This window comes from Ipomoea nil, unplaced genomic scaffold, assembly GCF_001879475.1.
Source record: "Ipomoea nil cultivar Tokyo-kokei standard unplaced genomic scaffold, Asagao_1.1 scaffold2036, whole genome shotgun sequence".
NCBI classification, from domain to species: Eukaryota; Viridiplantae; Streptophyta; class Magnoliopsida; order Solanales; family Convolvulaceae; genus Ipomoea; species Ipomoea nil.
Genome location: NW_017618464.1, coordinates 3,530,795 through 3,602,883, shown reverse-complemented (window position 1 = coordinate 3,602,883; position 72,089 = coordinate 3,530,795). Strand labels below are relative to the sequence as shown.

At 34.5% G+C, this 72,089-nt stretch overlaps 5 protein-coding genes across 6 annotated transcripts; 2 read left to right on the top strand and 3 right to left on the bottom strand.

The window, feature by feature from the left end:
- Positions 1-1,295: 1,295 nt before the first annotated feature.
- Positions 1,296-6,244, bottom strand: LOC109148217. The gene is made up of 11 exons (XM_019296084.1): positions 6,131-6,244; positions 5,367-5,500; positions 4,956-5,034; positions 4,484-4,554; positions 4,264-4,365; positions 4,097-4,186; positions 3,587-3,661; positions 3,448-3,480; positions 3,252-3,332; positions 1,775-1,834; positions 1,296-1,698 (listed from the first exon to the last, which is right to left on the bottom strand). Exons 1-11 carry the CDS (start codon positions 6,183-6,185, stop codon positions 1,528-1,530), a joined length of 951 nt encoding a protein of 316 aa, XP_019151629.1. The 5' UTR covers positions 6,186-6,244; the 3' UTR covers positions 1,296-1,527.
- A 12,787-nt stretch (positions 6,245-19,031) lies between these two features.
- Positions 19,032-20,746, bottom strand: LOC109147816 (zinc finger BED domain-containing protein RICESLEEPER 2-like). The gene is made up of 3 exons (XM_019295473.1): positions 19,897-20,746; positions 19,148-19,206; positions 19,032-19,070 (listed from the first exon to the last, which is right to left on the bottom strand). The coding sequence occupies exons 1-3, from the start codon at positions 20,744-20,746 to the stop codon at positions 19,032-19,034; spliced, it is 948 nt and encodes a 315-aa protein (XP_019151018.1).
- Positions 20,747-26,799: 6,053 nt separating this feature from the next.
- On the top strand, positions 26,800-31,996 carry LOC109148246. Of its 2 annotated transcripts, XM_019296121.1 has the most exons (14): positions 26,800-26,910; positions 26,953-27,092; positions 27,667-27,898; positions 27,979-28,053; positions 28,305-28,379; positions 28,526-28,623; positions 28,823-29,054; positions 29,396-29,493; positions 29,727-29,862; positions 30,154-30,264; positions 30,657-30,770; positions 30,858-31,160; positions 31,288-31,346; positions 31,434-31,996. In XM_019296121.1, the coding sequence occupies exons 2-14, from the start codon at positions 26,988-26,990 to the stop codon at positions 31,698-31,700; spliced, it is 1,905 nt and encodes a 634-aa protein (XP_019151666.1). In that variant the 5' UTR covers positions 26,800-26,910; positions 26,953-26,987; the 3' UTR covers positions 31,701-31,996. The 2 variants fall into 2 exon arrangements, with proteins under 2 accessions (XP_019151666.1, XP_019151665.1); XM_019296120.1 differs by having other exon boundaries at positions 26,800-27,092.
- On the bottom strand, positions 31,854-34,469 carry LOC109148247 (protein ABIL2-like). Its single transcript, XM_019296122.1, has 9 exons — positions 34,123-34,469; positions 33,955-34,037; positions 33,724-33,874; positions 33,408-33,507; positions 33,186-33,290; positions 33,026-33,086; positions 32,661-32,749; positions 32,482-32,576; positions 31,854-32,379 (listed from the first exon to the last, which is right to left on the bottom strand). Exons 1-9 carry the CDS (start codon positions 34,228-34,230, stop codon positions 32,212-32,214), a joined length of 960 nt encoding a protein of 319 aa, XP_019151667.1. The 5' UTR covers positions 34,231-34,469; the 3' UTR covers positions 31,854-32,211.
- A 34,642-nt stretch (positions 34,470-69,111) lies between these two features.
- Positions 69,112-70,230, top strand: LOC109147815. Its single transcript, XM_019295471.1, has 2 exons — positions 69,112-69,191; positions 69,653-70,230. The coding sequence occupies exons 1-2, from the start codon at positions 69,146-69,148 to the stop codon at positions 70,228-70,230; spliced, it is 624 nt and encodes a 207-aa protein (XP_019151016.1). The 5' UTR covers positions 69,112-69,145.
- The last annotated feature ends 1,859 nt before the right edge of the window (positions 70,231-72,089 follow it).

Sequence of the window (72,089 nt, the reverse complement as noted above, 5' to 3'; positions counted from 1 at the left end):
ATAAAAATATTTACTTGCTTTAATTGGTCTCGGGTTTATTTAATTATTGCTACGTAGAATTAGCAGTATCAATTTGGATGTGTTATTTGATTGAATGTTGAAAACAGCCTTATTAAAATTGTCAAACTTCAAGTCTTCCACTATTTTTTTTTGCGTCCGCCTAGCGCCGCCTAGATTCCGGCTAGGCACCTCCTAGTCCGCCTAGGCGCAAGGCGCTGCCCGGGCGCCCGACTAGCGCCTACTGCAACCATGATAAAAATACAAAGCTGAATGCACATTCCGAAACATATATATAAAAACCTTACCTTCATTACTTGTAGCCATAGCAACAGCTCCTTCGAAGAGTGCTTCTTCTCTGCTTTGTGGACTGGGTGCTCTTCGCTCTCTATGGAGATGGTGTCGTCAAGCTGGTTGAGTTCGCAGTTGGCATTCGTCTTCGTCTCTCCGTCGTGAATTCGTCTTCGCAGATTAGGGCTAACCAATTTAGGAGAAATTGAATGTGGGGGAAACAAGTCTCCGCGTAATGGGAGATCGATTTGGTTTCGTCAATCTCTAATGGGAAATGACATGTTTGCCCTCAGCCCTTAATGTCCAATTGACAAAAATCTTAACGGAGGACCACGTGTGGTTATTTTAGAAAAGACGAAGGACTACTTGTGGTCATTTTAAAGTCAGATGACCAGGGCGGGTATATCGTTAATATTTAGAGGACCAATGAATGTATTAACTCTTTTTAAATTGTTCAAGCACTTCTTATCTATGAATTCCTTTTTGCGTCAAAAAATTTGCTTCAGCCTTAAATATATAGGGCCCTATTTGATAACATAGTTAACTTATCAACCAAGTTTAGTTTATTTGACTTAGTTAAATGATCAATATGAGTGTTTAATTAATTAACTTTTTGCAACAACTTATTTCTCTAAAATGTTAAAATTCAAAGCGCCTCCACTGAAACTCAAACTCACAACCACCCATGTGAGAGTTCAACTTGGTACCATTAGACCATAAGGTTCTTGGTGTAATCAACTATCAACTATTAATTAAAAATCAATTTACCAAACACTTTTCTATAATCAACTAATGCTATCAACTAGTCAAGCTCTCTAACCCAATCAGCTAACAACTATTTACCAAACACTCCATTCAATGCTACAATTTCTGATATTTGTGGCTAACAGTAAAACCATCCGAAAGAAGATTAATGGTATTATTTCATCATTTATTGTTTTAAACAGTTCCGCACGGTTTGCTTTGGACGCAATTAAAAAAAAAAAACAAAAAAAAACAAAAAAAAAAAAACAAAAAACAATAATACTCTAATGTAACAATAAACGGTATTTTTCTATGTGAGAGGAAATATTACAATTCAGCCTGCACGAATTACGTATTACACATCAACAGGCCATTCAAACCTCAAAAAATTGAGGATATCATTACAAAAAAATTGAGCCAACGCTGATCATGCACATCCAGGGCAAAATAATAGTGTGTAATCTTGACAATTATCGGCACCCAACATACTTGTAGTCAAAGACAACCCAACCCAACCCGATAGGACCTGTGAATCTTGGTTTTGTTAGCTGTAACAATTTTGGGAGGATTAGCACCGACTTGGGGAGAATCAGCTATTTTACTTGCATTTACGTCTGCATCTTGGTTTGCACTTGATTCATCAGATTCAACAATGAACTGAAGCCCCTGTATAGAAGCTGATTATCAGACCAAGTCCATAAAATGGATAACAATTTGGTTAAGTACAAGTCAGGCAGCATACCTTTACTGAATTTTCTATAGGTAACAATTTTGAATGCTGTATTAACTTAGCACCAACATCCTATCCACAACAACCAAAATAATTTTAATTAGCAGATAGGAATGAGAATGTGAAGGGGATGAATAGGACATTTGCCACTCGAACAGACCAATAAGAGTGTGTGTGTGTTTATTTTATTTTATTTTTTAAAAAATAAAATGTGATTTAAAGTATCAAAGACTGTTAATGAACCCAAAGTTGAGAGCTGCTCCAGTTTTAAGAGTAAGTAGCTTAACTCAATACCACAAAATCAATCTTTAACAGTATGATGAAAGCATAAACAGCAGAATCATGTAATCATAAATAACTTAGTCTTCATAATCATGCAAAAAAAAAAAAAAAAGGATGGATATGGTATTAGCAGCCAGGGAGCCTAAGCGTTCATCTGTCAACTTTACCCTTTTAGGTCAAGGTTTCATGTCCTGAGAGCAATATATATATATATATATATATATATATATATATATATATATATATATATATATATATATATATATATATATATATATATATATATAAATAAAATTTAAAAAAAAAAAAAAAAAATGAATGTCAACTTGGTCCTCTAAGTCAACTGGATAGTGCAATTGGGTTTCCTAAGTAAAAAAAAAAAAGCTCATTCAAGTCTCCTAAACCGGTAAAATTGTTCAATCAATTAAGTCTAAATTGACTTGATTATCAGGTTAAATCAATACGGTGTTGACACCTGTCCTTTTTATTTTCTTTTTTTAAACAATTTTTTTATTGATTAAAAATAACAAATATTATTTATAAAATTTATTTTAAAAAAAAAACAGCCACCGGCTGTCCGCGCTAGCTGTCCAAAGAGGGCAGCCACGGCCGTCTAAGGAAGACATCCATGGCCACCTAAGGAAGACGGCCATGGCCGTTTTCCAGATGGCCATGGCGGACAGCCGGTGGCTTTTTTTTTTATATATTATTTATAAATAATATTTGTAACTTTTAATAAATACAAAGTAAAAAATAATTTTTTTTAAATAAAATAAAAAAGACACGTGTCAACACCGTATAGATTTAACCTGATAAACAAGTCAATTTGGACTTAATTGAACAATTTTACCGATTTAGGGGACTTGAATGGAGGTTTTTTTTTACTTAGGGGACCCAATTGCACTATCCAGTTGACTTAGGGGGCCAATTTGACACTTTTTCCTAAAAAAAATACAAGGTTTAAAGTTTAAACATAAATCTTCTTTCCCCAAAGAGAGTGTGATAAATAAGAGCCTTATGCACTAGGGTTGGCCTTTTCTCAATTTATACACGTTAAGTAATAACTTAAGGCCAAGTTAACAAAAATGAGGCTTACGTAGTTTTCCAAAGTTTCTAAAGTTTTTCTACTTATGTTAGGAAAGAAGAGGGCAACATGAATAAAGGTAAATGTTATTACCAATTACAACTTTACAAGAGGAATAGTTACCTCAATAAGCTTAGCATTCTGACCACTTTCAATCTCCCCAGCCACTTGGCACAAATACCACACACCAGAATTAGTGATATCCTGTAATCAGAAAACCATTGTGAAGATATCTTCTTTTTTAACTGGAATCTGGAAAATGTTCAATGATCAGGTGGAAGGGAAAGAGAACATTCTTGGTGCATATTTCAACATTTACCTGGTTATTCTCAAGAAGTTCAATTTTGCCTTCCTGCATATTTGATTAGTTGTTAATAGTATTTATACAAATAAACAATTTCCAAACAACCTTTATCGACTCAGAGAACCTTAAAATCTTTTAACACATGGTAACTCACCAATCCAGACACCATCTGATGAATTAAGTCAATGTCGTATCCAATTTGATTTAGATTTGACTTTACTTCCTTTACCTGCATGGGCATATATGCAATAGAAACAATTACTACCAGTAAATTTTGCTACTTCTACACTATTCTAATTTAGGTAAATAACATTCATCCAAAAATCCTAACAAAAGTAAATAAAAGCTACATGCTTCAAATATATGGAGGAGGTTCATAAAAGCTTCTAAACTACACTGTAGAGCATAATACTATAATACTGAAATATAAAAAATGAGGTAAGCAGAAATAAGAAAGGACCATATAGCAAAGTTCAGTGCCTAGCACAGAAAATAAATAAATAAATAAAAATAAAAATAAAAATAAAAAAATCCAATTGTAACCTTCACTCTCCTACTTCCAAAAGGCAGTTAAAGAAACCAAAAATTAAGAGTAGAAGTATGACATGCCACATCGTATAAAATGCAGTTATACACAGGTGTGTGTAGAGCAACAAATTCCTACATCATTTGCAATAAGCGTTGACATCTCCTTCTGCTCATCCAGCTTCCAATCCAAGTTTTCAAGCCTTTTTGACAGATGCCTCTTTGTAGACTGCATAAAGCAATAACAATATGAAGTAAAGTACCACAAAGCACAATATCATTACAAATTCTGTAGTCCACACTTACAGCCAATGCATCAGATACATTCTCTAACTGCTTTGAGACAGAAGCAACAGCATTTGCCATATTACTCTTTGTAACAAACATAACATCTGAGAATGACCAACCCTGTCAAAGAAATGCAAAAGCTAATTTATTTCCCACAACAATGGTGAATGTCAAATAAAATAGAGCATCTATAATTACAAGATTGAAATGGCTTAAACTGACTGTACTAAAGTCTTGCCTTCCACTTCATGTAACAATATCCCACTGCTCCAATTGCAGCAGCCGGAAGAAGGTAAGAAGCATAACTCCCTGCACAAAACCCCAAGAAAGTTTGGAAAACGTTTGTTTTGAATTTATGTAACTCTTTGTCCACGTGAGTGAATATGTAAACTCCTGCTCTTGTCTCAACTAGCTATGACAAAAAAGGGATTTGAGGATCCTTCTGATGCCCAGTTCATATGAACAAGAATATGTTGGTATTGCAGAATTCAACAACTGGATGGATAATGCAAAAAAGTCTATGCTTTGAAATTTCTATAAGAGTACTGTGAATATCTCAAATTTAACCAATAGGATTTCCTCATATGTTATAAGTCTAGGTTTCCTAATAAATTCAAAATCAATATATATTTCAGAGATGCAAGAGTAAATGAAGTCTGGCCTAAAACACAAACTTAGCAAAACCAGAGTAGACTCATCCTGTAACTTACTATCGGAAGAACCACTGTTGAAGATGGTTGCTGGACTTGTGATACTTATCTGCCTAATCTCTTGTGCCAACTGTCGAATCTGAAATCAAGGAGAGCAGGAGAGAGGAAGTGAATATACTATTCGTAATTCATGCAATTAAAGAAGTAGAATTGGTTACATAAGCTACTTCATTTACAACATTTTTTTATTAAGTGAAAATAGACCACTAGATTTTGAGAGAATTGAGATCAAATGCATGTATCCTTTACTCACAAAAGGAGTAAAATGATTACTAAACACCTTTCCACAACCAAAGTTCCCTTGTCCTTCTATCTAACTGATTTTCATGTGACATAATCTTTCACTTTGATGCCATCTTGCCTGCTGAATCTATAACAATCCCATGAGATGATAAAATATGAACATAGTACCTGAGCAGCTAGAAGAGCAGCATCATATTTCCCAGGTGATGTTTCGGCCTCATTTACACCTTTAATCAACTCCTGAAGCTGTGAAATTAAATCAGACAATCGTCCACTCCTTAATACTATTGACCCAGTCAAGCCTACAGAACAAATGAATGCATAAGAAAATAAATATTACAGAAAGATACCCCCTGAGGGCGAGGAAGGTACCTAAGAAAAATTTCACAAACAGAGAGGTAAGACAACTAAGTTCTACAATATATAATGATCGTATTCATAAACACACAATTTTGACACTGCTACACTCAGCTTGTAGTTTATAGAAGGTGTTCATAATTGTCATATTGGTTGAATATTCAGCTTAGGTTCAACAAGGTATATGCTGAAAAATTGAAATTTAGCAAAACACCCGCTGTATTATACACATAAACATCCCCAAGGCCCAAATTTATAACTTAAGATGATTGATTATTTTCCATCCAGCTGAATCTTAAGCAAAACCCTAAGTTTGACATCCTCTTCAATCTACTGCAACATTTTCTTCCTTTGATATTTTCTCTGCAACTAATTCAATAGAAAACCCAGAATACTCCTGACTAAAAATTACGGATATTAACCAAAAACAAATAATTAAAATCTAAATCACAAAAGAAAGCAATGCAGGAGCTCGTGCAAAGACAGAAGTTATTTTTTTTTATTATTTAGATTCTAGTAATTGGTTTTTTTTTTAATTATTATTTTGTTTCCGGCTAAATAACGGGAGGAATCACCTGCGCCGACCAATACGAGAACTTTGGAGGCAGCGACACCGGTCTGCATCGCCATGTCTGCGACTGCGTGTTTCTGAGACGCAATTCAGGAATAATAAAGGAGTTGAGTTCTGATTTTTTAATCCTCCGCTTACCTTCTTTTTATATGTGATGGTCTTTTTATAATAATAATAATAATAATAATTATTATTATTATTATTATTATTATTATTAAGAGCATCCTTATTTGTTTTAGTTTTTTCATGATTTTTGCAGTAAGACTATATCTCAATGTATTTGAGTTAGATTATGATTCTCAATTCAAGTTTTTCTAAGACTTTCTTGTTATATATACATGTAATCTGTACTATTGTAATTACTTCACTCAATACAATTGTATCAGTTCTCATATGGTATCAAAGGATTTCTTTCCGATGACTGATGGATCTGTTGCATCTTCGGAACGTACTGTCTCTAATTTTTCTATCTCTTCGGTCATATCGACCGTAAATTCCTTGTCCACCGCTCACCACTTTATCGGCATCAAACTGAGATACAAGAACTACATGTTTTGGAGAGCTCAAGTTGTTCCCTTTCTTGATAGTCATGATTTAATTGGGTTCATTGACAGTACGAACCCATGTCCGCCAGCTTTACTTTCCGACGGCGAAGACGACGCAGTGGCGCAACCCAACCCTGCCCACCGAGCTTGGGTTCGCCAGGATCAAACCCTATTATCCATGTTGATGTCGTCATTCTCCTATGAGGTCATGCCACTCGCCATCGGTCACCATACCAATCAGGCAGTTTGGACTGCTGCCGTCGGCGCCCTTGCGTCGTCCTCTCGGTCTCGTGTAGGGATGGCAGTGGGACGGGAAGGGGAATATATCCCTTGCCCCCGCACCCGCATTCCCAACTCATTCCCCGCACCCGAGCGGGTAATAAAATTCTTATCCCATACCCCGCCCCAGCGGAGATTTTGCGGATGCCAGTAATACCCAACCCGCAACTTTAATTATTAATATTACACTTAAATCTAATAAAAATGTTAGAGTTAATTACCAAAATGGTTCCTTGACTATAGCAAAATTACCAATTTGGTCCTTGACTATTTTTTTTAACCAATTAAGCCCCTCAACTTTAAAAATTTTAACCAATTTAATCCTCCGTTTGTTTGACCGTTAGTCAATCGTTAACTTGTGACCAAATTGGTAATTTCGCTATAGTCAAGGGACCATTTTGGTAATTAACTTTAGGGGTGGGCAATTCGGTTTAGTTTTATTGAATCGAACCGTATCGAACAACCGAACGGTATTGGATTCTTGTATACCGAACGGTTTGATAAAAAACCAATCCAAACCGATCCGAATTGTTCGGTAAAAAATTGAACTGAACCGAATACCGTTTGATTTTTAAAAAAAAATATATTTATAATAATAATAATAAATAAATAAATAAAAACTAAATCCAAGTGCGGGTGCGGGGTGGGGATACCTCCCCCGCACCCGCACTCGCACCCATACCCGCGCGGGTATACAAAATTCGCCACATACTCGCACCCATTACTCAAATTGTGCGGATATTTTAAAACCCATAGGGGCGGGGATGCGGGGAACCCATTGGGTGCTGGTAGAAATGCTATCCCTAGTCTCGTGACTTAAAGCTTCTTGGCCAGCTACATTCGCTTCACCAAGGAGATTCATCTGTTGTTGACTACACCAGAAAAGCGAGGGTATTAGTTGAGGAACCTACCATCGTCGACCGACCGTTGACGCTTGAGGAACAAAATCTCTATGTTCTTCGGGGGTGGACGCCACAACGATGGTAGGAACGGTAATTGGCAGCCTAAATGTCAATTATGTTCGGTGATTGGTCATACTGCGGTCACATGTCATCTCCGGTATGCCAAAGATCCCCAGGCTAACATCATTTATCAAGAATCTCCTTCGGATTCTCATGGGTCTCATACTTGGTTTCCAAACACGGGTGCAACCAATCATGCTACTCCGGACATAGCTGCTCTTTTGGTCTTGGAGGAGTACAACGATAATGACACGTTACGTGTCGGTGATGGTATGGGCTTACTTATTAGTCGTATTGGTCATGCTACTACTTTTAATACCCCTTCTAGATCTTTTCGATTATCCAATATCTTTCATGTTCCTAGTTTGTCTACATCTTTATTATTTGTCCATAAATTTGCGTCGGATAATAAGGTGTTTTTTGAGTTTCACCCATCTTTTTTTTTTTTTTTTTTGGTGAAGGATATCAACACCTAGGAAACTCTTCTACAGGGCAATAGCTTCGGGGGGCTTTACAAGCTTCCTGTTCCAAGTTCGTCTTCTACTGCGTTTCTCTCAACTCGTGCATCCGCATCAGTTTGGCATGATCATCTAAGTCATCCACACCAACGTGTTCTTAGTCAAATTCTTTCGTCTTGTTCAGTTAGTGGGTCAAAAAATATATATATTCGTTGTGTTTCAGGTCAATGTAATGCATGTCAGCTAGGGAAGTCTGCACGTTTTTCCTTACCGCTGTTGAGTCCTCTAGTTCATGTATTCTTGATTTAGTTTACACAAACATTTGGGGACCAGCTCCCATTCTTTCTTTAATGGATATCGTTACTTCGTTATATTTGTTGATGACTACTCTCGTTACACTTGGTATTTCCCTATGTCTCAGAATCTAATCTATATGCAATTTTTGACAAGTTTCGTCTTATGGTTGAGCGTTTGTTCAATCGTAAAATTAAATCCATACAGTCTGACCTAGGAGCTAAATATAAAAAGTTACATTCCACCTTGTTTCACCTAGGCATTATTCACAGACAATTTTGTGCATACACTCATGAACAAAATGGTCGTGTCGAAAGAAAGTATATACATCTTGTTGAAACAGGTTTAGCTCTCATGAGTAGTGCTTCTGTTCCCTCTAAGTATTGGGAGTATGCTTTTGAGACTGCGGTTTATTTAATTAACAGGATGCCATCTACTGTGTTAAATAACTCCAGTCCTCATCTTCTATTGCATAAATCTTCTCCGTCTTATTCTTTTCTTCGTGTCTTTGGTTGTCTATGCTATCCTTACTTGAGTCCCTATAATCGTCATAAAATGTCTTACAGGTCTTCCTCTTGTGTCTTTCTTGGTTATCCTGAGTCATTTAGGGGGTATAGGTGCATGGACCTTCAGACTAATAAGATATATGTATGCAGGCATGTTCGGTTTGATGAATGAGTGTTTCCTTTTAGTAAAAATGTTTTGCAGGCACCGATAGTTCAGACGATTCAGCCATGGGATGAATCTGTGATTGTTCCAATCCAGCCCACAGCTACGGTTCAGATTACTCAGCCTGAACTGGCCCCGGCTCTTGCTACCCAGCCGGAACCTGTCTGGGACGAGTCTGCTGCTCCCACCGAAGCAGCTGCTGTCGCCCGCCCGAAGGGGCGGTCTACGGTCCGAACGCACACCATGGCGACTCGGAGTCGTTCTAAGGCTCCCCTTTTGGCTCTCTCTGCTCAGGTTTTTCCTACTAAACCTACTTGTTATACACAGAAAGTCAAACATGATTAGTGGGGCAAAGCAATGGATGATGAGTTTAATGCTCTTCTTCATAATGAGACTTGGTGTCTCGTTCCATCACAGTCAGATATGAATGTTGTTGGGTGCAAATGGGTTTTTCGCAAAAAACGGAAAGTTGATGGATCAATTGAGCGATACAAAGCAAGGCTAGTAGCCAAAGGGTTTAATCGAATACCTAGATAGGATTTTTTCGACACATTCAGTCCAGTAGTCAAACCCACCACAGTCAGGTTACTTCTTCTATCTTTGGCTATATCTTCTTGATGGGTTGTTAAGCAGCTTGATGTACATAATGCTTTTTTGAATGGAAAATTGTCTGAAACTGTTTATATGATTGGAAAAGGTTTTGATATGAAGCAACCACCTGGATATATTGATAAGCAGTTTCCTAATCATGTTTGCCTGTTAAAACGTTCTCTATATGGATTAAAAAAAGCTCTTTGAGTTTGGTTTAATCGATTGCATTGCATGCGTTTTTTATGACAGTAGGATTTAAAGCTTCGAAAACAGATATGTATCTTTATGTTCTGGTGTATGTTTGATGATATTCTTGTAATGAGCAATGATCAAAATCTTGTCAGTACTTTACTGATAGCATTATCTTTCTTTCTTGGGATTGAAACTGTTAAATATGGTAATGGAATTTTGTTTTCTCAACAAAGATCGTGCTGGCATGACGAACTGTAAACCATTAACTACTCCTATATCTACTCCATTAACTACTCCTATATCTACTTTGAAAACCACTGTTTCTAACACCGATTTATATGATGATGCTACACAGTATAAGAATTTAGCTGGAGCTTTAGAGTATCTTACGGTTACTCGTCCAGATCTATTATTTGCAGTTAACCAACTCGGTCAACCAACGTCGAGAAAGGTATGAGTTTCAAACTTAACAGCCCAATTGTTTTATTAGTTGCCACGAGCGTACGCTACCTCTGCAGAAGCGATGTGGGATAATAAAAAGCTTCCTTAAAGACTATCATATCAACACGAAAAAAAAAATCTGTTATAATAAAACACTATTTACTGTCATCATCTTCACTATATCAAACAAAATGTACAGACTACAGAGTATCATATCTTTCTTTTACAACAAAAATTAACTAACTATGCAAGAATCAACAGAGTACAAGCAGGCAGTTCCCAGATGCTGATGCTTTTTTACTTGCTTCACTCTTGGGATTTCAGATTTTTTTTTTTTTTTTGGTTTTGGTTTTTTAGAGTTTCTCAATGTACAGGCTACAGAGTATCATTTAAGACAGTTCCTAAACAGCAAAGTAGAAAACAATGGTATTATCCAAAGAAGTGCAAAACCCAAATCACTTGATGAGCATGCAATGCGAACAAACAGAAAGTGATATCAAATTATGAAACAGTGCAAGTAATAGTAAATCAATAACTCACTGCAACAACTGCAAGCTGCTTTGCATTGAATCCAACCTTCAGGTAACCTCTTTAGAAGTTTTCATGCATTGATCCTTATTAACTCCAAAATGGTCCGTTCATAAATAAGCTAGTAGCTTTTTAAATTTTTTCATCTTTATCCTTATTATTTTAAACAATTGACATCATTTACCCTTCCCAATTAAAACCCTTTTGGCATTTTCTATTCTCCTATATTTTATTCATCATCTTCCGTAACTTCTCACCGCCCAACAACTCCTTAAAAGTTCTAACTCCAATCGTCTGTTCATAAATAAATAACGTCCTTTATCTTTCCCAATTAAAAACTTTTTTCCTTTTGTTATATATATATATATATATATATATATATATATATATATATATATATATATATATATATATATATATATATATATATATATATATATATATATATATCATATCTATTATAAAAACAATTTTTTTTAAATTAAATATAAATATATCTCATATATTTAATAATATAAAAACAATATAATAATCACATCATTTAAATTTGAAAAAAGGGTCAAATTAGCCCCCTAAGTCAAGTGGATAGTGCAATTGGGTCCCCTAAGTGAAAAAAAGCTTCATTCAAGTCCCCTAAACCGGTAAAAGTGTTCAATTAAGTCCAAGTTAACTTGTTTATCAAGTTAAATGCATACGGTGCTGACATTTGTCATTATTTTATTTTTTATTAAAAATATTATTTATTATATATTAATTAAAATAATATAATAATAATAATAATAATAATAATAATAATAATAATTTTAAAAAATTGAAAAAAAAAAACAGTCGTGGCCATCCAGCCACGGCTGTCCTTGAAGAAGGAAGACAGCTGGTGTTTTTTTTTAAAATAATTTTTTAATTATTATTATTATTATTATTATTTTAATTAATTTATAATAAATAATATTTTTAATAAAAAATAAAATAAGAATACGTGTCAACACTGTATGCATTTAACCTGATAAACAAGTCAATTTGGACTTGATTGAACAATTTTACCAGTTTAGAAGACTTGAATTGAGCTTTTTTCACTTAGGGGACGCAATTGCACTATCCACTTGACTTAGGGAACCAATTTGACACTTTTTCCTTTAAATTTTATGAAAATGTCATTTTTAGTCTTTTACATTTATCAGGTTATCAAAAAGCTAATTTTACCAAACACGTTTAAGCATAATCAGCTAGGTAACATCTCTTCAATTTTGAGCTTTCAACTACATTTTCAGTTAAGTTGTCAAACATAGCCCTTAGGTACGGTTTCAAAAAATAAGCTAGGAGCTTTCTAACTTTTTACATCTTTATCATTCTTATTTTAAATAAATGACATCATTTACACTTCATAATTAAAACCCTTTTGGCCTTTTTCTCTTCTCCTATATTTGTATTCATGTTCTTCCACAACTCTTCACCACCCACAAACTCGTTAAAGTTAACTCCAAAATCGTCCGTTCATAAATAAATGACATCATTCACCCTTACCAATTAAAAACTTTTTTTTCTTTTGTTTTAATTTAATATATATCTCTTATATATTATAAAAATAAAAACTTTTTTATATAAATTAAATATATCTCATATATTTAATAATATAAAAACAATATAATAATCACACCATTTAAATTTTATGAAAATGTTATTTTTAGTTTTTTTACATTTATCAGCTTATCAAAAATCTAATTTTACCAAACACTTTTAAGCATAATCGGCTAGTTAACAACTCTTCAGTTTTCAGCTTCTAACATATAGTTTTTCAGCTTTCAGCTAGGTTTGCCAAACATAGCCATTATATTTTGTCGAACTTTGACTGGGATGATGTTCGAACATAAGACCTTTTTTATATAAATTAATGAGTAAGTTAAGAATAATAAATAGTTAACGAAATATTCACTTACTAAAGTTTATACTAACGGAATGCAGTGTTATTTAAGAGAAGAAAATAATATAATAGAGGGTAAATAAGGAAAATCATAAAAAGAATATTGAAATCAAAATAATATGAATCATTCATTTCAACAAACAATTACACCAACATTTTGTTGTTCCCCTTAAGAGCATAACTTTATTGCCTCTTATTAGATTTGTATAAAGAGTTAATTACCGAAATGACCCCTTGACTTTAGCGAAATTATCAATTTGGCCCTGAGTAAACGGACGTTTGATGGCTAAACAAACGGAGGACGAAATTGGTTAAAAATTTTAAAGTTGAAAACTTAAGTAGGCAAAAAAAAAAAAGTCAATGATCAAATTGGTAATTTTGCTATAGTCAATGGAACATTACGGTAATTAACTCAAAAGTTAATTACACTCCTAAACTTGTAAAAAGTGCAATTAAACTCATCAACATGTTATTTGTGTATTTAGACCAACAAAAAAATGGTTAGTGGCTTGTATAGCATGTCAGTATGATTTTGGCTACCCTCCAGCCAACTTCGTAGCTATTCCGACATCAAACACTGGCGACCATCGAACCGTCGGCGATCGTCTTTGAAGAAGGCGACCAATTGGCCACCTTCTCAATGAAAAAAAGCAACTAGTGGTCGCCTTCTTCAACAAAAGATAACCAAGTGGTTGTTTTCTCATCGGCGGCAAAAGGCAAGCCTTCTCAGTGAGAAGGTGACCATCTTGGTTGCCTTTTGTAACCGTTGAGAAGGTGACCACTAGGTTTCATTCTAAATAGCTGTAAAAGGTGAGTAGACCTGACAATTATGGACACGACCCGTTAACACGACATGAAACTGGACATGAAAATAACAGGTTAGTGTTTAGCCTTAACTTGTCTCGGGTTGTTAACGGGTTGACCTGTTAAGGACCCGTTATGTTTCGTGTCTTAACGGGTCAACCTGTTAAACATTTTAAGAACCCGTTAATATTATTGTGTTAACCCGTTTACACGAATCCGTTTAGCCGTTTATACAAACCTGTTTATAACCCGCTAAGAACCATTGTAATGAATGAGATTACAAAAGATATCATGAACATGAGCACATGACTAAGGATGAATTTACTACATTAGGTCTTACACAAATTATTGATGTTCAACAATCTGAAATTTGAATTTTTATTGTGTTCAATTTTATTCTGAAAACTAGCATGGACTTCTTTAATTATGATTTTTGGATGTTATTTTATCATTTTATGAATGTTATAAATTGAATATTTTTTTAGTTTGTTTGATGGATTGAATTGTAGGTTTTATTTCTTTTATATATAACTTAATTTTAAATTTTAGTTTTTTTAATATATTAATAGGTTTAGCGGGTTTAAACGGGTTTCGTGTCATATCGTGTCGACACGACTCGAAACCTGTTAACAAAACGTATCTATCGTGTCAACCCGTTAACAAATTGTGTTCGTGTTAAAAATTTGAACCCCCTTAACCTTAACATGTCGTGTCCGTGTTTAGCCTTATCATGTTTGTGTCGTTATCGTGTCAACCCGTTAATGAACTCGTATACACGAATTGCCAAGTCTAAAGGTGAGCCTTCTCCAGTGAGAAGGCGACCATCTTGGTTGCCTTTTGCAACCATTGAGAACTTGGCTTCTGGTGGTTACCAGTGTTTGTTACCAGGATAGCGTTGGATTTGGTTGAAGGGTAGTTGGACGCTCGTCAAAACCCTAGTGACCTGCTATTACATGTCACTAACCTATTTGTAGGCTTCACTGCACTAAAATGACATGTTGGTGAGTTTAATTGCACATTTTAACATGTTTATGTGCCTATTTACTTTTTGAGTAAAGTTCATGAGCCTATTTGACCAATTTCTATTTAAAAAATGCATGACATTCTTGTAACTATTACATGAAACATTTGATAGTGCATATGCGAATAACTAATAGTGCACTTTAGTGTACTATCAAGAGTTAATACCATCTAAGGTCCTCTGAGTATAGTGGTTTTGCCAAGTTCAGTCCTAAACTTTCAAATTGACAACATGTGGTCCTTTGACTTTCAAATTGTTACCATATGTGGTCCAAGTTAACCACTCATGGTCCTTCAACTATCAAATTTTAACCACCCATGGTCTTTCCAAGATGATCACAACTGGTTAAATTTTGAAAGTTGAAGGACCATAGATGGTAGACTTAGATCACGGATGGTAAGAATTTTAAAGTCGAAAGACCACGAGTTGTCAATTTGAAAGTTTAGGACTAAATGTGGCAAAACCACTATACTCCGAGAACCACATATGACATTAACTCGCACCATAAATTATTCATGAATGCACTATCAAGTAATTCTAAATTTACCATAATAATTATAGAAGCGTCACATAATTTTTTTCTTAATTTTTAGTTGTCATAATGAATAAGATTCATCCGCATTTTTTTTACTGATGGCAATTGAACCTCCCACATCTCTCTCTCTCTCTCTCTAAATATATATATACAGGGCCGGTCCAAACATTTTATAGGCCCGGGGCGAAATTGAAAAAAAGGGCCCCTATATGAAAAATTAAAATTAAAATTTAAAAACACTAATAAAATCATGATGTCAAAATAATATGAAATAAGATTAAAAAAATTTCAACAATTTTTTTAAATACAAAAATATTCATGTCATTCAATCCCTGCAAAAATAAAGATTAATATTTTGCATAAATAAATAAAATTGAGTTAATACCCAAAATCTCCTCGACTATAGTGGTTTTTCTCAATTTCGTCCTAAACGACTTTGGTGACCTAATATCGTCCCAGACTTTTGTGTTTCGCTCAATTTAGTCCTCCATTTGTTATTCCGTCAAATTAGTGTTAAATAAAGGGACAATTCAGTAATGGCAATATTGATCTCTCTTTACTTTCAACTTGTGAAGTGCGAAATTCCTCTTTCTTGTACGAATTACACCCAGAATTACTCCCGGACCTGCAAATCAAATTTTATATTCGCAGTTTTAGGAGTAATTCTGGGAGTAATTCGTAAAAAAAAAAAGGGATTTCGCAGTTCACATGTCTATGAGTAAAGAGATGCTAATATTAAAATTACTGAATTGTCTATTTATTTAGCACCAAATGGACACAATAACAAATGAGGGACTAAATTGAGTAAAAACACAAAAGTCTAGGACTAAATTGAGCGAAACACAAAAGTCTGGGACGATATTAGGTCACTAAAGTCGTTTAGGACGAAATTGAGAAAAACCACTATAGTCGAGGACGATTTTGGGTATTAACTCAAATAAAATTATAACAGACCAATTAATTCCGAATAAATCCCCATTAATATTTGGACATCAACATTCAACAGGAGCAATCCACAAAGAATAAAAAGAGACAATATGAATCACTACAGCAAAGTAATTAGTAAATTAAACCAAAAAATTACTTTGACATCTGACAAATGCCATTTTACTTTGAGAATGGAATAGATACAACAATACAGCTTATCCAATTAACAATACAGCTTATTCAATATTTCAATTAACAATTAAGAATTTGAAATTCTGGATAAATGGATAATTATTTAATCTGCAAACTAAGCCATGAAAATCCCAATTAAAAATTATCATTCTTAAATAAATTATAGAGGTTTCAGAAATCAGAATTCTACAAATTCCTAATGCAGTGCATTCTACAATTATGCAAATCTCAATTTCTAAATGGCCAAATCATAGACATTTCAACAATAAAGTTAACAAATACGGCCTAATTCCGAAATCAAAGCTTTCAAAAAAATAATCCCAAATAATAAAAATTAAAAATACCTTTGCAAATTACAATTGTAGACCGGAGTGGTGAAGGCGCGGCGAACAGAATCAGGACCGGTTGACCGCAGAGAAGATTTGTTATTTGTGGATTATGAAAGTAGATTGTCGATTCACTCAACTGCCCATTCTTCTCCTCCTAAAAGGTTGAATCCCCAACCCTAAGGGCCCCCCACACCCCTCAATTGCCCATTCTTATTTAGCTTGATAGGAATTGAACGGTTGCTGTGGCGGAGAGGTATTGAATGGTTGCGACTTGCGATGCGTTGATGCCTCTTTTCTTCGATTCTTCCTGAATCTTCCATCTATTCGACTTCCATAAGAATTTATTAAGTCAAAAATAATTAAATAATTTTTTCTAATATATACTAAGTAATATATACAATATACAATATATTATTATATCTTAGTTTATGGGCCCCTTCTAGGGATGGGCCCTGGGCAGGGGCCCAGCCTGCCCATGCCCCAGTAGAGCTGTCAAAGCGGGCTGGCGGGCCAAAGCCCGCCAAAGCCCGCCTTTTGGCGGGGCGGGCTAAAAAGCCCGCCAATAATACGGGCCTAGGTAGGGGCAGCCCGCCTCGCCCCGCCTTAGGCCCGCGGGCCCCGCCAAAGCCCGCCACTTTTTTTTTTTTTTATTAATCATGTGTGATGTGTCTCTAAAATCTAAACTCTAATGTGATTATGTTAATAACTTAATTGCTATCTACTTAAAACACTTATTCATAAGAAAATAACATAAATTCGTTCATCACAACATGACAACAATGACACCAATAGGGGTAACCGGGTAAGTATAATTATTCCTATTATTTATATTATTATATTATACATATTATACATATTATTTTTAATATATATATATATATATATATATATATATATATATATATATATATATATATTAGTTATATATATATATACACAGATTTACAGTGTTACTGTAAATCTGTGTATATATATATATAACTAATATATATATATATATAAACTTAAAAACTAAAAAAAAAAAAAAAAAAAAAAAAAAGGCGGGCTGGCGGGCTACCCGCCAAGCCCGCGGGCTAGGCGGGGCGGGCAAAAAAGCCCGTTTTTAATACGGGCTTCAAAACCATGAGCCCGCCCCGCCCTTTTGGCGGGCGGGGCGGGAAAGCCCGGCGGGCTAAGCCCATTTTGACGGCTCTATGCCCCAGGGCCTGCCCTGTATGTGTATGTGTGTGTGTATATATATATATATATATATATATATATATATATATATATATATATATATAGTGAAAGGATCAGGTGCATTTGTTGCTTCCCTTGCGGATGTGCGGTGGATTAATATGCGTGGGATTTGTACATAATGTGCGTGAGTGTTGTGCTTAATGTGCCTGAAATTTGTACTTAATGTGCGTGAATGTGTAAAATGCAGCAGAAAATATTGATGTCAGCTTCTTCCCCATCTCCAGTAACCATTTGCCCCCTCCCTGATGATGATGATGCGGGACGGGCTATGGTGGTTAAGAATTATGGGAATAATACAACAGAAATCCACACGTGCAAATTTTACTGTGCGTGCGTCATTTATATAAACATTCAACTGCACTGAAGGTAGCTGATAATCCATAATCCATGGCCAAATTGAAGGTAGAAGTAACTAGAGGTGGAAATGGGCCAGGCCAAACCAGGCTTTTAAAAATTAGGCCCGGGCCTGTTAGGAAAAGGTAAAGCCTAGGCCTGGGCCTGGGCCTGTATGTAGGCTTTTTTTTAGGCTCAAGCCTGGGCCTGCAGTAGGCCTGGCCTGGCCTGAAGCCTTTTTAAAAGCCTATTTACTAAATAGGCTTTTAAAAAGGCTTCAATGTAGGTTCTAAATAGGCTTTGAGAGTATTTAAATAGGCTCAAAGCCTATTTAAAGCCTACATTTTAAAGACTTTTAATATACACATGTAAAAAATAATAATATTATTAAATTACAATCAACCAATAATCATAAACTACAAAACCAAGTTCATATTTTATAATAAAATGTCCAACAACACAAGTTTAATAAGTAGGGGTTCATAATACAAAATCATACAAGTTTGATAACTTCAAGTCTACAAGTCCATAATACAAAAGTCCACAAATTCACAAGTTTAACAACAACAGAAATCATAAGTCCACAATACATACATGAAATATTAAACATAATAACAACAATAGTATTCAAACATAAAATTAAACAAGTCATGGATTCAACATAATCTCCTCTTGTCCAGAATTCCCCTACACAATGAAAAAATTGAGAATATTAAAGTAACAAATAGTAATATAAAATATTAAAGTAATAAGTAGATTCTTACCTTTTGTTTTTTCTTCAGCCCATATTTCTTACGAAGCCAATCCCCACCACAAATAAGAGCTTCAATAGATTCCTCATTTAAGCTAGCACGATATTCATCAATGACTCTTCCCCCAGCACTAAATGTAGATTCAGATGCCACACTTGAAATAGGAACAGCTAGTATATCACAAGCCAGCTTTGATAAAATTTTAAACTTTGGGCTATTATTTTTCCACCACGCCAAGGCACAAAAGGATGAAGTAGAAGAAGGAATAAAAAGATTTTCCTCAAGATAAGTCTCCAACTCTGATTTCGTAAGAGGAATTGATTGACTTTGGTAAACCATACTCAATATTTCTTGCATCCCTTTATCCATTTGTTGTCCACCATCAACCAAAGTGTTGCTTTCAACATTGACTTCACTATGTCCACTAGTAGAAGAAGCATCTTGACTATACAAGTTCACATAATCAAGATATAAATCTTCTAATGCCTTTTTCACCTTCTCCACATTCTTTTCAGCATCACTTGGTGTTTTATACAATAAGGGAAAAGTTATCTTAATACCATTCAATTTCATCCTTGGATCTAAAACACATGCAATAGACATTAACAAATTACACTCCCCCCAATATTTGTCAAATTTTGCTTTCATAGGTATTGCCATATCACTCATAAACATGTCAAAACACTCAGCTGCATTATCAATAACCTTTTTCACCCTTTGAATTTCAGCTAGGTACAAGTTAGAAGTAGGGTAATCACTACCTGAGATGACATGAGTGGCATCATTAAAAACCTCCAAAAGTTTACAAACCTTCTCAATCTTGTCCCAATCCTCAAATGATGGTGCATACTTATAATGTGGCTCTTTTTCATTGTAATATGAAAATGCATGTTTAAATTTACTTGCAGTAGACAACATCAAGAATGTGGAGTTCCATCTTGTTGGACAATCAAGAATAAGTTTCCTTTCTTTCAATCCTTTTAATTCAACAACTTCATGGAATGACTTTAGCCTTGCATCTGAAGAATTTATAAATTTCACACTTTCACGAACATTGAGAATGATATCTTTAATAGTGTTAAGGCCATCTTGCACCAACAAATTCAGAATGTGAGCACAACACCTAACATGAAAAAGTTGCCCCCCAAGTACTAACTTACTGCTCAATGACATGTTTTCTTTCAAACTTCTAACACAAGAGTCTTTGTAAGATGCATTGTCAACAGTTACTGAGAATATTTTATTCTCAATGCCCCATCCTCTCAAACACTTGAAAATAGCATTTGCTATATCTGTTCCTCGTCGAGGAGGAGGCACTTTGACAAAATTCAAAACTCTCTTCTGAAGGTTCCAACTTGCATCAACAAAATGACCTGTCACAACCATGTACTCAACTACTTGGTGACTTGACTTCCACATGTCTGTTGTAATGCTAACCTTGCTCACATTATTCAAAATCTTTTTCAAAGTATTCTTTTCAGCTTCATACAATTGCAAACAATCACTTCTTGCTGTTTTACGACTGACTCTTCTAAAATTTGGATTTGCATATTCAAAACCCCACATGAACATGTCATCCTCTACGATGCTAAATGGTCGCTCATGCACCATGATCCACTAGCAATAATCTCTCTCATCTTTTCATTGGAGTATTTAGCATTAGGAACAATAAAAGGATTACCACCAGATTCACTAGGCGGATAAAATTGTATCGTTGTTTGCTTATTTTCTCGAGAGATATGCAACTTGCGCTGCAAGCAAATCTCTGAGTGCCTCTTAAGATGGCTAGTGCTTCCACCCTTTCCACCAGTAGAGTATTTTTCCTTACAATACAAACACACTGCTTTCTTTGTACCATTAGCAAGTACAATTTCATCAAAATCCTTCCATACCTGAGATGTTTTTTTTCCGCTTTTTTGTTAAGATTGAATCATTCTCAACCCTATTGACTTCTTCAGAATTGTTACTTTCAATTGGTTGACTTGAAGAAATTGATGGAGTTGTAGTTGTAACTTGCACATTAACTTCTTCAGGAGTAGATTCATTTGTATTGTTACTTGCCATCCTATATAATTTTATAAATATTTAACCATCAATACACACAAACAACTAGTTAAGGAATAAACAACTAAACTAATACATTCTTATTTTAGTACTGTAATCACTAATCAGCAACTGTAATTAGCTTAGCTTAGCAACTGTAATTAGCTTATTTTATTAGCAATTACAAGAACAGTAATTAGCTTAGCTTAGATTCCTAATTAGCTTACTGCCTTACTGTTATTACTTAGCTTCCTAATTAGCTTAGCTTAATAGCAATTAGCAACTAAGATAGGAAGCTTAGCTTAATAGCAATTAGCAACTAAGAACAGTATTCAATGTATTAATTAGCTTATTGGTATAGTTAGCAATTAGCAACTAAGAACAGTAAAGAAATGATTTCCTAATATAAGTTTAACACATACTCAAAGTACAATTCATGGGAATAAAGTATGTCGTAGGTAAATGGCCCAACACATATTATATTATAGTTCAATTCATGTGAAGACAGTGACTTTCTGGATCGGAATAGAACAATCTTATTGCAAAATTAATAAATAACACTACTTGGTATGCATTATTATTACAACTAAGAACAATTAGGCAAATTGGCAGATATCTTTTTCAGAAAATAGAGAAATCTAAGGCTTCTTAGGCTTCTTAGCCAACAACACAAAGTAAATCACTGCCAACAACACAAAGTAAATCACTGCCAACACAGAGAAATCTAAGGCTTCTTAGGTTTCTTAACCATCAATACACACATAAACAACTAGTTAAGGATAAGGGAAGAAGGAAGAAGACACTGCCAATTCTGAGTCGCAGTAAATCACTAACCTCACCGGAGTCGCTGCAAATTCTGAGTCGCGTCGCCGTTTCCGTTTCGCCTGAGTGGCTGCGTACCTACGTCCGTTGTCTTCGCCGACTTGCCGGGATGTGCAGTAACTCGCCTCGCCGCCTCGCCGGAGTCGCCGGGATGCAGGGATGCACCGTAAATCGCCTCGCCGACTCGCTGTTTTTGTAGAACCGTAAATCGCAAATTCGCAATTCACAAATGTCTGATGTCTCGAGTCTCGACTAAGTGTTTGACTAGGGTCTAGGGTTATACAACTATACTTATGTTTATATAGTGGGCTATATTATAAATATAAAAAGATAATAGTTATAATATGTAATATATATAATAATTAGATATATATAATATATATTTTATATATATTTTTATATAAACAGGCCAGGCCTGCAGGCTCGCAAGCCAGGCTTTTATATATAGGCCTGAGCCTATTTAACTAAATAGGCTCTTAAATAGGCTTGAGCCTGGCCTTTTTATTAAACAGGCCAAGCCAAGCCAGGCTTTAAATAGGCCAGGCCATAGGCCCCTACGTAGGGGCCTGGCCCATTCCCACCCCTAGAAGTAACAAGAAGCTTGGGCGTTAATGTGCGTGAGTTTCTGTTCTGCTTTTTTCTGAGCTCGTAATTCTGAAATACTCACGCATATTAAGCATAAATCTCACGCACATTAAACACAATACTCAGACACATTAAGTACAAAACTCACACATATTAACATGACGCACATTAAGTACAAATCTCAGGCACATTGAGTACAAATCTCACGCACATTAAGTATAAACCTCACGCACATTAATCCACCGCACATCCGCACGTGAAGCAACAAATGCACCTGATCCCTTCCCTATATATATATATATATATATATATATATATATATATATATATATATATAAATCGGTTCTTGTGCGGGTGGACGTCTCAGGTGCGGGTGTGGGGTTTAATCTGAACCATTGATCTTACTTAGATCAAGGTCCAGGATTACCAAAAAAAATTTTAAAAAAATACGGTGGCAATTTGTAATTTTTGCATCTAAGTCAAATATAAGGTGCGTAAGTTTTGTGCTTAAGGTGCGTGAGATCTGTGCTTAAGATGCGTGGGTTTTGTGCTTAATGTGCGTAAGTTTTGTGTTTAAGGTGTGTGAGTTTTGTGTTTAATCTGAGTAGTTGTTAAAACTTAAAGTGCGTGAGATTTGTGCTTAAGGTGCGTGAGATTTGTGCTTAAGGTGCGTGAGTTTTGTGCTTAATGTGAGTAGTTGCTAAAACTTAAAGTGCGTGGGTTTTGTGTGCTTAATGTGAGTAGTTGCTAAAACTTAAAGTGCGTGGGTTTTGTGTGCTTAAGGTGCTTGAGATTTGTGCTTAATGTGCGTGAGTTTTGTGCTTAATGTGGGTGAGTTTGTGTTTAATGTGAGCAATTTTAAAATCTTAAGTGCGTGAATTTTGTGTTTAATGTGCTTTGTTCTGTGCTTAAGGTGCGTGGTTTACGTACTTAATGTGAGTGATTTGTGTTTTTAAGGTGCCTTGTTTGTGTGCATAAGGTGCGTGGTGATTTGTATACTTAAGGTGCCCCATGTTAATGTTTAAGGTGCGTCCAACCGCACGGGAAGCATCACCCGCACCTGAACCCTTCCACATATATCTACTATACTAATAAGAGCCCAAGAGAGTTAGGCCTATAATGGGTAGAAAAAATGGCGGTCACAGATTTTAATCAAATGAATGGCTCAGATTGATTGAAAGATTGATCAGATTTAAATTTTACACTAAAATTTCCTAAAATACCCACACACCGTTACTAATTCTGTTAAAATTTTAAGAATTGCCGTTAGTTCACCGTTAACTTACTCATTGATTTCAATAGAAAAAGGTCTTAGGTTCGAATCTCATCCCAATCAAAGTTGACATAATTAGTACTCTATTTTACTCTTATTAAATTATATAAATAATAATTTAGTAGTTACAACAAAAAATAATACATATGCATTTCTTTAATTTATAATTATGTGTCCACAATGCCTTTATTAAAAAAAATAAAATTATTCATTATCAATAAATTAACTAAGATAAATAATTTTATTAGTTATATTGTCTTTATTTTTCTTCAATATAAAAATTTTTTATATTCAAATTTATTAATTGATTATATTCGCTACATTATCCTTACAATGTCTTTATTCAGTGAAATTTTTTTTATTAATTATCAATAAATTAATTAAAAGAAATATTTTCATTAGTTATATTGTCTTTATTTTTTTCAAATGTAAAAATTTTTACATTCAAATTCATCAATTGATTATATTCACTACATTATCTATTATCTTTTTTACGCACTATTTTTCTAATTAAATATCAAAGTTATAATACAAAATAATGCTATATATTTATTTACAAAGTATTTTATTAATAACATGAAAAAATTAAAAAAATATAATTAATAAAGCCAATCATATTAACTACTTGAGAGATTTTGTGACAAAGAGAGTATTCAAATCACACAACAAATTGAAGTGAGAACTACCTCGCAATGTCCTTGTTTGACAAACAGCAGTTAGGGGTTAGCGTTAGCGGATTATACTAGCGGATTTGACCAGCGAATTTATTTAATTATTAACATTGGGTAGAAAAAATGACCGCCAAATTATTAAATCAAATGAATGGTTCATATTGTTCAGGTTTTAACTTTTTTTCTTTTAAGATTTTCTAATTTATCCTTAATTATATGATTATCCATTTAATTTTTCCGTTAATTCACCGTTAGTCTAATTCTAATATTAAAGTCTAATATAGAATTATAACTACACCATTAATCTAATTTTAATATTAAAGTCTTAATAGAACTTAACCACAAATCCTATTGTCGGAATCTCCTCAAACAATATTAGTATATATTTAATATTTTATGCCCTAATTTTTATTTGTTCTCCCTTATGTTCCGTATTTGGTTTCAACTATACCTATACAATTATTTTATTGACAATTATAATCAATCTTGACTATATTATCTTGCATTTGTAAACTTAGAATTACCTATTTAACCCGCACCGGCTTAGCTCAATGGTTTAGTGGATAGTATTTGGGAGAAGAGACCAAGGTTTGAACCTCGGCGGCGGCAGTGCGGGAATTATGTCCAAAGTGGGCAGATTCCTTGTGCGTATCAGCATTTACAACCTCCCACAATGCTCTGTCGGGTCGGAGTGTGGGGGGCCCTTGGGGTTGGAGACTCAATCTTTGGGAGAAGAATTACCTATTTAAATACGCAAATTCAACCTTCAATTATATATGCATGAACAATTTCAATATAATCCTGCCTTAATATACTTTAAAGTACTTATTTAAAAAAAAAAGGGCATTATCCCAATCGCGCAATGCGCGTAAAAATCTAGTATATATATATATATATATATATATATATATATATATATATATATATATATATATATATATATATATATATATGTATGTATGTATATGTGTGTATGTGTGTGTGTGTGTGTGTGTGTGTGTGTGTGTGTGTGTATATATATATATATATATATATATATATATATATATATATATATATGAAATTCTGTTATTAGTATTCATTTATTATATAAGCTTATGTATATTTAATAATTTAAAATGCATAATGAGTAAACACTTAATACAATTTATACTACCAACACTAATTACATTGTGTTCATAAATATTTATAAGATTAACAAAATATGTGCTCATAAATATTTATAACTTTTTTAAATACATACATACATATACTTATGCACTATATTAATTATACAAAATTTAAATATTCATTTTTTAATTTCGAAATGTAATTTTTGTAATTATAAATATATCAATATAAATTATAATTAATGAAATTATATTATAGAATTTGTCTATATACGTATTAATAAATATTATGTGTATATATAATGTATTATATAATCATATAAGGAAATGTGTTCGAGTTTAAACTTACTCATACAAAATTTAAAATTTATATTTTTTTTATTGATTTCTAAGTATAATTCTCTTAGTTATTATTCATATTTTTAGAATTATAATATATATGAAATACAATTAGAAGTAAATCAACTTAATTATGTGAATTTATCTATAAATTTATCTAAATATGTACATGATTAGAGATTATATTAACCATACAAAATTTTAATTTAATTTTGTATGCTATAAAAATAGATACTTGACCAGATATATAAAAGTCCAACTATTGTTAAAAATAAGTATTTCATTTATTTTTCTTATCCAATAAATTATTTATTATATGAATGGATGATCACAGTTTGGTTCGAACTTAACTGTACAACGTAGCAACCGAACCAAAACAATAGGGACAATTATTGTTACGATTCAGAATCGAAAAAATAAAATAATTGTTGAATTTAGATTATTTTAAAAATAAGAAATAAAATTAATTTTTTTTTTTTTTTTGAATTGGCCATTCAAACCGAAACTGGAACCTTCATAAAAGGTTCAAAATCCGGTTCTAAATCATAACCAAATTTATTCCTACTATTTTAGTTCGATTGTTACAGTGTCTGGTTAGGTTTGAATCGAACCGTACTCATCCTTACATATAAGCAATGATTTTTTTGAAAAAAGTAATAAATAAAATACTTATTTTAAGGGTAAAAATATTCATTTAACATAAAAAAAAAATCGTCATTTTTAATATAAATGAGGCGACAAATACGAATACATGAATAACTCATGAGGGAAAAATGTTATAAATATATAATTCAGATAAAAAAGTGTGATTTTCCCAAGTTAGAATTTAGGAAAGGAATTGGTTATTCCGTACCAGGAAATCAATACCCGCGCATACTCTTCAACATTTGCACATTCCCGCTTCTAGAGGACTAGAGCTGCATTCTTCCGGTTTTCTGACTATTTTATTCCCAAATCCAAGTTCCGATACCTGATTTCTTCGAATTTCAACTTCACTCCCGGCGCCGATAATGGGGGATGTGAAGCGGTGGTGCGTGACGTACACGAAGCACATCAAGCAGAAGCGCAAAGTCTATCAAGACGGTTTTCTAGAGCTTCACTCTTCAAGCCACAAGGCAAGTTATTTTCATATTCATCATTTCATTCATCTTTTTTTCATCTTCTTTCAGCGCGGAATTCAATCGCTTGCTCTGTAAAAGGAGTAAATGACTGCATCGTTTTTATTTTCTTTATCGAACTATTTTTTTTTTAATAAATAAATTTGCAAAAGAGTTCAAACAATTGATCTTCGGAGCTGAAGTTGAGTTTGAGCGGAAGTTATTGGATTCATGATTGGGAAACTATTCCTTAGATACTCCTTATATGTTTATTATTATTGTGCATTTGTATATACTTACATAGTATAATGTATGCATATAGGTAATTAAGTATGTATATACATGAATTAATGCACGTAATGTTCGGTCATAATTCATAAGAAACAGAATGCAATATTGCCTTTGTTATTGTTGTTTTATTTTTTTGAATTTAATATAATGATGATTGAGCAATTGCCCTTGAAAGTTGTTATTTATATCCACTAATAAACGGTTGCTTCGTGAAAAAGAAGAAAGCTGTACTTGAAATTTATTTTACTGTATATAGCGTTTGAGATATTTACAGTTTGTTATATTTTGGTTCTGCAAGCAGGTTATTCTGTATGATGATTGTGAGAAGGTTTTGGATAGTAAGTTTATGAAGATAGAAGGAGATGTTAAATCAGGCGAAACACTAGCATTTGATTCTTACCTTGTCGATATTGGTGATCTACATGGTGATAAAAAATCTATGGTAAATGAAAATTCTGAAGTGAAGGATAAAAATATTGATATGAAACCTAGGTCATTGCACAGCCGTAAAGTCAGGAATAGCACAGCTATTGGTACTTACCTTTATTACTCTCCTGTTAATCTCATTGTTTGGACCTTTAAGCATCATTCTTAGTAGTTCGGTTTACATCAGAGGATAGGAAGCCTAATTTTGGGGAGAAGAAAGCATTGCCAAATTGTCTAAGCCCATCACAAAAAGTAATCAGAGGTTTGTCCTTTTTTTAAGAAATATTTTTGGCATATGGAAGATTGTTGAATGAATTTTTGATGCTTTTACCATCATATGATCTATGGCAGATTGTTGAATGAATTTTTGATGCTTTTACCATCATATGATCTCTGTCACTACTCTCTGCCCGAGTTTATAATTGCACACACTTGATTTTACATCTTTCTCTCAGTTCACCTCTGTTTTTATTTTCTCCTAAGAATGAGGTTTAAACATGGTCTAAATTTCAGAGTTCAAGAAAAGTGAGGTGCGGAAGTATAGTACTTCCCCTAGTTGTCTTGATATGACAAAATCTTGTGAAGAAGGTAGGTTACAAAAACTAATCCTGCTTCACATAATTTAACAAATTCTTTGTTCTGCTGGTTGTATTCTTATGACTATCTGTTATTCCCTTCTAGTTGATTGCATCTTATTCTCTTCATTTCCCTTTTCTGTTCCCTTTTATAATAAGAATGGCAGGTCTTGTACACCACACAATTAACTCAAAAGGCTAAGAAATTCCATGATGGGTTTTTACGAGTTTTGACAAGTGGTTCACAATGCAAACAGGTCAGTTAATTTCCTCAATTTGTCTGTAGCTAACTGGCTAATACCTTCATTATTTTCAGTATCAGCTTGTCAATTTGCTTACAGATACTTAACATTCTCAGAGTCTAATGGCACACTAGTTTGGGTTATGAACTTAGTATGGAGTACTTGCTCACACACATTCACTATCCATTGCTACTTATGATTGATTTTCTGCCAGGCCATGCTCTATGATGAAGCCAAAAGACTCTTAGATAGCAAGTTTTTGAAAAGGAATGAAATTATTATGTCTGGCGAATCAATAACTTTTGATGGTTTCCTAGTGGAGATTGGAGAAATGGAAGGAAACCATAAGCCTCCTCTAGACTCAAAATTTCAAGGAAGAAATATTAATGGAGGAAAAATTGGAGTGATGCATGACCAAGTACATTCTCAGCATAGCACTCCTGTTGGTAGAATCCTTTTCTTCTACTCAGTTGCAGTATCATGAAGTGTCTTATCATTATGCTTGCTATTATGGTGCAATAGCAATGTGCATTTAAAATACAATTACTTCACTCTTAACATTTCTTGTCTTCTTCTCTTGCCATGGTTAGAATTCTTAGTGACACTCCAAGTGTTAGTTTCCTTAGTTTTCCCTGGTCCCAATTTACAGCTTTTCTTTGGATCTCAGACATGACTTTGTAGTTTGCATTGACTCAATATTATATGATCCTTATAATATAATTATGGGGAAAACAACAATGAAGCACTTAATCTATTCTTTCCATGTTGCTATATTCTTTAAATGCAGAATGGGATGTCATGTACACTTCTCAATTAAGTCAGAAACACAAGAAGTATAATAGTGGAGTTCTCAGACTCTCATCTTGTGGTTCCTATCAATCTCAGGTTAGCTGTATTTGAATCCACAATGCCCAAAATAGTACTTTGAAAGTCATCTTTACAGAGTGTGTGGTTTAACTGTTTAATTGCTGCTGTGCCTAAATCTGAAGAACCTCTCTAGCTGTTAACTCTGCATGTATCTGCCACAGTTTGGATAAAAAAAGTTTTAAATATATCCTTTTATTATTGGATCCTGTACATCTAAGTTTCTAATTTAACTGACTCCATATGCAGTGCAGGTCACTCTGCTCACAGAAGATGGAAACATGCTAGGCCGCAGGTTCCTCAAGTTATCAGAACATGTGAAAACTGGAGTTACATTGAATCTGCCAAATTATTTAGTTGAAGTTGGTGAAATTCACACAATCCCAGAAGGTATCTTTCTGCTATGCATGGTAAAATCTTCAGTTTCTATATGTAATCATGCAGTTTGGCAAAACAATTATGAAATAACATCTTCATTGACACTCTTAATAGTTATAGGCCTTAATAACATAGGGCTGTGTTACTTCGTTTTGTTATTATGCGAGTATGTAACAGTGTGCAGCTCTCCTTTTTTGTTTTTTTTTTTTGTTTTTTTTTTTTTGTTTTTGTTTTTGTTTTTGTTTTTGTTTGCTTGTTTTGTTTTGTTTTTTTTTTTTTGGGGTTTTTCATTTAAATGCACAGAAGGTCAAAGTGGTGCTTCTTCCCATAAAGATATAGTTTCAATCACAAAAGGATTCAGTGTAAACAATAGCAAGTTCAGTAGGAGTCTCTCCGCTAAGCCTCTTCTTGAAAGTAAGTCAGCAATCTTCCCACAGTAAGTATTATGGATTCTGTAAACATATTCTTTGTGTCATCTCAATTCCATAAAGCTCCTTGTGTGTTCATCTGAAGAGTGCATAAAATTTCTGCCTCCTGTAGTATACTTAAAATTTAAAATCTTACTTGTAATAATAAATTTATTTAGTGATATGATGTATCAAGACTATCAACACCCTTAAATTTAAAATATACTGTATGGAACATAAATGCTCTGTAATTTTGTCTAGAGACCATTTCAAAGTAGCATCTGTTATGACTATTGCCCCAAAAAAGTTTGTGAAGAGGCCTGTGTCTTTGCTTGCAATCTTGAATCCTTCTTCAGGCCTTGGTTGAGCCCTCATTTAATACATTCAAATCAACTTCAGGAGAAGCACAAAAGAAATCATCGTTGCCAGAGCAAGTGAATTTGAACACTAGAAGCTCCAGTCTCAACAATTCTACATTGGGCACAGAAGTTGCCAAGAAGTCAATACGTGCTGGTAAGCTGTCATCCTTTTATTCCTATATCACATCAGATGCCTCACCCTTCTGTAATGTGTACTCACTAAATATGTGGCTCTTTGCAGCTCATGAGATCTTGTCTATTCTAAAGAAACCCATTATTTCTGGTCGCGCTTTAAGGGAAAGTGCATCTACAGAGGAGATTGAAACTAAGCAATCATCAGATTGTGCTCCCCTTGATGTTAAATTTGGGCCGAAGAATGATTTCCACAAGACACTTTGCAAAGAAAGCTCAATAGAGCACATAGATGAAGAAACAATCACTGTAGATACCAACAGTGGCAGGCATACAGCTGTCGAATTAGTATTGCATGAGAGCTTAACTGGAACTCTAAGCAAGATTGATTCAGAATCTGTCTCCTTCAGAGGCAAGTTCTAGTTTTCACTTTTCAACTTGACATGCAACATGTCCAGAAAAGATTTTTTTTTAAAACAAAACATATGCCAGCTTTGGCTAGTGATTGCACGTGCTATAATTTGATTATACCTGTGCAGAAAATCCAACTGGAGAAACGCCTGCAGCTGCATATGAGCCACCCTCTAATCTATCCAAGGTAAAATCTAGAAACCTTCTGTGAACCTCTATCAAATTACCCTTTTCTCTTCTAATTCCTTCCTTTTCTTATTATTTCTTAATACAGCATCCCTCCCCTATCCCACATGAAACTTCAGTAGAAATAGGAATACAAGATGGAAAAGAAGAGGAAGCAAGTGGATGCTTGGACATGAAAAGAGAAGAAAGGTCCTTTAAATTTGCTCAGGAGGAACTGCAAAATTGTCAGGAGCCAAAAGAGTGTCACGTTAAATTGGTTTGCCACAACGAATCTCAGTTAAATGCCCCTGAGTCAGCTGGCCTTTGTGACACTGAAGACAGTTTTGAGCTCCCAAGTTTTGATCTTGGATTTTGAACAATACCTAGGACCAGGCATTCTTCTTCTGCTGCAGAACTTAATTGGTTTATCAGTATACACTTAAAGTAATAGTAGTTAGCAAGTAATTAGCAGCATATTTAAGAACAAAACTTCTCTGACATCAATATATTGATTTGACTAATTTTCAAATAAGGAAGCCCCATAGATTCAGGAAGCCATAACCATTCATAAAGCCTGCATGACTTTTTACAAATTAGCCTGCATCAGTTTTGGCTTTGTTCGACCTTCACTTTCTTAACCTTTACAGTGCATAATTCAATTGTTTCTGGCAAGGAGAAACATTCTATATTCTTACAATGTCCCAAATGTAGTACTCCCTATTTACGAGTACTTTACTGCATCTTTTGGCACTAAACCAAAATGTTACAATTTCATCCCAGATGAAAAGGCTCTTCTTTGACTTGATCAAGAACAAAACACAGTTATTTACAAGATACAATACAGTCCATATTCCTTATCAAGTAGATTGTTTGATTCCTTTGCTCTTTCACCTGTCATCCTGGTATCTGGATGGTACTCCTTTTTGTGATCTGTTGATGCTAAGCAATGCTTTGAGTAGATGTTTACTCTTTTTGGATAGGAGTTCCATATCTTGTGTAGTGTTTTTTGCTGGATTTATAGATGTGTGAACTGTTCTCCTCGGCTCTGATGGACACTGTTATTACACAAGAGCTTTCAGTTCTCTGTTTCTCTTGGCTTTTCTGATCAGTGGCTTGTGATCATAATATACTAAATAACTTTACCAAATCTTACTTACCCGTTGTTTATTGCAAGCAGTGGGAGAAGTTGATCTATTAGCATATGATCCAGAACGCTTGAGTGTAAAGCGAAGTGGAGAATGTGGTCGTTTCCCTGACATGAAGAATATCAAGTAATGTTAAATTTCAATCTATTATTGTTCTTCAAATAGATATCAATTTATATTTGTGGACTTACCCACTTCTTTGTTGGATGCAGCTCTTGTGAATGAAAAGGCAAGAGAATTTGGAAAAGTTTCTATTGATGATGGCTTTGATTGCCTTTTCCTGCAATATTACCAAATGTTTACAAACAAACTTCATTGGTGGCCCTTTTCCATCAACCTTATGCACACTTAAGCATTAATGAGACAAACACCAGCAGTCCAAAAACATATTTTTGTTATAGTTAATATGGCCTCCACTAAGGCTCGAACTCATGATCTCCCATTTGAAAAAATTACTTCATGCTGCTTGACCATAAGATCTTTGGCAATCCAAAAACATATTAAAGTGTGATTTTCTTGCTGTCATTTATGCTGTTATTGGCAAAATGAAATTTACCTAGGCAAGGGAGGTAGGGCCTTTGTTGTTGCTCCTAGAAAAGCTGATGTCAAACAGTGACCTGACAGTAAAAGCCAAACAAACACTTATATATATATACACTTACCAACACTGCCAAACTGATACATAAATGTTAAGGCAGGACCATAAGAGTTCATACCTTGCTTGTGCTGACTCTGGTGTATGTCATCTTGAAAATAGATTGAGGCTTTTTCAAAAGTAATGTTCTCATCTGACTTGCGTAAGGCACCCATTGTATCCCTAGCTGAACAAGGGGGGATAAAAAAAAAAAAAAGAGCAATACATTTTTTTAAAAAAAATTCCAAGAATTTTGATGAGAAAATTACTCGGAATGAATTTGTAAGTACAGAAGTTGAATTACATGGATTGACATAGCGTTTCCGATACTTTGGTGTAATCATAAACAACGATTGTTGCATAAGGCCGCTGCGGTTGATAAATTCTTGGTATGATCTTGATTTCTATTGTGCATGATTAAAAGGGTCAGCCATACATTTACTCTACAAACTATAAAAAAAAGACTCTTTTTCCCCCCTGTTTGGTTGTCATAATTTAGTCCAGCTTAAAGAAAATATATGCAGAGCTCTCATATCAAAATATCATGATGATTATCTTACTTTAAAAGGGTCTAACAAAGTGATACTATGTTTTAATCCAAGACTTATTAAAAAATGTACCTGTTCAATACAAGAGAATCTTAGTTTTGTATCAGAAAATTCATCAACTTTTTCATCCAAGAAAGTGTCCAGTTTTGATGCCACAGAACCCAAATGATCCACTGTGCTAATCACTGCTTTACTCACATAATCTTTCAGGCTATCCACCACTCTAAAGTCCAAGAATCAAACAAAACCATATATAAACCAACTTCAACTATATATAATATATGTAAACATCAATTAACTTACAGCTGCTTCTGATCATCTTTCCCATATGACACCTCAAAATACTCTGCTGCTGAGTACAACTGTTTCCTTAAACTCTTCAATTCCTAGGTACAAAAACAAAACCCAACACATTTCTGTCATCAACACAACACCAAACCCCAAATCACATTAACAGACAGACACACAAACCTTCAGACTTTGAGTGAAGTGTAAGCTGTGGTGCATAAAGATTTCATCAGAGTTGGAAGTTTGTGTAGGAGCATTTAATGGAAAAGAGGAAGGAGATTCACTTCCCATATTGAAGCCAAAGTTTTTGGTCTGAGAGAATCACGTGATTTGGGGTTTAAAGTTATAGGGTCATAAAAACAAATTTCAAGTTCAGATATATATACATACACTACACACTCAAGAAGGATATGATGATGGGCTTGTAAAGGTTTGGGTGGTAATAAAATGGCAGTGAATTTTGAGGGGAATATGGAAAGGGACAAAAGATGCAATAATGCAGAGAGGTGGGAGGGCAGGGCAGTGGGTGAGAATAATAGAGAGGATTTTGTTGGGTTGCTAGCTGCCTAGCTACAACAGTAGCACCAAAGAGCCAGTGGTTATGTTATGCTAAAAAATTAATTCAATCCTTGTAAGAAATTAAGGGTAAAAGCATTAAACATATTGTCCAAAGATGTCTGTAGCTTGCACGGGCTTAGCTCAATAGTTCAGTAGGCTGTATTTAGGAGAAGAGATCAATGTTCAAACTTCGACAGCAGCAATGTGAAAATTATGTTCAAAGTGGGTAGATCCCTTGTGCGCACCGTCATTTGGCACTGTTTGCTGAGCCATTGAATCGTGATTTATATCATTCTAAATGTTTTGTCGGACCGGAGTGTGAGAGGCCTTTGGGATTGAGAATTCAACCTTTTGCGAGAAGAATGATGCCTGTTTATTACTCCGTAACATTTAGTGAGAGTATCTATGTTGGAGTTGTTTGTTCCCCTTTCTGTTCATCAGCTTGCTTTAATTCACTATACTTCATGTCAGTATGTCATGCCTACTCTCTCTGTAAATTTACCTACTTTCTTGTATTGAGACATGTGAAATAAGAGGCTGTGTCCCTACAACATTGGTTTAGAGGATAAGGGAGTATACTTAAGACTTGCTTTTAGCGATAATGTGCAGTTTAAATTTGATTTTGAGTTTTTTATGTATAAAAGTATAAATTTGATGTTGGGATTTAGTGTTAGATTGATTTGATTTACTTCTTTATGGGTCTAAGGACGAGCTCATGGTAATAGCTCTGCAAAATCAAAAAACTTCGGTATTAAAAAAAGAAAAAAAAAATAATCTCGTAGCTTGAAAAGTTTGAAATTTTTCTGTTCATTTTTTTTTTTTTAATGAGTTCAGCTTGCTTTAATTTACTATCCTGCAAATCTGTATATTATGCCTACTTTCTGTGTACATATACCTACTTTTATTAAGACAAGTGAAATAAGGGATTGTTTAAACTTTTCTAACAATTTAAATGAGGAAAAATAATTACTGTTAAAAAAAAGGTTTGTGTGAATTAGAAATGTAATTCTTAGGAGGTGGAAGACTATTCCACAAGACCACAGCTGATTCTTTATTTTTTACAAGGCAACTAAGAAAATGTAAAATTTTATCCAATTATTTTTATCCTTTATTTTCAAATATATTGTTTACATGTGACAATGGTATATTGGAGCGAGATTTAAAAAATTATTTAAAAATTGTGACAAATCAAATACTTTAAATAACCTTTTAAAGCAAAATTATTCTCAACAAGCACATTGTTGATATATATTACTTTTCTTAGTTTCTAATTAAAATTTTAATCGGTGGTAAAATATCAAACTACCTCAAGAGTATATTGGCAAGTAAACTACTATCCTGTCTTGACTCTTCTATTTTTTTATTTTTTTTTTTGGTGAGTTTTGACTCGTAGGAGACGGGAGAAAATGAACAAAGATTACCAAACTCTAATGGAGCTGGCGCCGAAGGCGTCCACGATAAAGAGCCTTTCAAGACTTACTGGTGGATTTTCCAAATAGGATGTGCCCCACTCCCTATGCTGCCCAACATTCGCCAGATGGTCTTGACTCTTCTATTGAATTGAGTTTTTGTTATTAATTAAATTACAAATTTATGGAAAGATGAATTAAGTGATAATTAAACACCACAAAACATTAGTTTTTTTCAATATAATGGAGGGGTAAACCAAAAGATCGAACTTGCTATTGTTTACAGTGATCCTCCTAGACTGGGGGATCCCTTAGCTTCTTGGTCATTGCGAACTACTTCATCCACCCTCGGTGGAACTTCATGCCATTCGTTCCAATCATTAGACGTAACTTGCGCCAACTTTGTCAGGCCATCAACAACCGCGTTTTGTTCTCTATAAACATGTTTGTTAAGAAGTTGGATCAATGGTAAAATTAAGAAATAGTTATTTTCTTGATCGATTTATGATGATAAAGTGACATCTCTTGTCTATTATTGACAAGTTTGAAATTAAGGTGCAAGGCTCATAAAGTAGTAGGAAATTTTACATTTGAACGTGAATGGAGGGTAGGGTGAGAGACTTTTGCATTAATAGGGGTGGATGGAGTGTTTCTTTCATATCCATATATATAGAGTGGAATTTTGAATAGTCTAATTAATGTTTGGGATGGGGATACATCTTAAGAATAATGTATGCCAACCACTTATACTTAAAAGGAATAAGGTTCAAATATACCTTCAAACTGTGCACAATAACGCAATTAGGTCACTGAACTTAAAAAAACAACAATTAAGTTCATAAATTAACCAGTTTGACAAGTTAATAACAAGTCACCCAAAATTTAAAATATTTTTTAAAAAATTATTATTTAAAAATAATAAATTAAAATTAAAAAAAAAAAAAAGGTTTCCCCCGTCTCCACCGGAGACCAAGAAACTTTCTTCGTCTCCGGCCATGGAGACGAAGAAATTCTTCGTCTCCATGGCCGGAGACGGAGAGTCTCTTCGTCTTCGGCCATGGAGACGAAGAGTCTCTTCGTCTCTGGCCGGGGATGAAGAGTTTCTTCGTCTCCGGCGGAGATGGGAAACCTTTTTTTTTTTTTTAAATTTTAATTTTATTTTTAATTTTAAATTATTAATTTTAAATAATAATTTTTTTTTTAAAAAAATAAATTTTGGGTGATCTGTTACTAACCTGCAAAACCTATAAATTGACTTAATAGCATGAAATTGATTACTTTAAGGACCCAATTGTTATTTTTTTTTAGGTTTAGTGGTCTAATTGCATTGTTGTGTGTAGTTCAATGGTTATTTGACCCCTATTCCTACTTAATAATTATCAAAAAAATTAAAATTCCAAAGGAAAAGTGTTAGATAGGCTCTTACATTTCATACGAAAAGGTAATTATGCATTTGAATTTTAAAAAATAGTCATTATATACATCAACTTGTATCTTCAAAAATACATCAACTTGTCATTTTTATACATTTGAACCCAATAGTCGTTTATTCTAAAAAAAAAAATTCAATAATTTTCAATATAACAGCTTACGTGTCAAGTTACATATGCAAATTAACAATTAAATAACATTCAAATATTAAAAAGGGAAAATGTACAAATAGGCTATTGAATTATTTGGGGATATCAATTAAGTCATCAAACTCAAATAAGTTCCAAATTGATCCATGAACTTGAAAAAAAGTGCAATTAGTATTTTTAGCAGGTTACCAACAAGTTTTTGCCGATTAAGATATCATGTGTATATTTTAATTTTAATTTTTTTTATTATCATCCTACTAAGCATTTAACCCTTAAAAAAATAAAACTAAGCATTTGGCATTTTCTATATTGGAGTCTGTCCAGCTTATGTTACCCATTTCACAATTTTGAAAAGTAAGTTTATTCTGTTTTTGAGAAAGAATACTAGTTAAACAAGGCATTCATCCAGAGCTCAGGAATATCTCTCAATAGTTGTAGTACTACTTTCATATATGTTTTTGGTCAGAGAAAACTTCAGTTACGTGCATATAAACTTATCTAATATGTTATACTCTACAAGGAGATATTTCAAACAAAATTTGAAAACTGTAAAAGCTTACAAATGGAGTTCATGAGCAAAACATAAGCTGGACAGATTCCAAAACAGAAACATGAAAATGCTTAGTTTTTTTTTTTTTTTTTTTTAGGGTCAAATGCTTAGTAGGATAATAATAATAATAAAAAAAAATAAAAATATACACATGCCATCCTAAACAGCAAAACCTTGTTGGTAACTTGATAAATATACTAATTGTACTTTTTTTTTTCAAGTATGGATCAATTTGGAGCTTATTCGAGTTTGATGGCTTAATTATTATCACCCAAATAGTTCAATTGTTTATTTGTACTTTTTTCCTATTAAAAATAACAAAAATGAAATTAAAAAATACATTAAATTATTATTTTTTAAATTAAAAAGAATACATTTACTTTGCGTGAGTAACAAAAAAAATTATTTTATTTTATTTTTTAAGGCGGCTCTCTTTTTATTACTATCTAAAAAGTAATTAAAAATAAAACTAATCAAAAACAAAATAAAAAAAAAGTATTAAAACATAGCCGATTAGTAACTTTTTTTGTACTTTGTAAACTCTTAAGAAATGAAAGCTTGCAAGACACGTAAGCAAATAATAATAATAATAATAATAATAATAATAATAATAATAATAATAATAATAATAATAATAATAATAATGATAATAAATTTTCACAAGACAAGCCGCATCATTTTGCCCTCCTTTTTGGGGTGGGGACAACCTTAGATACCAACAAATCCATTTGAAAAAATGTTAATAGTTATATAACCTCTAATCTACAGCTCCAACTAGTAGCTAGTCCACAAGATTTCCTAGTAGAGGTGAATGAAATGATATTATTTTAAAGGTTAAGATATCTTAGCGGATAGTAAGTATGTCTTTTTGTTCTCAATCATAAGTAGATTAGTTGGTTTTGGAGTAGTGATAAGTCCAGATAAGTGTATTGTGAAAATTTTACTGAGTCATTACACTGTAATTTAGAGACGAGAGATTTTGGTCCTGTTTGGTAAAATGGCTGTTAGCTATTAGCTGATTGTGTTAATTAGAGGGTATAAATAGTTGATAGCATTAGCTTATTGTAAAAAAGTGTTTGGTAAATTAACTGTTAGTTGATAGCTGTTTAGTATAATTTTTTTTTCTCAAAAAGCTAATTAAAAAAGTTGCTTAGAGTAGCTTTTTGAATTTTAGCCTTTTGGAGTTGCAAAAAGCTAATTAACCAAACATTTATATTGATATTTTAACTAAATCAAATCATTAATAGTGGTCAAATAAGTTAAAATTGATCTATAGGCCAATTTTTTACCAAACAGGGCCTTTGTGTTTTGCATCCTATATATCCACAAAAATAAGAAACATAAATAAATAAATAAATAAATTGTGAATTCCATGTGCAACAAATATGATGTTCATGCGCGCCTCCAGCAAGTTATTGTAAATAATTGCATGCCTGTTTCACGGGATTGTGTTGTCTTTTGGACTGAGCTTCACTTTTCATTTTCTGGTGACCCCTCACCTCGTTTTAATGAAAATAAATAAATAAGAAATAATCTTAAGTGCGTCCTAACAAATTTCACTTCTGTGTTTAAATTTACATATAGCTCAGTATAAATGATCAAATGTTATTACTTAGCAGGGATATGTCTACTTTAAGCATAATTCTCACATTGTAACTGTTGAATTTTGAACATTAGACTCTTTTCTTAAATGTTGCCTACTAAACCGCGAGTTATAAGCCTATGCAAACTTATGTGATGTGATCTATGTAGATGAGATGAAAGTTATCTCTTTCAATTTAATAAGAGGTCTTAGATTTGAGCATTTGCTAATATAGCTACCTTAAAATTGGAAAAAAGAGAGTAATTTGACACTTTTTGAGATTAAAAAAAAAAATTGTAATTATGTTTGAATGAAATTCATGGGTTGTGGATACACATAATTATTTGAAACAGATTAGGCCAACCTGGATTCTCCACTCAAATATCTTTTTGAGTACAGACATAACTGCATAAGCCCACATGCATGGGAAAAAAGGGAAAATTTATTCCACTTTTAGTCCCACTCCATCAGCCTCGGCAAATTATGTTGTGCATTCGTATGCACCATGCATGATGCATACGAATGCAAAAATGACGTCATTTTGTATTAAAACGCGTGTCCTATTTAAAAAAAAAATCAGTTTCGATTCTTAGCAACAACATTATGTTATTCATTTTTAAGTTCATTTATTCTGGATTTTTAGTTATGAAATTCTGGATGTATAGTTATGTAATTCTGGATGTATTTAACAAATTATATAAATACATAAAAATAAAATAAAGGGAAAATGGCACTTCTTCCCCCTAAGTTATATACTTATAGCACTTTCTCCCCCTGAATTATTCAAGTGGCTATTTTTCCCCCTGAAATGTTAAATGGACATATTTACCTTTAAAATAAATATTTAAAATAAATATTTTATTTATTTTCCTTCTCCAACAAATTATGACAATAATTTGGTTCAAACCAAACAAACACTATAGCAACCAAACCGAAATATTCCAATTACAATTTAGAATCGAAACTCGATATTTAGAGTTTATTAAAATCGCGAATCGGAACGGACGATTCATGTTCCGAACTGAAAAAATAAAATACATTTATTGTTGAATTTAGACTATTTAAAATAAAAAATAAAATTTTAAAATAAAGACGGTTCAAAATCGCGAACCGGATCCAGAACCGCCGATTCACGGTTCAAGATCTAATTTTTTTATTCATAATTTTAATAAATTGAAATCCAAATATTAGGTTCTAGATCTGAATCATAACCGGAAACTTTTAATTCAATTGCTATAGTGTCCGGTTCAGTTTGATCTGAACCGTGGTCATCCTACGTATACGCGATAATTTGTTGGAAAAGTAAAATAAATAAAATGTTTACTTTAAGGGTAGAAATGTAAATTTAATATATCAGGGGGAAAAATCACCACTTTTAGAATAATTGAGGGGGCTAATGTGCTTACCTAAATAATTGAGGTGGGAAAATGGCTATAAGTATATAACTCAGGGGGGAAAAGTGCCATTTTCCCTAAAATAAATGATATAAAAGAAATTAAAAAAGTATACTATTCTAGTAGAATTTAATTTTGTTAAAATTATAGTTTAGGCAATTTAAATTTTCATTAATATATATTCAATATTAGTCTTGTTTTAATTTTCTTAATAAAATCTTTCAAATTATATAATTTATGTTTAATAATATAAAACTTATGTATAAATATTTAACAAAATATAAAAATACATAAAAATAAAATAAAGGATATAAAAGAATTTAACAAAAAATAAACATAATATGACCAGATGAGTTGAAATAAGGTTGGTAACATGTAATTATATTGTAATAATATGATCAGAGGAGTCAAAATAAAATTTGTAACTTGTAATTGTAATAATATGACCAGAGAGGTCGAAATAATAATTTTAACTTGTAATTGTAATAATATGACAATGGGAGTAAAAATAAGATTTGTAACATGTAATTGTAATAATATGACAAAAAGAGTAAGTTGAAATGATATTAGTAACATGTAATTGTAATAATATGAGAAGAGAAATTGAAATAAGATTTTTAACTTGTAATTATAATAATATGATCAGAGAAGTCGAAATAAGATTTGTAACTTGTAATTGTAATAATATGACAAAAGGGGTAGAAATAAAATTTTTAACTTGTAATTGTAATAAAATCTACTATACTAATAAGAGCCCAAGAGAGTTAGGCCTATAATGGGTAGAAAAAATGGCGGTCACATATTTTAATCAAATGAATGGCTCAGATTGATTAAAAAATTGATAAGATTTAAATTTTACACTAAAATTTCCTAAAATACCCACACACCGTTACTAATTCCGTTAAAATTTTAAGAATTGCCGTTAGTTCACCGTTAACTTACTCATTGATTTCAATAAAAAAAAAAAAAAGGTCTTAGGTTCGAACCTCATCCCAATCAAAGTTGGCATAATTAGTACTCTATTTTACTCTTATTAAATTATATAAATAATAATTTAGTAGCTACAACAAAAAATTATAGATATGCATTTCTTTAATTTAGAATTATGTGTCCACAATGCCTTTATTCAAAAAAGAATTATTCATTATCAATAAATTAAATAAGAGAAATAATTGTATTGGTTATATTGTCTTTATTTTTCTACAATATAAAAATTTTTTATATTCAAATTTATTAATTGATTATATTCGCTACATTGTCCTTACAATGTTTTAATTTAGTGAAAAAAATTATTCATTATCAATAAATTAATTAAGAGAAATATTTTCATTAGTTATATTGTCTTTATTTTTCTCAAATGTAAATATTTTTACATTCAAATTCATCAATTGATTATATTCACTATATTGTCTATTATCTTTTTTTGTGCACTATTTTTCTAATTAAATATCAAAGTTATAATACAAAATAATGCTATATATTTATTTACCAAGTATTTTATTAATACCTTGAAAAAATTAAAAAATATATAATTAATAAAGCCAACTATATTAACTACTTGAGAGATTTTGTGACAAAGAGAGTATTCAAATCACACAACAAATTGAAGTGAGAACTACCTTGCAATGTCCTTGTTTGACAATCAGCAGTTAGCGGATTTGACCAACGAATTTATTTAATTATTAACATTGGGTAGAAAAAATGACCGCCAAATTATTAAATCAAATGAATGGTTCAAATTGTTCAGGTTTTGATTTTTTTAAAAGTTTTTCTAATTTATCCTTAATAATATGATTATCCATTTAACTTTTCCGTTAGATACCGTTAATTCACCGTTAGTCTAATTCTAATATTAACGTCTAATATAGAATTATAATTATACCATTAATCTAATTCTAATATTAAAGTCTTAATAGAACTTAACCACAAATCCTAATGTCGAAATCTCCTCAAACAATATTAGTATATATTTAATATTTTACGCCCTAATTTTTATTTGTTCTCCCTTATGTCCCGTATTTGGTTTCAACCATACCTATACAATTATTTTGTTGACAATGATAATCAATCTTGACTATATTATCTTGCATTTGTAAACTTAGAATTACCTATTTAACCCGCACGGGCTTAGCTCAATGGTTTAGTGGGCAGTATTTGGGAGAAGAGACCAAGGTTTGAACCTCGGCGGCGGCAGTGCGGGAATTATGTCCAAAGTTGGCAGATTCCTTGTTCGCACCGGCATTTGGTCCTGTCTGCTGAACCATTGAGTCACCGTGATTTACAACTTCCCACAATGCTCTGTCGGGTCGGAGTGTGGGGGCCCTTGGGGTTGGGGACTCAACCTTTGGGAGAAGAATTACCTATTTAAATACGCAAATTCAATCTTCAATTATCTATGCATGAACAATTTCAATATAATCTTGCATTAATATACTTTAAAGTACTTATTTAAAAAAAAACATTGGGCATTATCCCAATCGTGCAATGCGCGTAAAAAACTAGTGACAAGATAAGTTGAAATAAGATTGGTAACATGTAATTGTTATAATATGACCAGATGAGTTGAAATAAAATTTGTAACTTGTAATTTTAATAATATAATCTGAAGAGTCAAAATCATATTTATAACTTGTAATTCTAATAATATGATCAGAGGAGTCAAAATAATATTTATAACTTATAAGACCATCTCTACCGGCGAAAAAGTGAGAGACTGAATTGCAAAAAATGCAATTCAAGTGTGGAGTTTGCAAACACCACAAATATATATATATATATATATATATATATATATATATATATATATATATATAACAAATAAAAAACTCATAAAAAAAAAAACAATATATAGTCACGGTCCTAGACTCCTAGGCAACTTATATTATAGACCGCGGTGCATAATCAATTATGCACCGCGGCCCATATACGGCGCCGTTTCGTTAAGTAAAGAAACGGTCCGCCGTTAGAGTTAACGAAGTCCGTTTGTTTGGTGTATTAAACATCAACTGACACTACAGTATATCCAAACCGACACTGCAGTTATATCAAAATAATACTGTAGTTATAGTGAAATGAAACTGTAGTGTATATAAACTGAAACTGAATAACATTTTACATATTTGAGTGTATATTGTACAATGAAGCTGTAATTATATCAAAATGATCATGTAGTTGTGTTTTAATAAAACTATAGTGTATATAAAATAAAATTAAATAACATTTTCACATATTTGAGTCTATAAATATCGAATGAAACTATAGTTATATCGAAATGAAACTGTAGTTGTGTTCAACTGAAACTGCAGTGTATACAAAATGACACTGAATAACAGAGTTACTTTTTGCAAAAGGGTGCGAAACGGCGAAAATAAACACTGTTAATTTTCATTTAAAAAAAAGACGCGCGGTGCATAATCGATTATGCACCGTGGTGCATAATATAATTTGGCCCTAGGCAACCCCATCACCTAGTACCGTGACCATTGCCTAGTACCATGACGGTACTAGGCAAAAATTCCTCACGGTAAGCAGCCCGTTGCTAGGTTTAATTTTACAAAATATTTATTTTAAAATTTTAAAAATACTATATTAGTCTTGTTTTAATTGTTTTAATAATTTCTTTTTCAAATTATATAATGTATGTTTAATAATATAAAACTTATGTATAAGTATTTAACAAAATACATAAATACATCTCTTCAAAAAAAAAAATACATAAATACATAAAAATAAAATAAAAGACTGAATTTTAATTTTGGTCCTAGTGTTATAGTGACTTTTCAATTTTAGTCCATCATAATTATTTTTGTCACATTACGTCCACTATTATTAAAAGTGTTCCAGTTTTAATCCATCTTAAGATTTTTCGAGGACTAAAATTGAAACACTTTTAATAATAGTGGACACAATGTGGCAAAAATAATTATGGTGGACTAAAATTGGAATGACCCCTTTTAACAGTAGGACTAAAAATGGAATTCACTCAAAATAAAAGATATAAAAGAATTTAACGAAAAAACAAACATAATATGACCAGAGGAATCGAAATAAGATTGATAATTTTTATTTGTAATAATATGACCAGAGGAGTCAAAATAATAATTTTACCTTGTAATTGTAATAATAAGACAAGAGGAGTAGAAACAAAATTTGTAACTTATAATTGTAATAATATGATAGGTGTAATTGAAATAAGATTGTTAACATATAATTGTTATAATATAACCAGATGAGTTTGAAATAAAATTTGTAACTTGTAATTTTAATAATATGATCCGAAGAGTCAAAATAAGAATGTGTATCGACTATTCTTGATGTAGGTGACCATAAAGCTTTAATACAGTGCAGTTCTGGTTCTAATCTTCTAGTCTAGCCTCATAAGCCTCAATCATTCTGAGACCATCAACCCCGTTCTCAATTCCTCTAGTAGAATTTAACAAAATTAAATTCCAAATTTAATTGTTAATTAATATATATTATTAGTCTTGTTTTAATCGTCTTAATAAAATATTTCTAATGATGTAATTTATATTTAATAATGTAAAATTTATGTAGAAGTATTTAACAAAATATATAAATACACAAAAATAAAATAAAGGATATAAAAAGAATTAAAAAACATAATATTTTATTAGTACAATAAACAACTATCATGTGAGAATCTTTTCTATATAGTTTGTCATGTGTAATTTGTTAGAGTTACGTTATTACATAATAATGAAGTTTATTCAATGCATATCTCTAAACAAAAATAAAAAAATAAAAAAATAAAAAAGAAATAAAGTGTCAGGAAAAGTGTTGAATTGTTGAACAGTACAGAAAAAGAAAGGCAGAATACTAGATCATCAGCAATTTGCGATAACGTTAATGGTGGTTGAGAATTCTTTTTCAAATCCTTGTCGCTATTGTTGCCATTATTAATCAATCAATTGATTAATTAATTAATGTGTTTTTTGGAATCTGTGGCAATAAAATAAATTAAACGTTGTTGGGCATATTATTATTAGCCACAGAATTCATGCCATGCTTCTAGCTGTAAGTATGTACAATGCACAGTAGTGTTTGGATTTTGAAAGTCACGCACTGCTTCTGTTCACCGCTATAACTCCAATGGCCGGTGAAAGGGAAACACACAAGTTATTGTAATTTAATGTTGCGTTTATTTTATTTAAAAGTTTAAACTTGATTTAGGGTGTGTTTCGTTAATAGGGTTAGATACAAGGAATCCGTCCTCTATTATAATAAAACATAATTCTTTTTGGTAAATAAAAATAGGAAAAAAGTTCCAGTCTAATGAAAACAAATGAGTTTTGGTGGCATTAAACACCAGTAAGAATGCCTGCTTTAAAAATGGTGACTTTTATTAACAGAAAATTGTTTTTTTATTTTTGTTCTCTATTTTCAATTTGTTGTTTTCTATTCTCTGTTTTCAGTTTTGAAAACTTGTTTACCCGTACTTGTTTTCTAATCTATGTTTTCAAAATTCATTCTCCACTTTATATATATATATATATATATAAATATATATATATATATATATATATATATATATATATATATATATATATATATATATATATATATATATAGAATTAGGTTCTTGTGCGGTTAGGGTGTCCATGTGCGGTTTAATCTGGGCCATTCATCTTGCTTAAATCAACGTCCAGGATTACTAAAATTTAAAAAAAAAAATACGGTAGCAATTTTGTAATTTTTGCATCTAGGTCAAAATTAAGGTGAGCGGATCTGTGATTAATGTGCGTGAGTTTTGTATATAAGATGCGTGAGTTTTGTGCGTAAGGTGCGTGAGTTTTGTGCTTAATGTGCGTGGGGTTGTGCTTGTTAGAGTCTTAATATATTTATGTGGCTATACTTAGTCATGCTTGTACATAGCCTATAGTTTAGGAGTCTTTTAGGAGTTCTCTTGTATTAGGACTCTCATTGTAACAGATTCATTCAATCATTCAAGCCCCATGTGTCTTCCTAGGGTATCCTTCGTCCTTTAGAGGTTACAGATGCATGAACCTTAGCACATGAAAAACCTTTATCTGTAGGCATGTCCGTTTTGATGAAATTGTGTTTCCTTTTGCCATAAATACAGGTGTTCAGGAAGTCGTGCACCAAGCCAGTGCACCATGGGCGTCTGGTCCTATTATTACACAGGCTGATCCTACCACAGTGCACAAAGCACCCTTGGATGTTGTTCATCCCCCCTTGGCCATTGAAGGGCCACCTGCTGCGCCCAAGCGAGGCCGGCGTCCTAGGGTGAAGAACCCTCCACAACACACTCAACCACAAGAACATAGCCATGTCATGCGGCTACGACACATGACTAGGGGGACGAATGAGCAGTTCCAGGCTCTTACGGCGTCTGTGGATCCAACATGCTACTCACAGGCCGTGGGACACCTACAGTGGCGCGAGGCAATGGACCAAGAGTTCAACGCCCTAATCCACAACGAGACTTGGCAACTCGTACCGGCTCAACCATGTACAAATGAATGTCATTGGGTGTAAATGGGTATACCGTACAAAGCGCAAGGCAGACGGAACCATCGAGCGCTATAAGGCGCGCTTGGTAGCGAAGAGTTTCAATCAAGTCGCAGGGGAGGACTTTTTTGATACTTACAGTCCTGTGGTCAAACCGACTACAGTACGCATACTTTTGTCCTTTGCGGTCTCTCGCAACTGGACTCTTCGGCAGTTCGATGTCCATAACGCCTTTTTAAATGGGCGCCTGGCTGAAATCGTATACATGCGGCAGCCACTTGGCTATGAAGATCCCCTTCACCCGGATCATGTCTGCCACCTGCAACGATCTCTTTATGATTTGAAACAGGCACCCCGGGCCTAGTTCAAACGGCTATATGATTTTCTAATCTCTACAGGGTTTGCGTCGTCAAAGACTGATATATCTTTGTTTCACTACACTGCTAGAACATCTCGGGTTTTTCTACTAGTTTATGTGGACGATATCATACTCATGGGTGACGACGCCACACTCATCGACACAGTTCTACACCGCCTGAGCACCACATTCAAAATTTGAGATCTCGGTGTACCGAGCTTCTTCTTGGGTATTGAAACCATTCCCATAGATGGCGGGCTTCTACTGTCTCAACGCTGCTATATGGGTGACCTCCTGAAGCGTGCTGGTATGACCAATTGTAAGCCATTAGCCACTCCTGCTGCACTGACTCAACCTGTGACGCCATCGACTGAGGTTTTCGACAATCCCACACAGAACCGCCGCCTAGTTGGGGCTCTTCAGTACCTGACAATAACCCGTCTGGATCTCTCCTTCGCCGTCAACCGCCTATGTCAGTTCATGCATACACCGACTGCTGATCACTGGGCTCTCCTGAAACGTGTCCTATGGTATGTCAAGGGCACGATGAGTCATGGTCTCCGCCTGACTGCCTCATCGTCAGCTAATGTCCACGCCTACTCAGATTCAGATTGGGCAGGCTGTCCGGTAGATCGCAAGTCCACCAGCGGGTATGCAGTCTTTCTGGGGACCAACTTGATTTCTTGGGTCTCACACAAACAGCGGACAGTTGCACGCTCATCAACCGCCAGAATACAAGGGTTTCGCCGATGCTGCTGCGGAAGTCACGTGGGTTGCCTCTCTTCTACGTGAGCTTGGTCTGCACTTCAGGGTCCCACCCACGCTATGGTGTGATAATCTCGGGGCCACCTATCCGTGTGCCAATCCGGTGTTCCATGCCCGCACAAAACACGTAGAAATCGACTTCCACTTTGTTCGGGACAAGGTAGCCTCTGGCGAATTCATAGTCAACTTTGTGTCCACCAAAGATCAGCTTGCGGATATCTTCACGAAGCCGCTGCCGGCACCACGCTTTGCGGCTCTTTGGGACAAGCTCAATGTTGTTTCTCATCCACCTTGTGCTTGAGGGGGAGTGTTAGAGTCTTAATATATTTATGTGGCTATACTTAGTCATGCTTGTACATAGCCTATAGTTTAGGAGTCTTTTAGGATTTCTCTTGTATTAGGGCTCTCATTGTAAAAGATTCATTCAATCAATCAATTCCCGTTACTTCATCTTTCTTAACGTGAGTAGTTGTTAAAACTTAAAGTGTGGACTTTTGTGTTTAAGGCGCGTGAGATTTGTTCTTAATGTGAGTGGAGTTTGTGCTTAATGTGCGTAGGGTTTGTGCTTAATGTGTGTGAGGTTAGTGATTAATGTCAGTAGTTGTTTAAACTTAAAGTCTGTGAGTTAATACTTAAAGTGCGTGGGGTATGTGCTTAATGTGCGTGAGATTGTGCTTAATGTGCGTGAGTTTTGTACTTAATGTGCGTGAGTTTGTGGTTAATGTCAATAGTTGTTGAAACTTAAAGTCTGTGAGTTAATATTTAAAGTGCGTGGGTTTTGTGCTTAATGTGCTTGAGGTTGTGCTTAATGTGTATGGGTTTTGTACTTAATGTGCGTGAGGTTGTGCTTAAGATCTAACACTTAAAGGTGCATGTTTCTATCACTTAAGGTGCGTCATTGTTTCTATCACTTAAGGTGCGCCATTTTTAGCTTATGCTTCTTTCTTCCAGACACGCGTTTTTTTTTATTATAATTTTTATTGATTTGAGTCGTTGATAAATTTGATCAACGGCTCAGATCTAATCGCACAACCGCACGGAAAGCTATACCCGCACCTGAACCCTTCCCTACAAGGACGGAACCAGAAAACTTGAGTTGGGGGGGGGGGGGGGGATATAGTAGAGAAAATTTACAATGTTAGTCGACATTATAATTAATTGCACCATATTATTATATATACCATACATTATTGTGATTATTATTGATAATGATTTCTAATTATACTATGCGTAATAAAGTATGAAATACATAATTATATGATACGATCGACACAGATGTCGATCATTACTTTAGAATTTTTTTCACATAACACAAAATATAATAATAACAATAACAACAACATTTATTTAAATATAGATTGTCACTTAACATCAAATAAAAAGTTTTGTCAATTATTTTGTCACTGTTGTAAAAACTAATTATGGACATTATTCTAGCATTAATGATTTGATTTGTAACAGCTTGATATTTATGGTATGATTCTAGAATAGCTGTTATATATATGATGTAATACTGTACAGAGAACTTCAATGCAATAAGAATCCTTTTCTCTGTTCTTCATTGTCTGCTTACTGTTCTTATTATTCTTCGTTCTTCGTGACTTAAAGGCTTTCAAACCTGCAATACAACACGTTATCAACACGCTCAACCCCGGTGAACGGTAATCCTATAAACCTTTTGTCTTGCTATTTTATGGATGCTTCAAAATCACATGTATTTATGATTTTATGTATTTTTGTTTTTTTTTTATGTCTAAAATCGCACATATGTTTTATGCATCTGTAAATATGTGGTTTTTGACATATGATTATCTTACTGGTAGTATACATATATGCATCAATAGTATGTTTAGACATTGTGAACTTATCAGATTTTCTGTTAATATGTATATGCATTTCTTGTGAATAATATTGATGAAATTCATAGATACATTTTTTTTAGACATATACACATAGTGTTCATGGATCTTTTACAAAAACTGGAAACAGTAGATAGACTCAAACAATTTTTTTTGTTCCGAAATTTTTTTCAGATTATATACAAATTTATGAAACTTTTATCCTTATTTTCAAAAATTTATTTATTCCGAAAAAAAAAAAAAATCTCAGCCGGCAAATAGAGACGGAGAATTTTTTTTAAACACCCCTTTTCCATATTTTTTAACAAAAAGTGTATATATGATAAACAAATTTCATGATTTTTTTTTTTTAAAAAGGGGGTGTATATTTTCCAGAAATTTGTACATGCCTGTATGCTTATGTATTTTTCAGATTATATAAGCTCTGTATATGCGTTTAGCATCGCCGATCTACATATCAAAATTCATATTCCGCCAACCAAAATCAAAATCGAAATAAAATATATGTTTTTCGAACTTCGAACTCGATCTCGTGAGACCGGAGATGGAATCGGCAACGATCGATGCTGATCGGCAAATCATCGATGGCGGCGACGTTGGTCGACGGTGGCGGCGGCGCTAGGCAGGTCTGCGATGATCGGCGCTACTGCATTCTTTTTCCCTGCGATCATAACAGGCCATTATGCTATGTTTTAATTGCTTCTATAATATGATCTCTTTGGGCCATTATGCTATGTCCTTTTTATTTTTTTTTCTTTGGGCCAACATTCTTTGATTCCTTATCAATTTTTTTTTTTGGCTAATGATTTGATATTCTCTACATGAGCCTATGTTATGTTATGTTTTGGACCCATATTTCTTGATCAATATCTCCCAATTATATTGTTGGCTATTTTGGAATAATAAAATATTCCTAATAATCTTTGTAGATTATGACTGCCCTAACCAAGCGTGAATTTACCAAATTGGCCCTAGACGGGAGCAACTATTTGACTTGGGCTTTGGATGTTGAGATTTATCTCACATCAACTGAGCTACAAGATACTATTATTGCTAATTCCACAAGTGATGCGGCCCAGAAGGCCAAAGCACTAATCTTCCTCCGTCACCATCTTAATCATGATCTTAAGAATGAATATCTTACCAAAAAGGACCCCTACATTTTATAGAAATTCCTCAAGGACCGCTTTGATCAACAAATATCACTTGTCCTCCCCCAGGCACAATATGACTGGCTGAATTTGAGGTTCCAAGACTATTAGTCTGTCACCGAATATAATTCAGTATTACATAAAATTGTGTCACAGCTCAAGCTTTGTAAGCATGAAGTTTCTGACAAAGACTTGATCGAAAAGACTTTGTCCACCTTTCATGCTAGTAACCTTGTACTCCAGCAGCAGTACAGGGCCAAAAACTATACCCAGCATGCTGAGCTGATCTCTGCCCTCCTAGTAGCTGAAAAGCATAACCAGTTGTTAATGCGAAACCATAATGCACGCCCTGTTGGCTCTGCACCAGTGCCTGAAGCACACAATGTTGCCCAGTCGAGCAACACTAGGGGGGCCGAGGTAGAGGACGAGGAAGAGGTCGTGGAAGGGGTCCGAGTCGTGGAGGAAGAAATGGAGGCAACAAGAATCATAACTCCCGCAACAAACATAGGCAGCCCAAACATCAAGGACAACCAATCTCATCAAACAATCATTCCGGGCAGCAGCAAGCCTGCTATAGATGTGGGTGCACAGGACACTGGTCTCGTACATTTCGCACCCCGAAGCATTTGGTAGAGGCATATCAGCAAATGATGAAGAGGGACAAAACACAACCTAAAGATGAGTCCCACCATGTTGCGTTACCAGAAGCAAACACACTTGTTAATGCTGACGATGATGACCTCATGAAGTATGAGCTTGAAGATTTTAGAGATCAAGAATGATTCTTTTTCTTTTCCATAATTCTTGTTTTATGTAATAATCGTGGTTTGCCCACGACAGTTTCTTTCGTACTTTTTCAGTGGTTGTGTGCTTTTTGAACGAGTACTCTATGTTCTTTAAATAAATCTTATGATGAATAAAATATCCATCCCTTCTTTTCCCAATTACTCGTTTCTCTATAGAGATATGGGGGATGTTTCGGCTTTATGCTTGGTCAATAGTGCAACCACGCACACTGTTTTGACAGACAGAAGATTTTTCCAAACACTCAAAGAACACGAAGGCAAACTCTCAACAATAGCAAATGATAACATTCCTATTGTGGGCTCTGGAAGAGCTTCACTTATTCTTCCTAACGGAACGAAGTTAATAATTGAAACCGCCCTCCTATATCCTTAATAAAAAAGAACTTTACTTAGTTTCAAGGATATTCGGTCAAACGGGCTTCACATAGAAACTAAAACAAAAAACAATACAGAATTCCTTGTCTTGACCAAAACGGTCAATAACCAGAAAAAGGAAATTGAAGAACTTCCTTCCTTTTCTTCAGGCCTGTATTATTGTTATATCAGGCCCCAAATTTCCTACGTTTCACATGCGGTGAAATTTAAAGATACACATTCTTTCGGTCTATGGCATGACCGCTTAGGTCACCCTGGGCAAACAATGATAAGCCGGATACTCTCTAATTCGACTGGACATAACCTTCTTAGGACAAACATTCTTTCTACAAAAGATTACACTTGTGTTCCCTGTGCAAAGGGAAAACTTGTTGTTTGGCCCTCGTGTCCTAAGATTGGTTTTGAGTCACCTATCTTCCTGCAAAGGTTACATGGTGATATTTGTGGACCAATTCATCCTTCATCCGGACCAATTCGATATTTCATGGTTCTTATTGATGCTTCCACCCGATGGACACATGCGTGCTTGTTGTCCACTCGAAATATGGCATCCGCAAAATTTATGAGCCAAATCATTAGGTTGAATGCCCAATTCCCCGATTATCCTGGAAAAAACATACGAATAGATAATGCTGGTGAATTCACCTCGTCAGTTTTTGACGATTATTGTATGGCCATAGGGATTAAGGTGGAACATCATGTACCATATGTCCACACCCAGAATGGTTTAGCTGAATCCCTTATCAAAAGAATTAAGCTAATAGCTAGACCATTACTGCAACGATCCAGTCTACCAGTCACTTGTTGGGGACACGCAGTATTGCATGCTGCTAAATTGATACAAATTCGGCCAACTGCATATCATGATTATTCCCCTATACAACTTGTACGTGGTAATGAGCCAGACATTTCTCATTTGCGTGTCTTTGGTTGTGCGGTTTACGTACCTATACCACCTCCACATCGTACTTCAATGGGCCCACATCGTAGGTTAGGTATTTACATTGGGTATGAATCCCCATCTATAATTAAATACCTTGAGCCCATGACAGCAGATCAGTTTACTGCAAGATTTGCTGACTGCATGTTTGATGAAGATCATTTCCCGGCATTAGCGGGAGAGAAAAACCCAGCTTTGGAAAAATATCAGAAAATTTCATGGGATGAAAAAGATCTTCAATACCTTGACCCACGTACTAATCAAACTGAACTTGAAGTTTAGAAAATAATAAATTTGCAAAAACTAGCAAATAATCTGCCAGATGCGTTTACTGATTATAAAGGAGTAACTAGGTCCTATATTCCTGCAGAAAATGCTCCACCAAGAATAATTGTCCCCAAAGGACCAAATACTAACACCGACACTATCCAACGCCAAAAGCGTGGAAGACCAGTTGGTGCAAAAGATGTAAATCCGCGGAAAAATAAAAACAATAAACAATCACAGTTACTCCAAAATTGTCCTGAAGACGAAATACCCAGTGTAAATGCACGTGCTACAAATAAATCTAACACTGGGAATACGGAACACCTTCACCAAGATATGATAGAAAATGAGAAAGACTTGGTTGAAGTAAATATAGAATCTGCCATAAACTTTTTCGAAACAGGAGAAAATCTTAATAGAAATGTAACAGTCGTCGACGACCAATTCGCCTCTACAATTGCTCTTCACATTTCTTTCAATAATTTGAATCCAGAACCAAAAACTATAGTAGAGTGCCAGAAGCGCTCCGATTGGTTGAAATGGAAAAAAGAAATTGAGGCTGAGCTCAACTCGCTAAATAAAACAAAAGTGTTTAGTCCTTCTGTACTTACCCCTAAAGGCGTGATCCCAGTAGGATCCAAATGAGTATTTGTACGAAAGAGGAATGAACAAAATGAGGTGGTCAGATACAAAGCGAGACTGGTAGCTCAAGGGTTCTCACAGAGACCTGGAATAGATTTTGAACAAATTTACTCTCCTGTCTTAGATGGCACATCGTTCCGTTATCTAATATCGCTGGCAGTAAAAATGAATTTAGAAATGCAGTTAATGGATGTCGTGACCGCATATTTATATGGGTCATTAGATACTGACATATATATGAAAATACCTGAGGGCATCCAAAATCCTTTATGTAAAGGAAAAACAAATCAAAATATGTTCAGCGTAAAATTACAAAAGTCATTATATGGCTTAAAACAATCAGGAAGAATGTGGTTTTATAGATTGAGTGAATTCCTCTTAAAACAAAGATATAAGAATAATGATATCAGTCCTTGCATTTTCACTAAGAAATCATCTGATGGATTTTGTATTATATCCATTTATGTAGATGATATAAACATCATAGGGACATGCAAAGATGTCAAGAGGGCATGCTTATGTTTAAAGGAGGAATTCGAAATGAAAGACTTGGGAAAAACCAAGTTTTGTCTCGGCCTGCAGATCGAGCACCTCCCTGAAGGAATATTCATACACCAATCTAAATACACAAACAAATTATTGGAGAGATTCTACATGAATAAGTCACATCCACTTAGTACTCCAATGGCAGTCCGATCACTTGAAGTTGATAAGGACCCGTACAGACCTAAAGAGGATAATGAGGATATTCTAGGACCAGAAGTTCCCTACTTAAGTGCCATTGGAGCACTTTTATATCTTGCCAACAACACTAGACCTGATATTGCTTTTTTAGTAAACATGCTAGTTCGTTTTAGTGCTGCTCCAACCAGAAGGCATTGGAATGGCATAAAACATATCCTTAGATATTTACAAGGTACAAAGGATCTTGGGCTTCTATTTAAAAGAAACCAAGACACCACATTAGTGGGATATGCGGATGCTGGTTTTATGTCTGATCTGCATAATGCTAGATCTCAGACTGGATTTGTATTCCTATCTGGAGGTACAGCTATCTCATGGAAATCAGTTAAACAGACACTAGTAGCTACCTCATCTAACCACTCTGAAATCATTGCTCTATACGAGGCCTCAAAAGAATCTGTATGGTTGAGGTCACTAATACATAATATTCAAGACTCGTGTGGAATAATGAGTATTAGAAAGACCCCCACTGTCCTTTATGAGGACAATGCAGCATGTGTTGCACAAATGAGTAACGGATATGTTAAAGGTAATCTCACTAAACATATTGCACCAAAGTTCTTTTATCCACATGAGCTCCAGAAGAGTGGTGACATACAAGTTCAAAAGGTTCAATCAAGTGAAAATCTAGCAGATTTATTTAATAAGTCCTTACCTACTTCTACCTTTGAGAAATATGTTTACAAAATCGGTATGCGTAGGTTAGAAAGGTTGTCGTCTTCAGGGGGAGCAACAACATCTCGGTGCACATAAATTATCGGTCTAGAAGACCAACAACTCTTGCGAATCCTGAAGATTAAACCCAGAAGGTTATAGTTGTACTCTTTTTCCCTTAACTAAGTTATTTTTTCCCACTGGGTTTTTCTTAGTGTAAGGTTTTTAATGAGGCAACTAATGCAACACATGATTTTCCATACATCATGTACTCTTTTCTCGACTAGGTTTTTCTAGCGAGTTTTTAACGAGGCATGATTATGGCAAATAATGTCCAAGGGGGAGTGTTGTAAAATCTAATTATGGACATTATTCTAGCATTAATGATTTGATTTGTAACAGCTTGATATTTATGGTATGATTCTAGAATAGCTATTATATATATGATGTAATACTGTACAGAGAACTTCAATGCAATAAGAATCCTTTTCTCTGTGCTTCATTGTCTGCTTACTGTTCTTATTATTCTTCGTTCTTCGTGACTTAAAGGCTTTCAAACCTGCAATACAACAGTCACCAAATTTTTTTATAATTAACATACATTTTACTGGTTAACTGAATATTTCAAAATTTGAGAGATAAAGACAAAAATCAAGATGAATTAAATAATCAATATTAATTTCTGTCAATTTCAAAACTAATCATTTAAACTAGTAAATGTACATTTTAAAAATGTAAATAAATAATTAAAACACACAATAAATCACTAATTAATTAATCAACATATATAACTAATAAAACCAAAGCATATATCTCAAATTTGGAATTTTTTTTGAATTAAAATGTATACTTGATGCCATTCATTATTAAAATCTTGATAAAAGAAATAAGATAATAAAGAAAAATTGTCACTTTAATTATTTGATTTATTTATTTTTATTTAATGAATTTGAACTTTAATATATATATTTTGAGTTTATTTAATATAAACATAATAGATTTTTTTATTAAAAAAAAATTAAACGGGGGCCAAAAGTGTATTTTATCCCTACTATTTCAATATATACATACATATTTACAAGAAAATTTAGGGTGAAGGTAGGGATGGGGTGGGGGTAGGGCCCCGGGGGCCAAGGCACCCCTACAGCCTAAGGTGCTTTCGTCCCTGCTTCCCTATATATATATATATATATATATATATATATATATATATATATATATATATATATATATATATATATATATATATATATATATATATATATATATACACACACACACACACACACGTACATTCATTAATTGCAACAGTTGTGACAATATGTAATTACAAAACATTACAAATAAAATTGAGTACATCAATTAAGCAAAGGGAAGGAGAAAATTTTAGAATTAGATGCTACATGCACCTTGTCTTCCTTGAACTACATTCATCTTTAGAGCAGACAGTGAACAAGCCCCATTTTCAGCCAATGGTTTTCTTCTTCCAAAAGGCTGAACCCCAACCCTAACAGCCAATGGTTTTCTTGAACTGAAGAACTCTTGAGACTTCTTGCAATGAGCAATTGCTGCCTGGATAGAGCTCTCAATCTCTGAGGTGTCACTGTTGCTTCTCTTGAGGAAGTTGAGCTCATAGCAGCCATTAGAGATGAATGCAATGGATGAAGAGGAGGAAGAAGATGAAGTACCAGATGAAAAGGATGAAGAGGAAGACAGACACTTTGTGGGGGAATGGCTTTTCATTGCTGCTGAGAATGTCCTCCTCGGATTGCTCAGAGTGTCCTCAACCCCCCATCTCTCACACCATTCTTGATCACACTGGCTATGGTGGGATGTGGTCATTTCCCAATGTATGGCAATGAGGGTCTCATGGCCACTTTCCTGCACATCCACATTTATTAAGCAAAAATAACCAAGCAGCAAATCAATTAAAAAGTAAATAACCAGACAGATAATCAAAGAACCAAAGTATACAATGAGCACATCAATTAAAAAGCAAAGAACCAAGCAGATAATCAAATAACCAAAATATACAATGAGCACATAAATTAAAAAGCAAATAATCAAAGAACCAAAATATACAATGAAAACATCAATTAAAAAGCAAAGAACCAAACACATCATTAGAGTAATCTCCAAATTCTTTCCTTCAACTTCAATGAAAACACTTAAAATATACACCTAAAAAGCAAAGAACCAAGCAGATAATCAACATCATATCCAGCACATCCACACCAATTAATACAATGAATAAGCAATGAAAAGTAGGCTATTGTTAACACTGGAAAAGAAGACACTTTGCTGGTGCACGTTTCTTTGATCAATTTCATGTTATCAAAGTTCAAGCCTTCAGCATAATTGAACATGCAACAAAGAGACTTCTAGGGGTTGTTTACTTCTTTAGGAACTAACTGCACAAGGAATCACTAAACTAATTGCACAAGGGATCACTAAACTAAATTGCTACAATGTTCATACCGTCAAATGTAAGGGCTCCAAATATTTTCAAATGAACATCATAAATAAAATATAATGAAATGGTATTTTTTGAGATGAAGCTAAACTATTTGAACAGAATTTACATACAATAATTGCATACAAAAATATACACCTAAAATTCTTCAGATTTATTCTGTAAGGGCTCTACAAATATACACCTAAAATTTCACATCATAAATAAAATATATTGAAATGTTTTTCTTTGATATCCTTACCCTGGAATGAGGTGATGGGTACGATCCAACTGATGACTTTGGTGACTCCATCTTTGGAATGAACTCATTGACGGTACACAAGATCGGATCGGAGCGAGGCTGAGTAGGGAGTGTCTCCGCGTATGGTACAGAGCTGTTGTGAAAGAGCCGAAGGATACGCTGTTGAAGAAGATGAGAGAGTCGCCGAGTACAGAATACCGTTTCCCACTCAACCCTGGTCTCTGTAATGGTCCTGGGAATTTACAGTAAAGAGCTGTTGGGAAAAATCCCACAACCTGTGACAAATAAAATCACAGGACCGACAAGAGCGCAAATACGAGATGGTACAAAACAACCAAAATAAATAACAGACACAAGGGACACAAGATTTACGTGGAAAACCCCAAAAACACAGGGAAAAACCACGGACCACCACCAACACAACATTCCACTATAACAAATCTTGGGTACAAAGTTGCTGGCTACCACCCGAGCCAAACACCCTAAAAATCATCAAATACAACAACTCTAAGCCAAATACAATATATCACGTTCACAGGCCTAAAAGGGATACCAACTCGTACTCAAAATATTCAACTACCACGAACAAGGTGAAAAGAATACAAATATTACGAGCTTACCCAAAACGATGATGTCTGGAACAAACACTGACCTCTACAAATATTTGATGAAGAAAAGTACCCCAAAGATCTCCGGCAAACTCACGGCAAATCCATCAAACGTGCGAGTAAACCTGCCGACACACGCCGCCGCCGTGCCACCAAACAAGCTAGGCAAACCCACGACAAAGTAGCACAAAAAGAAGAAGAAATAGATGTTGCTCCTTCAACTGCTGCATACGGCCGTGAAAAGGAAGAAGAAGAAAAATGGATTTTTCTTCTCTCTATGCCTACTGCTTGTGCCGAAAAGAAATGGAATAAATGTGTAATGTAGAAGCTTATAGAAGTGTGCGGTGATGGCAGTAAACAAATGAGTTCATCCCCCTTTTATAATGTTTACTGCCGACATGGGGAAATGAGGGAAGGAAGGATATCTTTGCTTTTCAACTTCCACCCAAAAACTCTTCTCTCCAACTTCCACCCTTCAACTTCTACCTAATAACCCATTCTCCAACCTAAACAATTGTCTGCAAACTTTTCCATCAAGCTAACAAATATTGCAGTGGAATAGGCTTGGTCCAAAATGAGCTATTTACCACATAGGAGGGAAGCCCCAACCCAACAAATCTCCCCCTCCCGACTATGTGGAGGATATCGCCGTCCCGGCGATACAGCAACAAACCTCAAGTGACCTAACTTCCATTGGTCCACACACATCAGAATGTATCAACTCTGATGCACATTCCTTTGTTGCCACATTCACTTAACCACCAGAAATAGAGCCTTGCAAAGAGTACAAGTTAGAAGACTTGTTACCTCGTGCAACAACCAGTGAGCCTTTGGCAATTTTCCACTGTCCATCACCAAAGAAATAGCAGAAACCATCATCATCAAGATTTCCAGTAGAAATAAGATTCAGTCTGATACCCGGTGCTTGCTTTACATTTTTAAGTACCGGTGTGCCATTGCTGGTCTCAAGACAAACTGTACCGGTACCAATCACCTTCACCTGACCATCATCACCCATTCTTAGCTCTCCAAAATCACCTGGAGTATATGAAGCAAAGAATTCCTTCCTTGGTGTAACATGGTAGACTGCACCTGAATCCACAATCCAAGTTATCTCATGGCAAGCAACATTGTTGGCATTCTCATCGCAGACGACAAGTAAATCTCTTCCAACTATTGCAACTTGGTTCCTGGTGACATCATCATCATCTTGCTCCTTGTCTCTTTTCAAGTTGAAGCAAAATTTCTTGATATGTCCTTTCTTACCACAATAATGACATTCAACATCTCTACCCTTCTGACCCTTTTGCCTGTTTTTCACCCTATTTTCTGTAACCAAAATCTCTGATTGAGAAATGGAGGTTTCTTGAGATCTTCTTCTTGCTTCTTCATTCAAGATACCACTCTTGACATACTCCATGGTCACAACGCCGTTGGGAGCAGAATTTGTCAAAGAAACCTGAAATGTTTCCCAAGAATCAGGTAGAGTGTTAAGTAACCAAAGACCAAGTACCTCATCCTCAAATGTGATGCCCATGCTTGACAACTGATCAAGAACACCCTGGAAATCATTAACATGATCATTGATCAACGTACCTTCCCTGTATCTTAGATTCATCAACTGCTTCAACAAAAACAACTTGTTATTGCCTGTCTTGGAAGCATACAGGGCCTCAAGCTTATCCCACAGGCTCCTGGCATTCGTCTCATTAATAACATGGTTCAGAACATTGTCTTCGACCCATTGTCGAATATAACCACAAACTTGTTGCTTATCAAAGTCCCACTCCTCGTCTGACATATTTGCTGGCTTTGCACTTGCAAACACATGTAGATATAATTTCTTCACAAACAGGAGATCCTTCATCTTGGCCTTCCAAATGTGAAAATTTCTACCGTTCAACCGCACCATATTAATCGTATTTGCCTCCATGTCAAATGTACCCGATCAACAACCAGGGCTCTGATACCACTTTGTTGGGAAAAATCCCACCACCTGTGACAAATAAAATCACAGGACCGACAAGAGCGCAAATACGAGATGGTACAAAACAACCAAAATAAATAACAGACACAAGGGACACAAGATTTACGTGGAAAATCCCAAAACCACGGGGAAAAACCACAGACCACCACCAACACAATATTCCACTATAACAAATCTTGGGTACAAAGTTGCTGGCTACCACCCGAGCCAAACACCCTAAAAATCATCAAATACAACAACTCTAGGCCAAATACAATATATCACGTTCACAGGCTTAAAAGGGATACCAACTCGTACTCAAAATATTCAATCACCACGAACAAGGTGAAAAGAAAATACAAATATTACGAGCTTACCCAAAACGATGATGCCTGGAACAAACACTGACCTCTACAAATATTTGATGAAGAAAAGTACCCCAAAGATCTCCGGCAAACTCACGGCAAATCCATCAAACGTGCGACAAAACCTGCCGACACACGCCGCCGCCGTGCCACCAAACAAGCTAGGCAAACCCACGACAAAGTAGCACAAAAAGAAGAAGAAATAGATGTTGCTCCTTCAACTGCTGCATACGGCCGTGAAAAGGAAGAAGAAGAAAAATGGATTTTTCTTCTCTCTATGCCTACTGCTTGTGCCGAAAGGAAATGGAATAAATGTGTAATGTAGAAGCTTATAGAAGTGTGTGGTGATGGCAGTAAACAAATGAGTTCATCCCCCTTTTATAATGTTTACTGCCGACATGGGGAAAGGAGGGAAGGAAGGATATCTTTGCTTTTCAACTTCCACCCAAAAACTCTTCTCTCCAACTTCCACCCTTCAACTTCTACCCAATAACCCATTCTCCAACCCAAACAATTGTTAGCAAACTTTTCCATCAAGCTAACAAATATTGCAGTGGAATAGGCTTGGTCCAAAATGAGCTATTTACCACATAGGAGGGAAGCCCCAACCCCACAAGAACAAAGGAAAATGCAGACATAAGAGGGGGTAGGGAAGAAGAAACTGCAGAGGGATAGGGAAGGGAGATACGATAGAGAAAGAATAAGAGAGTTTCCAATATCAAGATTCACATACCTCCCTATAATCTATGCCTGCTAATTAAATCTAAGGATCTAAGATTCCTAACAACCCATAACCAACAAAACAGAAAGCAGTAAAATATCTTCCTTATTCCGCCTCTTGCTTTTTACTTCCATTTCCTTGGGGTGTTACAATACCTTCCACTATAACAGATCCTTGTCTCCAAGGATCACACAATGAAAATTGAATGCACAAGTTAACAGCATGCATATACATTAGCAAGGTGGCATCACTTCGTGAATTAAGGTGACATCACTTTGTGAATAACGTCTGGGCGGCTCAGATCTTCTCGCAAGGGCAATTTTAATTTTTGGAATAACTGTAGCAATATCTATTCCCTCAAGACTTGAAGTGCAGCCTCTAACCAATCCAAAGAATGTGCCACAGGTTAAATACTCCTCCCCACAGATTCAAATCTCCTCCATTTCACCTCTTTCAACACAGTAGCAGGAGGGATCGGAGCAGCTATTCACACCACTTGATAAACATTATTTTTGTTGTTATTTTAAATAATTTTTTATAGTTAAGTAGCAAATAATTGATTAATTTTATCTAATTTTATTTATTATTGTTATTGTTATTAGTAGCTTTGTTAATATTATTCAATTTTAGGTTGTTTTAATTATTAATTTTTTTTATTATTTGAATTCTATCAGTTTAATAATTCCTTGGTCCTAATTTAATTTAATAATAATAATAATAATAATAATAATAATAATAATAATAATAATAATAATAGTCTTATTAGTATAATAGGAGTTTTAATAAACATAGACTAATTATAATTGATTTCTAATTTATTTAAGTTAAAGAATATTCACTTTTGAGTCTCGGTCGAAGCTCTTTGTGCGGCGATTCAATCGAAGTCGTCAAAAACACTGCGAGAGAAGAGGTCCTTCATCGGCTATGACCAGAGATTCAGAACAAAAATTACGGTGGAGTTCAGTTAAGGAAGCAGTATAAATGGGAGGCTTTTGTGAAGAAGAAGAATCATCAATTGGCCCCGGACCAATTCCGGAGTTGGTGAGAGGAGAGTTCTGATCGGTAACACCAAATTATTTTCCGGCGGACTTCTAATTCGGTGGCGACGGAAACTGTTCCCTTTAGCGATCAAGTCCTTGGGCGAAGTAGAGAATTAATTTGGCTACAAGTAAATTGGGCGCAATAGCAGGCTTTACATGGCATAAGCTCACTATTTTTTTAAGCTATTCGTAACATCATCTGTATTCATTGTTAATTTGTTTTGTTTTTCCTTCTCTTTAATTCACAGTACTTTTAATTGTTGATTTTAATTATTGATCTTAAAATGCAATTCTTAGTTTTTCAATTCTCATTTTGTAAAGTCAATTGCTATGTGGACATTAATTGAGCATAGTGACAAATTGCTTAGCTTTATTAAATTGCTTTTAATGGTTGCTTTCCTAAGATTTATCATATTTGCAAATTGATTTTAGTGTCAAATTGTTACTAAGTTTTATTGTTGATATTAAAATGCTTCTCTGAAATTTCATCATTCTGTTACATATCAAGTTGCCTGCGAAGTCCTTTTCGTTTCTTGGTTTTTGGATTATTTTTCCTTAAGTTTCCTACATAGTCTTGATTTAATTTTCCCGCAATTATATTGAAACTTCCTTTAGACTCTTTAAGATTATTCCTTCCAATTATTTTCAAGTTTATTAAATTGCATTATTAAATTGCATTGTATTAATTTCATGTGTGATAGACCCTTGCTATTGCACACTATTACTACAGTGACTCGTGCACTTGCGAGGACATATATTAAAATTGTCCATAACCACTCATAGACTCAAGCTCAACATTAGAACACAAACTGAACCTAAAGAAGAATGAACTGATTGTGTAAGTCATAGGACCAATAAGAACAAGGCCATGTATATCTCTAGCTATGGTCCTCTTCGGCCTTGACACGTTCTGCACCATTCCACCGGGATCAAAAGGGAATTCACTGCACCCTTGCATTCTAGAATCGAAGTGATGGGAGGGAGCGCAGTGCTGAAGCAAAGCTTGCCCGGAGCTTCGATGAGAACCGCAGAATAAGCAAGTCAATTCTGGGTTCACTATGTTATTTTCAGCACGTGGATATAGAAGGCGTGGTGCATGAATTGGGTTATCATGGACACCACAATACGCAATTACCCGATCTGAGCACCCTACCAAAGGAACTTCTCAAAGGCAATGACGATCTGGAAGCATGAAGCTGAATGATTCTTGTGCCTTTATATTATTATCCATTGGCACATTATCTCCCATAACTATACACTGAGAACCAATCTGTATACCACTTGAAAGGGAGGAATCATATACGGGGGATTCCTCCCCAAAAGAGACTCCTGGTTCTTGTAATAGCCCTGTATCACGCAGTGCTCAACCATCATCAAGAATAGCCTGATATTGTCTCTTGGTAATCAAGTCAACTAAAGAAAATGGAGGATCGCCACCCTCAGATCTCTTGAGTTGGAAAAAAGGATTCAGAGTTCAAGTGGCTTGCAATTGCTTTCTCAACGTTTGGATTCGTCGCGTCTGAATCGCCGGCAAAGATCGCCGCTCCTGAATCGTCGGCGAAGATCGTCACTCCTGGATTACCGGCAAAATCCCCTAAATCTTCATTCGGAACCAGGGGAGCCGATGGGTGGAGTCCAATCGCCTACAATATCTCATCTCTCTAGCTGGATATCCTAGACTCCATCTGGGCCATGATTCTCTCCACCAAATTAATCTTCCATAGCCGGAAATGGCTTATCAATTTTGGCGCTTGCTAGACTTCTAATGAGCTTCCATGGTGAAGGGATATAGACTTGATGGTTGAAGGAAGATAGGGCTCTGATACCACTTGTAATGGTCCTGGGAATTTACAGTAAAGAGCAAAGGAAAATGCAGAACCCCTTAGGATTATTCCTAGTATGTGGATGACCATGCATAGGTTTCATTATACATTTTCTCCCCTTTTCCCAATGTGTTAATGTGGATTGCATGTCAGAAACTGTCTTCATGCGATAGCCTCCGGGCTATGAAGACCCTGTTCACCCTGATTATGTGTGTCACCTCTAGCGATCTGTGGAGAGCTCAAGATGGAATTCTTACGTACATGTGAGGGGGTAGGGATGAAGAAACTGCAAAGGAATAAGGAAGGAAGAGAAAACAGAGAAAGTAGAATAGAGTTTTCAATATCAAGATTTACATACCTCCATACAATCTATTCCTGCTATTTAAATCTAAGGATCTAAGACTCCGAATAACCCATAACCAACAAAACAGAAAGTAGCAAAATATATTTCTTCTTCCACTTCTTGCTTTTACTTCCATTTTCTTGGGGTGTTACAGTCTCGCCGTCGCCGAGTAAGGTCAACCAGTCGCCCACTATGCTGAAGGATGAATGATTAATGGGAGTTTGAGGGGAATTGAAACTGTGAGATGGTGGATTGGTAGTGTTGAAACATAGAGACAGTACGTGATAGAGGGTTGAAGAAGAAAAGTGAGGAATAAAGAGAATAAAAGCTATGCCAGGAATCGATTCCTTTAAATTTACCGTTCACGCCATGTGTTTCCAAAACAGATAACATATTTTCATTTTGTTTCTGATTCTCTATTTTTTTTTTTTAGAATTATTCTCTACTTTGAAAATAAGAAATAGCATTAGTAAACGGGTTCTTGTTTCCAAATTTTCAAAATTTTTGAAAATTTCCTGTTAGTATATTGTTTGTTTATAATCCAAATTTTGGTCTCCAATGTTTTAGCATTAATTACCTTCAATAGTAGAGTTCAGGTACAACTATAAAACACGTCAGTTGATATCAAATACAAACACTAGAAATTAAAGATATTATCATATTACTGTTGGAAAATAGCTTAAAATGGCATAAAATGGCATATTAAGTGGCTATTTTGTGGTACAATTATCAGTGGGGTCCACTTCCGATTTGGGCTGGGTCAAAGTGGGTTCGGGTTCTTCGTGGTGAGACGAAGAGATTGATATATTGTACGCTCAAAACGGATAATGGGTGAATGAGATATTGATTCTCAAAGTAGACCCATTTGAGTTGGAAAATGAAGGGAAAATGTGAGCTTTTGTCCCACATTGGTTTGGGAAGAGAATTTGCCCCACTATTTATACATGAGCTCTTTTTAAGCTTATTGAATTGTATAACATAGAAGCTCTCTCTCGCGCGTAGGGGGGTGCAAATCAAATCCCAAAAATGAGATCGAAAAAGCTTGGATCAAGCCTAATCTCGTGTGCGCAATTTTCCTATCCAATTTAGCCACGAAATAATCCGAAAGTTAGTTGGTGAAATGGTTTCACTAATTCGAGGTGAAACAGTGAGAAATGGATTCACTGTAATGCAACTTTCGTGGTGTGAAATGAAACAATGTTTCTTGTTTCGTGTGAAATTTCATGAAACAATTGTTTCGTGGGCCACTTGGGCCACCACGAAACTTGATCATATGTTTCGTGTAGTAGGCCGAAAGTAGTGGTTTCGGCCTGATGGCCGAAACTACTACTTAGGCAGAAAGTTTGGCCTGAAGCTCTTGTTTGTGACTGTTGGGATTTAATTCAGCTGTTATGGGATTAATTCTTTGAGTTAATTTCAATTTTAATTTTTGAATTAACACCCATGTTAATGGTTGCCGTTACAAGAGTTGTAGGGATGCCCTTAAATGCCATAATAAAGGTTATTGACTCCTCATTCCCTATATAAGAAGTGGTAGAGTGCAGCAGAATTTTTCTAAGGAAAAAGTAACAACAACACACAAGGAAAATTTTTTTCCAAGCCTCAAAATACTTCTGCTTCTACTCCATTCTTGAAGCTGTGGTTTGCCCGTGCTCTTGTTCGCCAGGTTCGTTCGTTTGGGTGCTCAAACGTCGAACCGTTGTACGTTTTATCCTGGGAAGCCTAGGCCACAACGCTCCTAGCACTTTTGGGAGGTGGCAAATAAGGTTTTAAGGAAAGAAAGGCACTCGCCTAACTCGTACATTTCCTTCTTCTTCTCATTCTTTCTTGTTTTAGGATTATGCTCTAGGCAAAAATCCGTTCTTTCTTGTTGATTTGGAGTTATAATCTGAGGATTATAAGTTCCTTTTGGTTGATATATATTGTTATATCTTTCTCGTAGATATATACGTATATATAACCTTTGGATCCGTTTTATATATATTTGTGTGTATATATATATTTCGGATATATATATCCAATAATATTTTATATATATTTCGTGTGTATATGTATAAATATTATTTTAAGGGATATTAAATCGATTGTGGTTCATTATCTCCAACAATTACAAATTTCAAACATCATGGCACCTCTTTAAATTCTTGCCCGTGACATCTCTCCTTTGAAAACAAGCAGTGCTATCAAAGCTTGATACGTGCGGAAATTCTAGAAAGAAGAGGCAGTGAATCAATCAAAGTGTAAATAGTGTGTTTTCGATGATCCAGATTCAAGAGGTATGCATGGTAATGGTTTCTTCTTTTCTGTTATTTTTTTCATTCGTATAAACATAGAATACTGTGAAAATTCTTAATGATTGAGAGTATTAGTAGATGTTCATGGTCCTAATGTGCTTTATAATCAAGACAAGAAAAATGATCTAACCTCTAAGTTGGAATCCCAAGAAGAAGATGAAGACTTTGTTGAGGTGCAATTTCAATCAAACTTATTAGTGTTTGTTTGTTTTTTTTTTTTCTATTTTTTTACATTTTGGTAATTCTTATTGTTTTGTATTTCTATTTGTCATTACTGCAGGAATTTTATTCTTGAGAAAAGGCTGAAGCGGTGAAAGTACATACCTGCTTTGTGTTTAAATTAGAACAAAGGGCTTCCCTTAATACTTTAAGATAGTATTCACATTATCTGTATAAAGTAGATTGTATGAGTTGAACCTTTAATCAAATTATAATTTCAAAAGGATATTATAATTGGTAATATCCTTAAGTTGTAAAACGTAATTTAAATATGACTATATGAGCACATATGAATAAAATGCTTTGAGATTAAATAATGACAATGAATGATAATTGTGACAATAATGAATGATAATTGTGATTACAGTTTATTGCAAGTGCATATATCAACTAGAAAATTGTGTGTTCAAAACTAAAAAAATTTTAGCCTTCCAAGAAAATATGCAAAGCCACATCTATTTAAAAATGTTGATTCAATTTTTATACTTCTGATCTTAGAGCTCAAATTGCACTTTCAAATATTATAAAAATGTTGATTCAATTTTTATACTTATGTTTCACTAAAAGATGAATTCTAAAAATAAGAGTTAATATTTCTCAAAAAAAAAAAAGGAGTTAATAGACAAAATGGTACTCCGACAATTAGCTAATACTCGATTTTGTCCCGAAGAATTGAACGTACTCAATTTAGTCCTTTTAGTTTTCAATTCACACCCAATATAATCCCCCGTTACAATTGCCGTCAAACGACCGTTATTTTGAGGGCATAACAGTCATTTTGTTGAACCAAACCCCGTTCTTCCTCTAGTCTCTATCAGTCGCCACTCCACTCCAGCTTGAAGTGTATGAACACAAAACCACCATTGCTAGGGTTCTCTAAGTGCAATCGCAAACTGTATAAGTGAATTGACTCAATCAATGCATAATTTGGACTCGAAGCACAAAGATTAGCAGAACGATTAGCTAGGGTTGGCCGATTTTGCTTCGAGAATGGGCTATAGCAAAAGGCTTGGAAGCGGTAAAATCCCTATTAATGGTATGTGATTCTTGACATTGCTTTTTGATTGTTCCACTTTTTTATGACCAAAAGTCAGTTTAAATTCCTTTATTGATTGCTTTAATGTATATATAATAGTCGAATGGCAGTGTAGGGTCCATGGTTTGTAGTTTCCTTTATTGATTGTTCTAGGGTCCATGGTATGTAGTTTCCTTTAGTTGAATTCTGGTGGTAATGGTAGGGATCATATCTTCGTTTAATACCTTGAACTGCTGCTATATAAACACCGCCATGTGCCTTTATTATTGGTGCTAGGGACTATCTATATTTAATTGTTGTTGGGGATGAGAACCATGTATATTTAATTGTTGTTGGGGATGAGACCATGTATATTTAAACACTGCCACTTCGAATGCTATATAAACACTACCACTGCTATATGAAGCTTTGTTACTGTCAGTTTGTTTATTTATTTTTTGTTGTTTAAATACTGAAATCAGGAGAAGAAAATGAAGTGTTTACAGTTAAGATTAGACATGGGGGAAAGTTAAGTCATTGTGAACCTACTAGCTATGTGGGAGGGTACACAGATTACTTTAACAATGTTGAAGTATATGAATGGAGTTTTATGACTGTTAAGGATCTACTAAATGAATTAGGGTATAACATTGAGGATTGCAGTATACATGCATTGGTTGGGGATAAGTTGACTAATAAGGTCATTTTAGATTTAGAGGTTTGGGATTTAATAGATTTTGCAGATAAGGCTAGAGAAGTTGAGTTATGGGTTGGTTTGGGTGAATTGGATGCAGTAAGTGAAGATGAGGTTAGTAAGGATGTGTTGTATGATTGTAATATTGATTACAATGAAGAAGGTGATGACATTGAATTTGCCAAATCAATTGATCCAACTGTGGAGTATGATGGTGTATTAGCAAGTTCTAAAGGTGTGGCTAAAGAACAAGTTGCCACAGAAGAAGGGGTTCAATATTCTGATGAAGGATCACCATATGCTAGTGATGAAGAAGGTGTACCAAAGAAATGGCCACATATGGAATGCCCTGAATTTAGTATTTGATTAAAGTTTGCTTCTAAAGTTGATTTTAAATAGGCCATACTACATTATGCTTTTAAGGCTGTGAATGATTTAAAATTCTCCAAAAATGATAAGGTTAGGTATGTGGTGAACTGCAAACAAGCTGAATGCCCATGGACAATCACTCTTAGGCTATACCCAAATTCTAATACTTGGAGGGTTACAACCTTTAATGATTCCCACGTTGAGTGTCCTTGGGTAAAAGAAAACAAAGTGGTAAAGTCAAGTGTGTTGGCAAAAAGGTGGAAGAATGAAGTAAAAGGCATTCTACATAGACAACAAAGAAGTTTAGGGACAAAATTTGAAGTGATGAACATTTTACTGTAACTAAGAGGCAAGCATTAAAGGCCATGAAGCTTGCTAGGGATGCAATTAAAGGGGACCTTGAATATTATTTGAACAAGTTTTGGGGCTACTACCTTGAGATACAAAGAAGTAACCGAAACACAACTTCTATAGTCAAATTGACTAATGTGGTTGAAGAAGAAGGAAAGAAGAGGTTTCAGAGGTGGTATGTATGTTGGGATGCATACAAAGAGGGTTTTAAGCATTGTAGGAAGATTATAGGAGTTGATGGCTGCCATCTTAGGGCCAAGTATGGGGGACAGTTGCTCACTGCCAAAATATTAGACCCTAATGATGGAATTTTTCCCATTGCTTATGCAATTGTTGAGGGAGAAAATAAATACTCTTGGGTTTGGTTCTTGCAATTACTTAAACATGACTTGAGTATTACTGAAGTTGGTGAGGATTACTTGACTTTTGTTTTTGACAAACAAAAAGTCTTAATTCCTACATTTCAAGTGGTTTTCCCAAATTGCAGTCATAGATTTTGTGTTAGACACTTGTGTGCAAATATAAAGTTGGCTGGTTTTCAAGGAAAAGCTATTAAAGATACAGCGTGGAGTGCTACTAGGGCTACAACTGTCAATTAGTTTACTACAACAATGAGAAACCTAAAAAAAAGGGATATTGTTGCATTTGAATGGCTAACAGACAAACACCCTACTGAGTGGTCAAGATCACACTTCAATGAGCATGCTTTGTGTGATATGCTGGTGAATAATGTATCTGAATGCTTTAATGCAATGATATTAGATGCAAGGAACAATCCTCTACTAAACTGTCTTGAGACATTGAGGGAAATTGTAATGAAAGTATTGTTTGAGAAAAGTGAAGAAGCAAGTGGAAAGGCCCAATTTACCCCAATATATTTAGAAAGTTAGCTGCCATTGAGAAATGTGCTAGAGGATATATGCCTATTCAGTGTGACTTGATGTTATTTGAAGTGAATGGGATGTATACAGATGAACATGAGAAAGTAGATTTGGGAAGGAGAATGTGTTCTCGCAGGAAGTGGGATCTCACTGGAATTCCCTACAAACATGTTGTTGCTGCCATATGGATGAAAAAACATAGCCCCATTGAATATGTGAATGTGTGTTACACAAAGAAAACATACTTGGCAGTGTATGGAAGATGCATTAATCCTATGGCCGGTCCCAATGATGGCCTGCAACAGAAAGAGTGGCACCGCTACCACCTCTATACATTGTCAGGGCTAGAAGGCCAAAAAAACTAAGAAAGAAGGGAGCAGATGAGCTTAAACAAAAAAAAAAAAAAAAGAAAAAAAAAGTCAACAGTTGCAAATAGATTTACAGTAGATGTGGTCCATCTTTCAAGGACATATATCAGTTTGCATTGCACCAAGTGTAGGCAAAAAGACCATAACAGTAGAGAGTTTCCTTTGAATGGCAATTAGGTAATGCTCACCTCCATACTATGACTATATAATTATTGTTATCCATCATCGCATGCTATCTAATTATTGATATCCATCA

What these genes read in the sequence shown, in the direction of transcription:
- LOC109148217 (XM_019296084.1), bottom strand. Translation starts at nt 6,185, where the DNA reads ATGGCGATGCAGACCGGTGTCGCTGCCTCCAAAGTTCTCGTATTGGTC. An exon ending in TCTCGTATTGGTCGGCGCAG is followed by an intron (nt 5,501 to 6,130) that starts GTGATTCCTCCC and finishes TTTGTTCTGTAG; the next exon opens with GCTTGACTGGGTCAATAGTA. An exon ending in CTATAGAAAATTCAGTAAAG is followed by an intron (nt 1,699 to 1,774) that starts GTATGCTGCCTG and finishes GCTTCTATACAG; the next exon opens with GGGCTTCAGTTCATTGTTGA.
- LOC109147815 (XM_019295471.1), top strand. Translation starts at nt 69,146, where the DNA reads ATGGGCTATAGCAAAAGGCTTGGAAGCGGTAAAATCCCTATTAATG. An exon ending in CGGTAAAATCCCTATTAATG is followed by an intron (nt 69,192 to 69,652) that starts GTATGTGATTCT and finishes TACTGAAATCAG; the next exon opens with GAGAAGAAAATGAAGTGTTT.
- LOC109148247 (XM_019296122.1), bottom strand. Translation starts at nt 34,230, where the DNA reads ATGGGAAGTGAATCTCCTTCCTCTTTTCCATTAAATGCTCCTACACAA. An exon ending in CCAGAGTCAGCACAAGCAAG is followed by an intron (nt 33,087 to 33,185) that starts GTATGAACTCTT and finishes TTTTACTGTCAG; the next exon opens with GTCACTGTTTGACATCAGCT. An exon ending in TGCATCCAACAAAGAAGTGG is followed by an intron (nt 32,577 to 32,660) that starts GTAAGTCCACAA and finishes TCTTCATGTCAG; the next exon opens with GGAAACGACCACATTCTCCA.
- LOC109147816 (XM_019295473.1), bottom strand. Translation starts at nt 20,746, where the DNA reads ATGGTGCATGAGCGACCATTTAGCATCGTAGAGGATGACATGTTCATG. An exon ending in TGCCACTCATGTCATCTCAG is followed by an intron (nt 19,207 to 19,896) that starts GTAGTGATTACC and finishes AATCTATTGAAG; the next exon opens with CTCTTATTTGTGGTGGGGAT. An exon ending in GGCTGAAGAAAAAACAAAAG is followed by an intron (nt 19,071 to 19,147) that starts GTAAGAATCTAC and finishes TTCATTGTGTAG; the next exon opens with GGGAATTCTGGACAAGAGGA.
- LOC109148246 (XM_019296121.1), top strand. Translation starts at nt 26,988, where the DNA reads ATGGGGGATGTGAAGCGGTGGTGCGTGACGTACACGAAGCACATCAAG. An exon ending in AGAATCTGTCTCCTTCAGAG is followed by an intron (nt 31,161 to 31,287) that starts GCAAGTTCTAGT and finishes ATACCTGTGCAG; the next exon opens with AAAATCCAACTGGAGAAACG. An exon ending in CACCCTCTAATCTATCCAAG is followed by an intron (nt 31,347 to 31,433) that starts GTAAAATCTAGA and finishes TTCTTAATACAG; the next exon opens with CATCCCTCCCCTATCCCACA.